General features: G+C 39.4%; 2 protein-coding genes across 5 annotated transcripts in view; both read right to left on the bottom strand.

The window, feature by feature from the left end:
* Positions 1-2857, bottom strand: part of gtf2a1 (general transcription factor IIA, 1) — a 22931-nt gene extending 20074 nt beyond the window's left edge. For 2 of the 3 annotated variants that reach the window (XM_036582444.1, XM_036582445.1), the window contains exons 1-2: positions 2576-2857; positions 977-1078 (exon numbers count right to left, since the gene is read on the bottom strand). In XM_036582444.1, the coding sequence (XP_036438337.1) occupies positions 977-1078; positions 2576-2605 (132 nt within the window). In that variant the 5' untranslated portion in view covers positions 2606-2857. Of the gene's footprint in view, positions 1-976; positions 1079-1701; positions 1721-2575 lie in introns of those variants that run through there. The other variant, XM_036582446.1, reaches the window with a different exon arrangement.
* Positions 2858-11424: 8567 nt separating this feature from the next.
* ches1 (checkpoint suppressor 1) lies at positions 11425-59964 on the bottom strand. Of its 2 annotated transcripts, XM_036582448.1 has the most exons (7): positions 59773-59963; positions 39709-39927; positions 37110-37648; positions 23235-23368; positions 21199-21257; positions 15527-15632; positions 11425-14098 (listed from the first exon to the last, which is right to left on the bottom strand). In XM_036582448.1, the coding sequence occupies exons 2-7, from the start codon at positions 39731-39733 to the stop codon at positions 13663-13665; spliced, it is 1299 nt and encodes a 432-aa protein (XP_036438341.1). In that variant the 5' UTR covers positions 39734-39927; positions 59773-59963; the 3' UTR covers positions 11425-13662. The 2 variants fall into 2 exon arrangements, with proteins under 2 accessions (XP_036438341.1, XP_036438342.1); XM_036582449.1 differs by lacking the exon at positions 39709-39927 and having other exon boundaries at positions 11591-14098; positions 59773-59964.
* Between the last annotated feature and the right edge of the window lie 12125 nt (positions 59965-72089).

Below are 72089 nucleotides of genomic sequence, written 5' to 3' on the forward strand. Positions count from 1 at the left end.
GCTAATTCTGTGACACAAACACATCATAGAAATAATCCCATGTTATAATCCCATGCTACAAAACAAGACAAAGAATAACCCCCAAATTATGTTAATCCTGCAATAGAAAAAAAAAAATGTAGAAATAATCCCAGGTAATATTAACCCTGTGCTATAACTCAAACCTTCAAAATAACCCCAGGTTATATTAATCCCATGCAATAAAACAAGCCATAGAACGATGGCCAGTTTGTGTTAATTCTGCGATAAAAAGAAATCAGAAATAATCCCAGGTTATATTAATCCTGTGCTATCTTTCAAACCTTCGAAATAACCAAAGGTTATATTAGCCTCATGCTACAAAACAAGCCATAGAATGACGGGCGAGGTTCTGCTAACCCTGCGATACAAACAAGTTATAGAAATAATCCCAGGTTGTATTAATCCTGTGCTATAATTCTAACCTTCAAAATAACCAGAGATTATATTGATCTCATGCTAAAAAACAAGCCATAGAATGACAGCCAGGTCATGCTAATCCTGCGATACAAACAAGTCATAGAAATAATCCCAGGTTATATTACTCCCTGGCTATAACACCAATAGAAGAAATGATCCCAAATCACATTAATCCTGTGCTATAAAACGAGCTGTATAAATAACCCCAGGTAATATTAAACCTTAAGTCTTAACTATGTAGATGGTTGGGGTGAACTTACTGACTGAATTTAATGTTCAGATCCTATTTTCTGCTTGTGAGCAGCTGAACACACTGCTTAAGCACACTCTGCTACCCATCTGTAATTCACATCTGGATTTCTCACACTGTGTAAATCAGTCATATACATTACAGATGTCAGTAAGTTACATTTACCTCACTATGGAAAACAGAACATCTAAAACATGTACTAGATAGTAGATATTAAGATGAATGATGTAAGCCTGAGTCATGAACAGGGATTGAGTGGACAATATAAAGTGTCACCAGCTCATTTACCGTTTTGAGCTCCATGAGAACCTGCTCGTCCACGCCTTCATCCAGGAAGAGCTCTCGCACTTCATTGATCACATCTTCCATCACACTTCTATAGAGTTTAGGCTGGAAGAAGAAGCAAGAACAGATGAACGCACCACTGGAGCGGCCTGCTTTCAACAGATCAGATTTAACTGACAAAATATAATAAAAATAAAATACAGCAATACAAAGATGGCTCTTTAGTAAAGGGAATGGTTCTTGACTTCTGTATAGAACTATTTCATGCTTAAATAGTTCTTTGCATGGCAAAATGGTTCTTCAAACTGATGGATAATGTGCTGTATATGGTTCTATACAGAACCTTTTTGTATATGGTTTTACATAGCACCAAAAAAGTTTTTTTTTTCTTGACATCATAACAGAACCCTTTTTGGTACCATATATAACCATTTTCAAAAAGGCATCAACACATTCATCAATCTGAAAAACCATTTCACTATGCAGAGAATCATTTAAGCACTCAGACAGTTCTAAATAGAACCACTCCCTGTACTAAAGAACCCTTGAACCACCTTTAAGAGTGCAAAACCCTTTTTGGTGCTATACAGAACCATTCTCCATCTGAGGAACCATTTTACCATATAAAAAACATTTAAGCATGCAAATGGTTCTAAACAGAACGATTTACTAAAGAACCATCTTGTTAAAGAGTATATTAAGCATTAGAAGAAACGTGAGGGCTTTACAAGTAAAAATAAGGCAAAATAAGAGAAAAATAAGACAGGGAAGTGACAAAGGAGTGCAACGAGGCACTGTTTTCGCCGTGTCCAGTCCCCGGTGTCCAGTCTCCCTCTCCCCCTCCCTCCTCCTGCTATTTAAAGCTCCGGTGGTGACGTGGCGCGGAGCTGCGCCTTCCCATCCCGGCCTGGGTGGATATTAGGGCGGCTGCGGGGCCGTATATAACCGGGCTGCTCGGGGAGGAGGGTCAGAGGAGCGGAGGAGCGAACTCCAGCACGGACGGCTTCTGTCCGTCTGCTTTGCTTTCCCTATTTAGTGCCTTCTTTGGGTTGAGAACTGGGTGGAGGGGGGGTTAATGTATTAATGTAATGTATAAATGTGCAAAAGCAATGCCACAATAAATATATAAAAACATCCGTAAATCCATGTTATTGCGTCCATAACAAACAGCTCTAGAGGAAGCTGGAAGCTGAGAATCCACGCCGACAGACAGCCAATGCATACGACTACAGCGCTAATAACAATAGTAGTAATAATAATAATGGTAACACTAATAGTGATAATAATATAGTAATAATGCTGCTACTGCGTCAAATAGAGGCCTGGACACTTTTATTAGAGGGAAGGCCGAGCTTGGGTTACGTTGGTTTCCTATTCGCCAGCTTCTTGTTCGACTTTTCCCGTTCCACCTTAAATGGTGCGGCAGTTACATTCGAGTGCCTGAGGCGCCCGACTGTAACTGCTACACCATTTAAGGTGGAATGAAGAAATTCGAACAAGAAGCTGGCGAATAAACAAGCTGCTTTTTGACCGTTTTCCGGGCACTTTTCTTGCCCCCCAGGACCCTTCCCGTTCCCTCCCGCTCCCGGTTCTGCTCCTTACCACCGGGTTAGAGTTAGCCGAGCTCGCCATTACCGCGGGCGGAGCGCCAGACACGCCGAGCGCGCGCCCCGCTGCAGCTCTGATTAAACCCTCAAACCCCGAGCGGCCGCGCGCATACAGGTGTGTAGGTGAGGCCGCGCGCTGTCCGGTGGTGTGTGAACACGGTAGTATTAGGATTGTGTGAGGAGCTGATGGTGAGATTGCTGATGTTGTTGCTATGCGGGTCCGGGCCCTGTCCCCCGCCGTCCCGCCGCCGATCGCCCTGCTCCTTTATACACATACACCGACCTGCTGCGCATGCGCCGGCTAGAGAGTGCGGCCGCGTCACGGTATCGCGAGAAAAGAAGACACAAGAACCCGGATGGTGAAATGCGGCTAGGGGGAAAAAAACAGAGATCAAATAGATCATCACACATAACAACAAAGTAAAAAAGAATAAAATATAAAATGATGGAAGATCATATAAGCAATAAGAATGTGGTGAAATAATTACACATTAAGAAAGTCATAATAATAATAACAATAGAAAAAGTGAAACTAACAGTAAAATATTGAAATGTAAAAAAAGCATAAAATGACAAGAGCACAAAATCAAGTTAAAAGTCTTTAAAATATAAAATAACACAAGAACTTATAAACAATATATAAACAAAAATGAGCGATAATAATAAAGAAAAAACGAATAGTAAAGAGAAATAAAGTTGTGCTAACTGTAATAATGGTTGTAAAAATATAATATTAAAAATGGAGGAGGATTGTCTGCTTGCTAAATCATTTTCTGTTTTCTTTCTTTAATTTCCTTGCTTTCTTGTGCTTAAAAAACACACGTTTTTAGACCCCTAAGCAGGCCAGCAGAGACAAACTGTCCATGCTGTGCGATGATGCTAACCCAATTCTTTAAAAAAAACAATACAGCAGTGCATATTAATGAGTAAATACGAGTCCTAACGGCACTTCACCACATGAGGGCAGCACACAGCACATTAACAACGAGGTCAGCAGTGACCCCTACAGGCCCTTTACACACAAACACAGAATCTGACCTAGTAATCAGAGCTGAGACAGAGCCGATCTCTGAGAATAATAGAGCTGATCTCAGTTAACAGAGCTGATCACAGAGTAACAGAGCTGATCTCAGTTAACAGAGCTCGTCTCAGAATAACAGAGCCGATCACAGTTAACAGAGCTGATCACAGAGTAACAGAGCTGATCTCAGAATAACAGAGCTGATCTCAGTATAACAGAGCTGATCTCAGAATAACAGAGCTGATCTCAGTATAACAGATCTGATCTCAGTTAACAGAGCTGGTCTCAGAATAACATAGAGATGGACGTCTGGTTCCTATCACCACCACTGTGAATCTGTTTACTGTTTACATCTCAACCATTTAATTATGTAGAAATTTTGAAAAATTGGTGGATTTCCCCTTATAACTCCAATAAAAATAATAATAATAATAATAATAATTTATCACATCGAAATTTCCATGGATCTGACTGTATTTCCTCTGCTCACTCAGAGTGTCAGGAGTACTTAAAGCCTGAAATTGAACGTTCAGGCCAGACTTACTAACAATGCATTAAATGGAGACACAGCAGGAGCGCATTGAACTGACTTAAACGGTCACTGTTTGGACTGTTTGGCAAAAATAAACTACACAATTAAACTCATATGAAGCCCGCAAACATCTTGCGTGTCCTTTCTATAGTTGCGTAGCAACAGAGTGGCTCCAGTTGTGCAGACGCTGAGAGAGGGGGCTCATCATTAGGGCTGCATGTTTTCAATTATGAATGACCCTCTGCTGCCACACGCCACTGCAGCCACGTCAGTCTAAGGAAACCTGAATTTCTTACGCTGAGGCATATTTCTGTTTTGAAATCAGTCCTCTCATTTCATGATCTGCCTTTATAACGGCTCACTGTCCCGTCTGCAACTTGTCCAAAATGCTGCCACTAGACTAGTGTCACCTGTCATAGCTTCTCTACTTCCACAGAAAACAGTATATTTGGGATGTGACTGGTCCTCATTCCTCTGGTAGGTCCCTCCCATCCACCGATAAATCACTGATCACTCTCCCACGCTCTTGATTAAAACATAAGCGCGTTTTCAGTGGCTGCCCCCAATTTGGGGAATAGTTTACCTCTTAATATGAGATCTGCATCAACCAATGGCGAGTTTAAATCTTGCCTGTCCATATGGAAAAAAACAATATATGGACATATATTTATATATATTTGAAATACATTTTAAATACATTGCAGTCCATGCTCAAATACATTCCTAACACTAAAATGTATTTCAGAATTTTTTGCCAAGTTATTGATTTTAAAATGTATGGGGAAATATTACACATAGAAATGTACTATACAAAAATAAATGTATGAAAATGTGTTTATCAAATCCACCTGAAAATGTATGAAAATGTCCAAAATCCTGTCTAATGCACTTCACTGTTTGAACTGCACCTTTTGACCTGACCTTTTGAAATGAATTTGTATTCCAGTATTTTAATTTAAATATTAGCAAATGAACCTTTAACATGACAAAAGTAGGTGTTGTAGGTATTGATACTCTGTGAAAATGCAGTTATGATTTGATATCATGTTTATTTGAAATACATTGTGTGAGAGTGTCTTACTGCATACATACATGGTTAATGTAAAGTACAATGCAGATCACATAAGTCAGTACTGTTTAGTTACATCCGTAACCTTCATTACAACTACATACAACTGAACATATATAATAACAAATACAAATAAATGCATTTTAAATATATGTTTAACAAATATATTTTTTGGCCACATTTGGAATTAATATTTTTCCAGATGGCTTAGGAGTATCTCCTTGCCTTGACTTACAACTGTGTCTAAATTGCCAGCTGTGCTGGCTGCTAACTTACTCTCTATGGCAACAAAATGACAAAATGCACTGTTCTAGTTTGGTGATGTGCTCTTCTGCACATTAACTGAGATCTTACTCATCTCCTCTTCTGTCTTCAGTGTGAGAAATGAGAAACAGTCATTCTTTACACCAAACTCTTGGGAAACTGGGCGAGTTTCAGATTTACAAATAGGCTGCAGCTCATTGTAAGGTTTTTCAGAGGAATCTGGGCAGATTTACAGTTTCTAGACTATAAAGGACAAACTGTGTGAACCAGTCTGCTACAGCGCCACCCTGAGGCAGAGCAGTGCTGCAGCTCTAGGTAGTTAGAAAACACCAAGGAGAGAAGATGATTGAGGGTGAAGCAGATAAACAATGAGCTTCACTGAATCTGTATTTTCTTTTACTAATGAAGAGCTTTATGTCAAAAGTTTCAGGAAACCCATCAGAATTTATTTTGATTTTGACACATTCAAGGTGTCCAAAAGGTTAATTAGGGGGACCCAGATCCCCTGTTTTGTGTTCTTTTATTCTTTTATTTTTTGTGTATTTTGAATTTTCTTTTGTTCCAACATATTTTTCAGGCAGTAATATTAGTTGTTTCTGTTTTGTTTATAAATTGTTTCACTTTTACCTTTATCAGCTCTACAGAACTCTGGTAGGCTTTGGCTTATTAATGAAGCAACAAAAAAATGGTTGTTTGTAATAAAATATATAAAAACATAAATAAACTACACTTTTAAAATTTTTCTTCAGGAGTTCTTTAGTAAATGGTTCCATATAGAACCTTGGACACTCAAGAACCCTTTGCATGATTGAAAGGTTCTTTGCATCGTAAAAGGGTTCTTCAGATTGATGGAGAAAAGGGCTCTGCTATTGTTACGATGTCACGCCCGTAACAATAGCAGAATCCTTTTTGGTGCCATGTAGGACCATTTTCAAAAAGGTTCTATATAGAACCATATACCACACATTCTCCATCAATCTGAAGAACGTTTCACCATGCAGAGAACCATTTAATCATGCAAAGCATGCTGTGAGTGTTCATGGTTTTATATAGAACCATTTTCTTTACTAAAGAACCTTGTAAAATCCATTATTTTTAAGAGTGTACTCAGAAAAATGAGTCAATAAGCCAACTTACCTTCAAAAACTCATCATTTATTATTGCGACTGGAAGACAAAACATTACATAAACGTTACTGTGACTCTCAGCAGAAACAAACGGGAGTAAAGACGAGACTTTTTCACAGAACAGACCGCGAGGTTATTTACATGTATTCATGGAAGTGTTCTTTGGCAGTAATGATTGCACATGAAGGAAACAGGCAGCTTTGTGGGATTCTTGTCTGAGTATCTGACTTATAAACCATGTGAAAATACAAGGTTCAACATCACAAAACTCACTGCTTTTCCCTTTGAGGTGGAGTTAAAACTGTAAGTGACTCGCAGCGACTTCAAAATGAAAGAGAAGAAGGAAACTAGAGAGCAGTTTTCCAAAATTCCTCCAGTGTTTCCATTCTCTTTTCTGTTTGAGCTGCTAATTGAGTCGTTTTTACTAAGATTATCAGGCGTTTTTGTGTCGTAACAATAAATGTGGGCACAAACACAGCTCGTACATTTGTTTACCAATAGAACAAATCCAAAAAAGGCCAAAACCCGAAACAGAGGGCTTAAAGGATCGTGGCTGGGCTTCTCCAAAGCATCTTAGTAAAAGGATGATTCTTCAGTGGTAGAGCGGGCATCACACTGAACATCCCTCTCTACCAGTTAAGATGGTCTTAAAACTGAGATGCATATTTGTGTTGCAGAACATACAATGTACTGCTACAAACCCAACTCATAAGATTTTTTTTTTTGTGAAACTGTATCGGTTTTTATTTTGGCTCAGTTGGTTTCACGCTGCATCAGTTAAAGTGCACCAAATTATATATGCAGGTGATTGTTTACTGGTTAGAAATTTTGCAGCTCTCTGTTACTTTCATATTGACCACCACTCGAGCCAAAAACTCCAACTGTGCATGAAATTAGAGATGCTTAATGTCTGTGCCTCACCACCAAAGCAATAATAATACATCTTACTTGATATCTGCTTCTTTGTTATTGGTTTGTCAATTTGAATGTGATGCAGTATGCTCATGATCCAAGAGCCAAAATTAGATGTTTTCACTTGCTAGGATATTTTTTGCAGTGTAGAAACGGTTTGAGTATCTGTACAAACAGGCAGACGATGCAGACAGTACAGCTGACGAGCTGCTAGAAGAAGCAGAAAGTCATGATCGGATGTTGAATTCCATCACTTGGTGCAGATCAATGTAAAAAGGTGTTCAAACTGAGCAGCAGACTGAACCAGGGTTCATTTGGAAGCATCCTGAGACCAGCAGGGTTCATTTGTTTGGTGTAGGTGAAGCACCTGTTAAAATGGACAGTGAAGTCTGATAGGTCTTCAACAACCAAGGTAGGTGTGAACGTGCCCATAGACAATGAATTTGGATTAAACTCACCTGTATTAGCATCATGGAGAAATGTAACATTTATTGGTTATCGCTAGTGTTCAAAAGTTTGTAATCACTGTTTCTTAAAAAGTAAAAACAAACCAGTTTCAGATAAATGCATAAAATGAGTGTAATCTGCTTTTCCAGAACAATTTCCCAGGTTTCGTCAGATCATCAGTAGGAAGCTGTAGATAAAAATGTAGAAATATTAGATCTGTCCAAAAATGATGACCAGAGCTGTAAAAGATTCTAAACTGCCTTCTGCGCAGCAGAGCAGGATCAAATCTCCGCACAGGCAAGAACACCAGAACACACTGTACTAACAAGAGTCCTTAGGCTAGACTCCTAACTTTACATTCACCTACATCTGTGACATAATGAAATCTGAAGCTGCTCTGGATAAGAGTGTATGCATAAATGTTTAGTTCATTTTTTATCAATTTATTCACTTCTTGGTCACAGAATTCTTGAAATATTCAGTAAACCATCAAAAAACATTTGGTGTCTAGTTTGTAATATTCAAATCCAGTTATTATTGTATATAAAATAACATTTCTGAATAAGTGCTTGCAAACTTTTGAACAGTAATAATAAAATGAATATAATGTAGATATATGAGCATAATAGCCTTGTCTAAACATTTTACAAAAATGTGTCATCAGATATCAGTTTTAATTATCAGTCAAATCTAAGATTCGGCCCAATGACAAACAGTTTTCACAGATACCAATATGATTCCAATATCATTGTGCATCCCTGTTATGAATTTCTTATATTGAATAGATTATTTATGAGACCTAACTGTCCATTACAAAACATAAAAAACAACAAAATAAACCCATAAACACATCCAAGCACATGTAGTGAAGACAGGCACAAGTTTAAAGGGTGTACAGAGTGAAAACTCACTCAACACTGATTCTCGACAAACATTTGGACACTTACACAGACGATTTTGCAGACCACCGAACTGAGGATTGTACAACAAACAACATCAGTTTCACCTGAAGCCCAAAAAACAATCCTGAGCTTCTGAATTAAAATCCATAGAGTATCTTCCATTAGAAGAGTCGTCTGATACAACCTTAATAAAAGTAACAGAGAAAAAACCTCTACGTTCTACTGTCATATGAAAATAAGTCATGCTTCATGCTAAATACATTGTCTATCATACATTTTCTTTGAATAAGAAGGAGAAAAAAAATACCTTCTTCTTATTTACAAGCACCCATGCAGTATAACTGAGAAAACTCGTAAGGCTAAATTATAAGCTTAAATAAAAAAATAATCATAAAATAGTAATAATAAAGTTCTGATCTTTTTTACAGTGTTATCCTGCAGGATAAAATTGCTTAGATTGTAATGTCATTTTAGAAAACAATACAAATCAAATAAATCAAGTAAAAATGTACTGGTACGGTTTGATAGTGTAACACAAAAGACAAGTTTTGTACCATTGCTTTGTATAATATACATATTATTATTACTAAGTGTGCTTCAGTTATAAATTTGCACTGGACATTTACATTAAGCTTGGCAGAAATGATTTATATATTGCATCTGATTTTGCATTTTGTCATCCATTAGACATTTTTCACAAACATTAAGAAAAATATTACCTGCTTAAAAACTGAACGGCAGAATGAAAGGTTCTGAGTTGGTGCACTGTGTGTTCATTCTGTTTGTTTTTTTTCATTCTCTTGTTTAAAAAATGACAAAATGATTCATTTCAGGGGTGCACAGCATGAGAGTCGGGTGCACTGGTCGAGTAATCTGCAAAGTCAATATGAGCTAACAAACATAAATCTCTGAACAATTCAGAGCAGATGCAATGTGTCAAACTGGCCGACCTTTATCTTTCATTAAAGGAGAGATTTTAAGTCAGAATATTTTTTAATATAGAACCACCAACATCCACCTAATCAGGATAAGGAGGTGGGACCACTAACATGCAAACCAATCATGTCAAAGAGTCAGCACCACCAACATGCAGCCCATCAGGACTACCAAAATCCAACCAACCAGGACAAGGAAGCAGGACCACCAACATCCAACCAAACAAGTCAAAGAGGTGGGTCCAACAACATCCAACCAATAAGGTCAAATAGGCAGGACCAGCAACAACCCACCAATCAGGACTACCATAATCCAACCAATCAGGGCAAGGATGCAGGACCACCAACATCTAACCAATCGGGACTACCAACATCCAACCAATCAAGTCAAAGAGGTAGGACCACCAACCTCCAACCCATCAGGACAAGGAATGCCGGACAACCAACATCCAATCAATCAGGACAAGGATGCAGGACAACTAACACCCAACCAATCAGACAGGGATTTGAAGCACCAACATCCAACCGACCAAGACGAGGAGGTGAGCCCACCAACATCCAACCACTCAGGTCAAATAGGCAGGGCCACCAACATCCAACCCATCAGGACTAAGATGCAGGACCACCAACATTTAACCATTCAGAACAAGGAGACTGACTGACAACATCCAACCAATCATGACAAGGACACAGACCACCAACATCCATCAATCAGTCAAGGATGCAGGACCACCAAAATCCAACCAATCAGGTCGAATAGGCAGAACTGCCAACAACCAACCAATCAGGTAAAAGAGATGGGACCACCACTATCCACCCCATCAAGACAAAGACGCAGGACCATCAACATCCAACCAATCAGGACCACCAATATCCAACCAATCAGAACAAGGAGGCAGGACCACCTTCAACCAGTCAGGACCAGAGAATTTTTATCTAGCTTGCTAACTAACACTTGTGTTAGCAAACTTCTGCTGAAATCAATCAATCCCTCCTTTACACTGACTCTAGTGATTAAACAGCTGTGCACCCCTGGAAATAAAAGTAATCATTTCAACATGAACACAAAGTATACATTTTTGCAGCGTAGGTTGGTTTTTATCACTGTTTGGTCAGGTACTCTTCTAACTAAACATGGTTTAGCTGCACTCGTTTATGTAGGAATCATCTTTGGCACTTCCCAGAGTAAGAGCAGCAGGTAAAACCTTTAAGGCTGTTTTCACACACACTCCAAACAGGAGTTCACGGTCCCGTTCAGTTTCATACGGATGCTAACAGAAGCGTGTTTTGACATTGCCCGAACTGGAGGCCCAGCTCTGATGGTTTATCACTGGCAATCCTAAAAGCTCAATCCCAATTTACTGCTCAAATCTGATGTTTTTGTTTGGTTGTTTACATTATCTTTTTGATTGTATATATTAAACAGTGTGAACAGATCATGCTCTTAAGATTATTCTATCTCTGATCTCTGAATTTCTGAACTCAATAAATAGCTTCATGCTAATCTTTGTGATGATCCAGCACAGAAATACAGTTCAAACATTTCCTGAATCTGTAGAGTCGCCCTTTTCATTCCATCTTATCATGAGATCGTATGTGACTCACATCCGGAGTTATGAGGCTATGAAGAGCTTTTGAGATACACGTCATCTGCCTCTCACCGTGTGGAACTGGTGGATTCATGTGTCCATCTACATTCTGTGTGAAACTGACCAATGGACACCCAGGAAATCACTAAGGACTGACCATCACGCCGGAAACCCTTCATTCTTCATTCAGTCCACATCAGAGATGTGAAATGGCGAGCAGAGAGTTTACAGCTGCTGAAGTTGCTGCAGCGGTTTTGGAAAGTAGTGATGAAAATAACAGAGCATTTTGATATGAAACATTTGAGTATCATGTTATACGAAGAGCCTTTAAAGGAAAATTTAAGGGGATATGAACAAATCAAGATAACAACCTCAGACCACAGAGGGTTAAACATCTAAATCTGTCACAGAAATAAGATTCGGCCCACTTTTACCTGCAGTGCGAACGTGGCCTTAGGAACTTTGTAGCATTTTACATAAGAGCAACTGGAAACAGAGCAGTTTTTAACTGTCTGACACAGTTTGTGTTGGACTCTATTGTAATGTCAAATGTTTAGAGAACGTCCTCAGTTAGAGATCTTTTACATCCGTTCTCTATTGGGCTCTAATTAGGCCACTGATTGAGCTGAAAAATACCCGTGAGTGAATGGATCTCTCCCACAGGGTAGTCTGCTGTCTCTTTAGTCACGAACAGAGCTTGAGGGAACACCTTCATGTTCAAACATCTGCTTTCATACAGGCTGAGGGAATGCTTCCCAATCCTGTGCTTTACATATTTTAGTGTTTTTCCTGCTATTGCACACGAGGGAGTTGGTAATTACCCAAAGAGAGGAATCAGGTGTTAGATTCACAGAATTTTTTAGTTTTCACACCAAGCTATTTTAGAAACAAATGATGCTCTGGTTTTAACCCAGAATTATCAAAACGAAAATAAGCCATTTAGGCTACATGGCAGTAAAGGGTAGGAGGTGCATCTACAGTGTAGAGGGGACCACTTGAGTTGCATAGAATGAGTGGGAACTATGCAGTGATATAGGTCAGAATGGTTTTATAGGTAGGTTTAGGTAGGTAGGTTTATTGTTTTATTGTTGGTGGTTTTATTGTACAGTTTTATTGTAGTGGTGGTAAGTATGGTACAGTCCTGGTCTTGATATATTTCTATATTTATATATCATTATATTATTCTTTTTCCCCCGAATAAAACTGATTTAAATGCTTCAGTAAGACTTACTATTCTGGGGTGTCTCTTTACTTTTAACAACTAAAGTAAATCTGAAATATTTTATTGTGCAAATTACACAGAGAATCCTGTGTCAGTATTGCTTTCTAACACTTAAAACCGGTGCTAAATGTTGTTTTCTATACAGGCTTCGGAATGTAACTGCTTCACCATTTAAGGTGAGCTGGGAAATTCAAATAAGAAGCCAACTTCAGTTTAATTGAATTTCATTTATCTCATGCGTGCATCCTGTACCCTCACCCCTACACTCTTCTTCCTGGTTAGCTGATCTGTGCTAGCTCTACTATGCTACTTATCCAGCTAGCGAGTAGGTAAAGAATGCACAGTTCAATACTGTGAAAGAATGACAAGAACATCACAATGTTCTTGCAATGTGGTTAATTAGCCTTTAACTGCTGTGCTGTCAATTGTTAAAGCAACTCACGTTAGCCAAATGAATTAAGGTAAGAAACTGTGTGTTGGCTAGTTGGCGGTGGTTAGTTTCATGTCTTTTAGCCTTAATGCTTGTTAGCTGGCTTTGCAAATCTGTAAACAGGCCCCCGCTAAATGTAATTCTGGCCATATCACTAATACATAGTAGTATATTTTGGTTAAAACACATTTTGGGCAAGTTTGAAGCCCTTCCATGTTTTTTGCTATGCTTGAAATGGCCTGAACCTGGCAACCCACTGGGCTAAAATAAACCATGTTCTGAAATCAAACTCAGGTTTGTAGACATGTGAAAACAGCCTCAGTCAAGCTTTCCTCTTTACTTTTGGAAGAATTTTGACATCTCCTGCACTAGTTAGCCATATTATGCGTGAAAATGAAAAATCCTTGTACGTTAATGACTTTCGCTATGGCTTGTATCCCTTTACGCGAGTGCACAAAAAACAAACTGAGGCCTGTTAAAAAAATAGTGCTTGAACGTAAGTAAAACGTTGATTTGATCAATATTGCCACATATGAATTCACCTGAAATTCTAAAAAAGAACGAGTGGGGCCTGTCGGGGAGCAAAGACTGGCAGGAATAGCATCGCTAGCATGCTAAAAATCTCTGCGATGCTAGTGTTGCAAATCTTTCTCCGCCTCTCTCTGGACTTTGGAGGTGTTCTGATTGGTTTTGTTCTGAGAGGCTCGTACTCCAGCCAGGTGAAGCAGCGACCCCGCCGCCTCCTTCATCTCTTCGTCCTCATTGTCGCTGGGTGGGAATTTCTCTGCCCTTCTCTTTTTCAGAGGAAGCGTATCGCCGGGTTTTAGCAGACGGACTTTGGTGCAGTTCGTTCTTCTGATAGGCTGCTCTGATGTTACCAAGGTGGTGCTCAGGGGGAAGTCTCTAGGCTCCTTTTTGACCTCTGTGACCACTCTGATGATCTTCGGACCTTGGCTGCAGACAGGTTGGGTGGTGTGGGGAGAACTGGAAGAAGAACTGCACTCCTCCGGTGGATCATTGCTGGATAAACTGGTTTTATCTCGGGTCAGATAATCACCCAGAACCGTTCTGAAAACACAAACAGGTTGTTGGGACCTTTAAAACTCTGAAGATTTAACTTAAGATTAAGTTAAGATTTAACTACTATTTCAACTGTGCTACACTTAGTGGGTAGTAACTACAGTCGTAGTTTGGGCAACCTGGTCTAATGGCATAAATGTTGATATTCTAAGTGTAAATAAGTTACACATTATCTGCAGAGAACATCACAATTACTTTATCTACTGAATTTAACATACTGGGGAAAAAATCTAACATAAATCGTGATCTCTGCATAGGTGATGACACATTTTATGTTTTACGTGAAGTACACTACCAGTCAAGAGTTTGAACACACTTAATTGAATGTACATTTTCAGAATCTTAAAGACACTTAAAAGGGCTTTGGACTTGAAATCTTTAAAATCCCATAATCCTTAGAAGATATAGACTTTGACAGTACTGCTTATGCATGGTTTCAGAAGGCAGCGTGTTACCTTAGGAAATATTCACTCAGAATTTTGATCAGTTACTAAAGGTGTGCCTCGGGGTTCAGTTCTGGGATCAGTATTGTTTTCAATGTATCAACGATATTGCTTCATCTGTAACTGACTGTAATGCTCATCTATATGCAGATGATGCTATTGCATAGCAAATTCTACATCTGATTACAAATATCCTTTAATGCCATACAAGTTGCATTCTATGATCATAACTGTTCACTGAACACAGATAAAATAAACTTTGTAGTATTTTTTAAATATTGACAATGTTTACCTGGGCATTACTACTCTAAATGGTTTATAAGTATTTAGCAATTGGGTGGTCAAGAAACTTAAACTTAAGACATCATGTGACTACAATTACTAGGTACCAGAAAAAAAGCTTGATATAGAAAAATGTTTCCCATTGCACAGCAGAAAGGTGATTGTTATCCAAAGTTTTTTTTTTGACTGTTCATTTATTTCACCTTCTTTTTTTGCACTTATTTTGCTTTGTGTATTATTTTATGTACTGGAGTCTAAACAAAGAAGAAATAAACATTCTGACCTAAAGGGTTCTGCTTAAATGCAAATGAATTAGGTTTCTAAGACAAATACAGACAGTAAAGTTTGAAATAAACTTCCAAAACAAACAAAATAAATTAATTACTATATATATATATATATATATATATATATACACATATATACATATACACACACACACATATATATATACATATACATACATATATATATATTTCCAACAAGTGATTTTTAGCAACAGCAAGGTCTCAGCCTGGGTGTATATTCTTCAATTCTGTAAATATATTTTCTACTATTTTCTTATAATTTATTCTATATATTTGTTTTTGTTGTTACTGTGTAAATGCTATGTGTCAAAACAAAGTCATGGTAGTAAAAGGGTCACCTCTGTGGGCGATGCATCTGAGGTTGAGACTAGAAAGATACTAACCTCACTCCTGTGGTCCTCCCTAAAGGACTTATGGGTAAGGGTCTGATGACTGGGAGAAGCCCCTCAGTTCCGAGCCGGGAGCCGTGCTGGATCACTTTCTGAGGAACTAAACAGAACACAAACATCACCTGCACAGCACTGTGATCTCATCTCATTAACATTATACTGCATCAGCAAAAGCAGGAGCAGAGATTTCTCTGAGAACCTGTTGTGTGTAGAATGATAATTAGGATTAGAGCAGCTCCTTATACGGAAAAGCATACTGAGGATTTCAGACCACTCAGTCTCAGTGGTAATAAACAGATGAGATTAATACTATTTGTCTGATCCACTTGCACCAGTGCAACACACACTAACACACCACCACCACACCAGTGTCACTGCAGTGCTGAGAATGACCCACCCCCTCAATTAATGCTCTGTGGGGGTCCTGACCATTGAAGAACAGGGTGACAAAGTATGCAGAGCTGATAAAGTGGACAATGAGTGTAGAAACAAGGAGATGTTTCTAATAAAGTGCTTAGTTAGTGTGTATGTGTGCAATAGTGTCAATTTTTAGCAGTGACATTTATGTCAAACATATATGGAAACATATCACAAACTTGACACAAGTTTTTAAAAACATATAGAAATATATTTCCTTTGTATGCAGTTCTGAACCAGTGATTAACCAGACCTGCTGGCTTCAGGAAGAACACGTCTGATATTAAACAATGCCTGGATATGCTATATTTCATCTTTGGTTTTGAAAAAGTCTTCTTGCTTGTAGTCCCTGAAGTGAATGACGTCATGCAGCCCACTGCTGTTTACCCTGCAAACACAACATCTGCATGTGCACACATGAGCTCAGAGTGAGCTCAGGAGGACACTTTCTGTGGATTATAAGACCACTTAGGACAACAATACTGATACTGGGACATTGAGGACGTCAATCAGCTAAAAACAGAACAGCTCTACTTAGCCCAAATATATCAGTACTATGTTTATGGATAACAGCGATAGTTAATAATAATAATAATAAAAATAATAATAACACCCTTTATTTATAAAGCACATTTCATGCTGGTGGCAGCTCAATGAGCATTACAGCAATAGAAGAAATTATGAGTACTAATTTAAAATCTTAGAATAATCTGATTAGATCAGATTAAAGACATAAATACCAATAGACATAGAGTTTTAATGAAGCACTGAGTTAAAGAGCTGCATTTTCAGATGTTCATTAAAAGTGAGCTTGACTGTCTGATAAAAGTTGAACTGAGCTCCACAGTTTAAAAGCAGAATAACAGAAAGAGCCTCTCCATGTTTTCTGTATTTTACGGAAGGTGTTTGCAGAAGGTCAGTATCTGCTTTAAAATCTCTCCTAAAAGATCCAGGCAGTCAGTGCAGTATGTAAACGGTGGTGATGTGAGCTCTCTGTGTTGGTGTTGTGAGGATCCGTGCTGCTGCGTTCTGTACGAGTTGTAGGGGATGGATTGTTTTCTCCAGTAAGAAGATCATTACAGTGATCAACTCTGTTGCACACATGATAAAAAGCTGCTCAAGTGACTGTGTTTACATGCAGGATAAAACAGAACTCAGAATCTAAGATCACACCCAGGTTTCATTATTTGAATAAAAAGAAATCCATTTCAGTTTACTAATTACTTCCCCTGAACAGATTGTTGGCTGAGTTTACAGAGGCCCCCCCCAGATTCACAAACAGAGTCACGCAGCCAGCACATGCACACGCTAATTACATACAAGCACACACATGCAGAATCTACAGTACATAATATCATCAAAAGATTCAGAGAATGTGGAGAAATCCCTGTATGCGAGGGACTAGACCAACCTTCGTGATCTTCAGGCCCTCGGGCAGCAGTACATTAAAAACAGGCATGACTCTGTACTGGAAATCACTGCATGGGCTCAGGAAGTTTCTCTCTATTATGATCTGTGTCAATTTTTAAATGTTTATCTGTCATCCTTCAGTGCTAGCCTGAACTGAAAGTTTGACGTAGCAATAGTAAGGCAGCACTTTGAACTTTGAAAATAAGCTGCGTTCCAAAGCCTAGGCTGCAGCCGAGGCCGTGTGGTTCCTCGGTAGGACTGTCCTATGAAGAATCCACCTTAGTAGCCTATTGGTCACACAAATGGAGCAGCCCTAACAAGGCTGAGTGATGATATCACCAGAAAGGTCCCGCCTCTGCAACTGCGGCATGAAACTTGTGAGGGAACTGGTGAGAGAAAATGGAGCCTGTTGCGTTGAGTTTGTTGCTTTCTCATTTCTTCATGGAAATGGAGACGTTCTTATGTAGTACGATAAACTGCACGTACACAAATACTTCTAAATAAAATACGATACATGGACGATACACACATATATGGACAAATGCTTTAATTAATCAGTCATTTTATAAGGTAACGATGTCGAATTAAAGGACGTGAACAATTACATTTTAAAACAAGCTCTGCTCCAACGGCTTTGTTTTCCATCATTTTCGTGGTGCTGTTTTTTTTTTCCTTTGCATCATTTGTGCGCAGAGAACTGTGGGTAACGTTCTGCATTTCTAGACTGTATATGAAGGGTCCTTCACTTTGAAACAGCCTTCTATGATGTAGCAGCCGAGAAATGTAGCTTGCCTCGGCTGCAGCTTAGGCCTCAGAACGCAACTACAATCAGTTTATCACAATAAAGTTAAAAAATTGCCATGTTATCAAACCCTGTTGTGTGATGCCAACTGATGGGGTATAAGGCTCCATTACTTGTTAGCTACATAAGCCTCACAGCTCCAATGTTAAAAAAAGCAAACTTCAGACACCCAACATGTCTTGGCTGAACTACATTCTCAGTTAAGAGGGGAAAATGTGTAAATTAGATTTTTGGCCAAACTATCGCTTTAAGTAGACACCCACTCAGCCTTACTTATCACCCAGAAGCCAAATACATTGAGTGTATTCTCGTTCAGACTCTCTAGTGAAGCAGCTCTGGGGCCATTATTCCATTAACAGGTGCTCAGTAATGGAGGAGGAAGCTGTTCAGACGGATAATGGATCTATTTTCTCCCAACACGCGGATCTCTGTGCTGGGAGAGAGCACTCTGATTGGTATTGAATGGCTATTTTAACGGCTCAGCCACCACCAGGGCCGGCGAAAGAGAGAGAAAGATGAAAGATGAAGAAGCACTTGGAGGTAATTGAAGCAAAGGCAATGTTACGGGTAGAAGACAATGGAAATTCCCAACAGATCTATCCATGCGCCGCCTACTGCTATGAGGTTGGACGAGCTTTACAGAGCGCTGGTAAAAATCCCATTCAGCCCAATCAGAAACTGTAGAAAAGACTGTAGAAAAGTTTATATCACAATACCTACATTTAGAGTCAGTTATTCATTCAGTCTAATGAGAAACTGTAGAACAGACTCAGTTTATATCACAATACCTACATTTAGAGTCAGTTATTCATTCAACCTAATGAGAAACTGTAGAACAGACTCAGTTTATATCACAATACCTACATTTAGAGCCGGTTATTCATTCAACCTAATGAGAAACTGTAGAACAGACTCAGTTTATATCACAATACCTACATTTAGAGTCGGTTATTCATTCAACCTCATGAGAAACTGTAGAACAGACTCAGTTTATATCACAATACCTACATTTAGAGCCGGTTATTCATTCAACCTAATGAGAAACTGCAGAAGTTTCGCGTTATAGACTCATAGTATCTATCACACATTTTTGTATAGGAATGGTCAGATCTTTCCCACCTAGAAATGAATGGCGGAATGCTCAAAAATGAAGCTTGTAAACCCCTCAGATCACCATGATAGAAGTACACTAGCAACACCCTAGCAACCACCTGGAATATCATAACAACCAGCTATCAATACTTTAACAACCACCTGGGATAACATAGCAACTGCCTAGCCACACCCTAGCAACCACCTAATAAAACCCTGGCAACCATCTTGGATACATTAGCAACTAGTTAGTAACCACCTAAGAGTACCCTAGCAACAACACAGCAACCACATGGAATAGCATTTGTTAGCAACATCCTATAGGAACCACTTAGCAACACCCTAGCAACCATCTTGGATACCTTAGCAACCAGTTAGCAGTGCCCAAGCAACAACATAGCAACCACCTAGAATAACATTCAAATTGTTTAGCAACACCTTAGCAACCACCTAAGATACTACAGCAACCCCTAAGCAACATCATAAAAGCTACGTGGGATAACATAGCAGCTGCCTAGCCACACCCTAGCAACCACCAGAAACACTATAGCAACCATCTAGTAATACCCTAGCAACCATCTTGGATACCTTAGCAACCAGTTAGTAACCATCTAACAGTACCCTAGCAACAACACAGCAACCACATGGAATAACATCTGAATTGGTTAGCAACATCCTATAGGAACCACTTAGCAACACCCTAGCAACCATCTTTCTTACCTTAGCAACCAGTTAGCAGTACCCTTGCAACAACATAGCAACCACCTAAGATACTATAGCAACTACTTAGCCACACCTTATCAACCTCCTGAGATAACATAGCAACTGCCTAGCTGCACTCTAGCAACCATCTGAAACTCTATATCAACCACCTTGCAAAACCCTAACAATCATCTTGGATACCTTAGCAACCACTTAGAAGCCACATAGCAATGCCCTAGCAACCACCTAACAAATATCATAGCAACCAATTAGCAACACCCTAGCAAAAGCAGGGAACTGCATAAGCTACACAATTACTCCGCATTTAATTCAGGAAATGAACTTCACTCAATTTCAAAACAGTAGTTTTTTTTTTGATTACTTTTTTATTAGTTTTGAAACAGTTATAGCAAAAGAATACAAAGGAAAAGTGAAAGGAGGCACAGTGTATTTTCATTTCTAGCGATTTAACAGTTACATACAAAAGGAGTACTTAATATTCAGACCCACATGCCGGGCTCCTGTGTCTAGGCGAGACAAAGACTTTCTCCATTTAAAGTGAAACAACTCAGAACTTTTCTGAAGCTTAAATGAAAGATTTTCTAACATTTCTCTGTACCAGTGAGGTGCAGATGGTGCTGTAGAGGCCCTCCACTCTCTAACAATCAATTTACAGCCTAGCATTACAGCAGTCTGAGTCCAGTCGATCTCAGAGGGCTCCAGATCTGACAGAGCAAAAGCTCCCCAATCCAGGTGAGAACTGAACGTGTTTACCCAGAATTGTCTCAATATGGTACTGGATGTCAGACCAGAAAACCTGTATATTAGGACAGTCCCACATCACCTGCATCATAATGCCTGGCTCGCTTCACAGCGCCAACAAGTGGGCCTGTCTAGGATTATAAATAGTCTAGACCAGGGGTGTCAAACAAAAAAATCTCAACAGATCTATGGGTCAGCTGTGTTTTTATTTTATTTTTACTTAACATTTTGCCATGACCCCAACTGGCCATTGTTTATTCAAAATAGGCACTATTCAAAAAAAGGCACTGAATACTTAAATGATTCAAAAATAATAATTGTTTTATATAAAACAATAGATGACATTAGCTGCAGATAACTGTAAAACCTCTTTAAATGTCCCCTAATGTACAGTAGGATTTTTAAAACTGCTCATTTGCTTGAACAGAAAGACACAAATATAGAAGTGCTTATGCATAAATAACACTTGAAAGCGTTTTACCTTGTAGGATTACTCCACCATTTTTTCGGAAGAGTGGACTCCCTGACCATAGGGGACGACTGGAAAAAAAAGAGAAAGAAAAGAAGAGAAGAGATGGGTCAGCTATCAGAGAGTGTGGTCACTCCAGAGTGATTATTAATTGCGGCCTTTATAACCCCAGGCGGATTAAAATGGCTTTGATTAGCTGTTAGAGCTGCTTAACACACCACACAGCTCTCTTCACTCATTAGTCTGACAGTAACACAATAACTAGTTATTACTATTATTTTGCTTTGCAGATGTAATATCATAATATTACATGTTTAATCACATACAGACATAATGAATTACATTTAGATCTGATTTGCTTTCAGTATCGAGAGGTTGAAGTGTGACTTTTTCTGCTTGTTTTGATGTCAGAAACACATAAAGCCACAAAAAAAGGCCACCTGCTGTTGCCATGGAGTTCAATGTTGCTATGGAAATAGGATGTTTATTTGTCTATCTCGTTTTTATCTTTTTTCCCGATTAACAGCTTTCCTTTACTACAGCACCTGGCTCAGCCCAAATGTTGCCATGGAGGTGTTCCAGTCACCATGGTAACGAGGGTATGTAGGGACAGGTTTAGGGTGGGCAAGTGCGCAGATGTAGGTACAAGTGCTTGATGTGACCGCATCGTGCGCTAAAATGCGTCTGAAATTAGTGTTCGATTTCCTTAAGCTGTGTTCACATATTTGCATTGAAAAAACGTAAACATGAAGCCAGGCACAGTGACCGCAGTGCGGGCAAACAGGGGTAATTATCAGAGGACAGCTATAGCAGTGTAGGTTGTCTATTTAAGGTGGAAAGGCAGTAGGATGCTCTGTACTCTTTTACTTTTTTTGTTTTATACTGTTTGTTCTGCATTTGCCGTCCATGACTCAGTGGCAGACTTTTTGGTTATGGCTCCTTTGAAAACAATGGAATGTCCAGTTTGTCATCGACCATCTACTGCTAACAAGTGAATTCAGCATTAGACTATAGTTAGTCACACACACATGGCATGTAGCCCTGTCCACCAACTGCAAGCAGGGTTCAAATGGCACAGTAAGGAAGCTTAAGACAAAAATAGCAAAAGAAGTTACTGGGATGTTTTTTTCACTCCAGTTAAGAAAATAGAGTTAGTGAAACAATAACACAGAAGTCAAGTGCATACTGCAACCACACTGCAGTACAATTTTGAGCTGCATCTTCACACAAATGTGAATCTGGTCTTGAGTGTTTAAACTATGCGATATCCAATAATATTTAGCACAATATTTTCTAGTTAATACATTGTGAATATCGAGTATCATAATCACAGCCCTTTCCCCACCCAATACACATGATCCACTGCAGCTTTGACCTACTTTCTATTCTATTTTTAGTTTATATGTTTTTTACATTAATGATTTCTTTAGTGAAGAAAATGGTTCTACATAAAACCATGAACACTCAAAGAACCCATTGCATGGTGAAACTGTTCTTCAGCTTGATGTGTTGTTCTTGAAAAGAGTTCTATATAGCACCAACAAGGGTTCTTCTATTGTTACAAGCTTGACATTGTAACAACAGAAGAACTCCCTATGGTGCTGTAGAACACATTTTCCATCAAGCTGAAGAACAGTTTCACCATGTAATTGGTGTGGCTTCATTCACATTTTTTTCTTCTTGCCACCAGCACAACAATAGCCTCGCTGTCATCCGCCATGTTTGTTTAGATTTAAAGTCACGTTAGTTTGCGATAAATCCCATGATGTAGCAGAATGTGGGCAACTCCTGCAAGGTATTGAGAATCTGAGTCATTGGACTGGGCCTTTTGTTTGCGTGCATAATCTGAAAGTGTAGGGTGTTTCATTCAGGGCAGATCGTGCATTGTGGGGACCTTGATGACCAACAACAACCAAGGACAAAAGAATTGAAAAATGTCATTATGTGTGGGTCTTTCACATTTTCAACATTGGTAAGGGTTTTTGAAATCCTGTAGTGTGGACCAGGCATTAGTCAGTTCAGCAGTGAAGCAGTGAAGGTGTGATTACCTGTGGTATTGCTGTGGAGAGGAGAGTGTGGGAAGCTGAGGAGAGCAGGGCTGATACGGGGTTTTCTTCAGAGCCTGGATCAGGTTGTGTCTGTATTCAGGATCTATAGACCACAGAGAACCTTTACCTATACTCTACAGACAGACAGAGAGAGAGAGAGAGAGAGAGAGAGAAGAGAGAGAGAGAGAGAAATTAATCAATCAAACACTGCTTTCTTTGCAAGCGTATAACCGTATAATATAGCAACTAACCATTATTTCTGTTTGATTAACAATATAATAAACTTTTTTGTATACCACCTTTACATAAAGCATAAGGAGAAAACAGAAATTCAGTTAAACAGTCTGACACATGGGTAGGTGCCAGTCCATCAGTGTCCTTTAAAAATAAATAAAATAGCTTAAAAAGTATTCTTATTGAACGGGAAGCCAATGAAGTGCTGCTAACACAAGGTAATTTGTTCATTCTTTCCTGTTCGGGTTAGAACTGCTGTTGCTGCCTTCTTTATAACCTACACTTTATCTATACTTTTTTTAGTCAAGCCAGTGAACAGTGCATTCCAGTAATTCAAGCGGGAGAAAACAAAAGCATGAGTCAACTTCTTAGCTTCGTGTAGTTTGAGATATGGCCGGACTTTGGCAATGTTTCTAAGATGAAAGAATGCTGTTTTAGTTTCATTTTCAATGTGAAGTTTAAAACTGAGGTCAGAGTCAAGGACAACAGCCAGGTCTCGCACTTCAGATTTAATGTATGTTGCCAAACCTCCTAGTTCGCTCACAATCTGTGCTTTGTGTGCAGTAGATCCAGTTAAAAGAATTTCAGTTTTATCTTCATTAGTTTTCAAGAAATTATTCATTCAATTCGTTAAACTTGATAAACAATCAACTAGCTAATCGACAGCACTTGTTTCATCAGGTGCAAAAGAGATATAAAGTGTGTATGGTCAGCGCAGCCATGGAAGTTGACTCCATGTTCACTGATGATATGGCCAAGTAGTAGCATATATAATGAAAACATGAGTGGCCCTAAGATAGACCCCTGTGGTCACACTTTCCTGAGAGAAATTCAGCAAGGGTAACAAAATACTGTCTATCAGTCAGGTATGTATAAAACCGTTTTAAGTACATTTCCAGAAAGTCCAATCCGATTTTGATGTCTGCCTAAGGCCCGATCCCATTTCACCCCTCGCCCCTACCACTTATCCCTTAATCGGGGTGTCCTGATTCTTGTTGAGATAGAGGGGTACATGGCCCTCCAAATGGAGGTTTTTTCAGAAGCACACTCCAAACAGAGTGTTATGAGAAAAAAAGAAAAACTGGCAAGATGGCTGCGCAAGCGACCAAAGAAACCCAGAAATGTGAGTATTTTCTCTGTTAAAAAAATACAATAACTATTGCGTTATCTTAGTTTAATGTTGTTTCAATGTATTATGGTCAACAAGCATAAAAAAAAAAAAATCACAAGTAGCAGCTGATGTCTCGGTAGCTAGCTGAATTGCCCGTTCCACCTTAAATGGTGCAGCAGGTACAGACATACAACCTCAGGCATCAGAACTGGAACGGGAAAACTCATACACAAAGCTGGCAAATAGCTGACTTGCTTCACATCACAGAAGAATTAGGGGTGGGCAATAATAAATAATTGTGAGGTTGCTGAACTTTACCCTCCTCTGCTATCACTGCAGACTGGCTAGGTCATCTACAGAACACAGCTAGTAGCCTGTTAAAGAAGTAATGTTTTTTTTTTTTGTTTGAGGGTTGTCCCACTTCGTAGAGAAAATTTCAACCACTACCCCTCTGACCCTCCAAAACAACAGGTAGGGGTTAAAATAAGAAAAAGGATTGGGCCTAAGAGTGTACAGTGATCAACAGTATCAAAAGTACCAATTATTATTCTGTTAAAAAAAGTGAGACATTATGTCGTCTACTGTGGACTCGCACTTCAGCCCATTCACAATCATTCACAGAAGCCTATTCTAAATCTCTGGACTCCAGCCTCTCGGACTTTGGACGCATGTTCTTTGATGTTCAAGTGCTAAAGTGCTCAATGCAAGCATGCAGTAATGAAAGAAGACTTCAGCTTGACTCACTTCCACCAATGAGACTGACACTAAAATATGTATATTTGTACATGAATTGTGTTTTACTTATATAGGAAGGCATTCTTCCTTCGTTAGTCTTTTTTTATGTATTTATGTTTTTTGTAACTCCTTCCATTTAGTTTATCACATGTGCTTTGCTATAAATACCACAAGCTAAGTCTCCTGAAATCTGCATCCCAAACAGACTCAGTAAATTTGCTATAAGTTGGCATTAGTCTCCTTGCAGTCTAGATAAATGGCAAGATTAAATATAAATACATTTTTACTTAAACTTAACTGAATTATGAGATTGATTTCAACACAATCAAATGGCTTTTATAATAAGGCAAATTTTCGGATCCAAAATAGTTATATAAACTGGCTAAGCTTAATCTACCATCACATTTCCAACTCAACTCATTAAAGGTAATTGGACTTTTTTAATAGTGTTGACATCACTATTATCACTTATTATTCAGTAACTACAGGGACTTCAGTGCAAACTGCCTGAGCTATTCTTAGAGTATAGAAGTGTGTGATAAAATTTTGGGCCTGCTGGTGGCCCCTGGCCATTTAAGGGGTTAATTTATTTGTGCTTATGTCTCATGATGCAGGTGAAAATCCCATGAGACCTTGAAAAAACACTATTTATTCTCTTTTATTTGACTTGAGTGACTTTTGTTGATTTAATGCCATTTTCAAAAAATATTTTCATGCATAACCTCTCTTTAAAAACAAAGGCCGCACTGGTGAGCTCAGAAACACTAAAAGGGCTGGGCTAGACAACCATGGCAAACAACTGTGGTAGATGACAGAAGAATTCTTGTCATCCACTACACTACTTCCTGGTGGAGAAACACAACATTTGGCAGATCAAGAACATCCTCCAGGGGGCTGGCGTTTCTGTGTCAAAGTCAACAATCAAGCGAAGACTTCACCAGAGTAAATACAGAGGGTTTAGCACATGATGTAAACCATTAGTAGGCCTCAAGAACAGGATGACTATATTAGAGTTTGAAAAAAAAACATCTAAAAAAGTCTTTATAGTTTTGGAACAACATGTTATAGACAGATCAGATAAAGATTAACATTTACAGCATTTGGCAGATGCTCTTACCCAGAGCAACTTACAATTTGATCATTTTACACAGGCAGGTGAAGGGAGTGTTAGAAGTCTTGCCCATGGACTCTTATTGGTATAGCTTAGGTTGATTGCCCAGGCAGGGAATTGAACCCCAACCTGCAATGTGGAGAACAGAAATGGTGCCCACTATATTAGTCACATGTACCAACACGTATCAGAAAAGATTGAAGGAGAAGAGTATAAAGAAGACAAGGAACACCTTATCCGTCCAGCATGGTGGAGGTAGTGTTATAGTGTGGGCATGTGTGGCCACCAATGGAATTGGTTTTAATGACCCAAAGCACACTGCCAATGTAACTCAAGACATTTTTAAGGCAAAGAAGTGGAATGTTCTGCAATAATCACCTGATCTTAATCCAATTGAGCGTGCATTTCACTTATTGAAAGGCAAAACTGAAAGGTAAACGTCCCATAAACGAGCAGAAACTGAAGACAGCTGCAGTAAAGACCTGGTAGAGCATCACCAGGGAGGAACCCCAGCATCAGGTGATGTCTATGGGCTCCAGACTTCAGGAAGTCATTGACTGCACAGGATTTGCAACTAGGTATGAAAAATAATTTAAGATTGTTAGTTTGTCCAGTTACTTTTGAGCCTCTAAAAATGAGGGTATCTGTATGAAAATGATTGTAATCCCTACACTGTAGGAATAGGTTGCAACCTATCCATGTTGCAGCCCTAATAAGAAGTTGGATTTCTGTTAGATGACAGTAACACTGTCAACACTGTAGGAGCTGCATTTCCCAGCAGTGGGATCTAGAGCTTCTAAGCTGTTCTATTCTCCCAATCAGAAAGATTAAGAAGCATCAGCCTGACCCACAGGGAACGCTGCTTAACCCAGCCAACAGAACGCTCCACAAACGTTCCCCAAACGTTCCTCTAGCCCAGACAGACGAGCAACAAAGCTGACGGGAAATTGAAAGGTACGGAAGAGGATTAGGACTGTCTTATCTCTCCAATACTGAACTATTTGCCGCTGAAATCAGTGCCGTCTGATGAAAGACAGAGGAATCTTTTTAACTTTCTTCCTCTGCGGGCAAACCAGGCTGTATTTTTAGATCAAAGAAGCACCTCCCCTCCTAATTAAGCTGTCGGCGCTCCGTCAGAAAGCTTGAAAAGCCCCCCACCCTATAAAGAAACAATCCAAACGAGCCGTGAAATTCAGCACCCCACTCTTTTGATCTCAGCTGTCATGTATGCTACAAAATATGGGCCACGATGACAGAAACGAGGACGGTAACAGAGGAAAGCAGGATTTAATCTATCTGATAGGTATCTTTAGGACTGGCTTTGATAACACTGATAATTATTTTATTAGAAAATCTTGCAAACTTTCAGCTGAGCTCTAGAGCGGGAAACACCTCACTGACACAGGAACTGTAGTTACAGTATTCAGAAACGTAAGCGTTAATAAAACAGCGCATTAAGTGTTTAAAAAAATGGTCATTCAAAGGTTCTTTAGAGAAGAAAAATGGTTCTTTATAAAATCATGAAGTCAAAAACACTCAAACACTCAAAAAAACCCTTTGCATGATTAAAGGGCTCTTTGCATAGTGAAATGGTTCTTCAGACTGATGGAGAATGTGCATGAATGTGTTATAGATCTATCTATTATTACAAACTTAACCCTGTTACTTTCAAAAAGATTTTATATAAAACCATATAATACACAACTCTTCAATCTGAAGAACGCTTTCATGATGCAGTGAACAATTTTATCATGCAAATGGTTTCTTGAGTGTTCATGGTTCTATATAGAACCGTTTTTTTTTACTAAAGAAAACTTGAAGGACCATCTTTTTTTAAGAGCGTACACTCAGTCAAACAGATATGTATCATAAACTGGCATGACATAATAATACATATAATTTGATAATAATTTTATGTAATACGTATTCTTTCAGAGGTCTGCATAAATAGAAAGAAGAAAAATGTAAGAAAAAAATAAATAAATAGTATATCATCACTGTCCAAAACAATCTCTAAAATGGCAGCAGAGTTGTTGCTGCCATCAAGTTCTAAATGAGTTCATGTTTTTCATGAAATGGTAAAATGTCTCACTTTCAACATTTGATATGTGTTCTATGTTCTATTGTGAATAAAATATGTGTCTATGAGATTTGCAAATCATTGCATTCTGTTTTTATTTACATTTATTCATATTTTACAAAGTGTCCCAACTTTTTTGGAATTGGGTTGTAAAATGTGGCTTATGCTGAATTTTTATTTATGATCATAACATTTAGCTGAAATAATTAGAGAAATTACTTACATAATCATTTTTTTACTTTCCTAGTAAAAGATGATCTCTAAGATGTGAATGAGTAATTATACACGTTGTGAATGACATAATGACATCATGAACTTTATTATTAAGCCAAACGTTATAATAAATTAATCTGTTCTGTGTTGATCACACACATCGTCGTGCCATCATCGTTGTCGCTCACTTGTGGCCCTTGCTGTCATTATAGCTCTTTTTGGCAGGCTTACTGTGGCTGTTACTTTTCATTACAACTGCTGATTGTTGCTATGTTACAGGTGAAGAAAGTAGAGTGATATTTTGGCCCAATCCCATTTCACCCCTCGCCCCTACCACTTAGATGCCTATGCACTAGAAGACGCAATGACGGAGCGGTAGACACACGCAGATCTTGTCCGTCTAGAAGGCGTGTACACGGCTGGAGCAGGGCAGAGTTTGTACAGTTCAAAATCCAGCAGGAAACAAAACATTTAGTCCAGAAACAAAGAAATATGGGCCATCTAAAAAAAATTTTGGCGATGGTCAAATGAAGAGCCAAGCAGACAACAGCCACACAAGCCAAGAAGTCATATTGCACAGGAAAAAGAGTACACAGCGTTGCTAATCTACTTCATCTTGAATTTTCTTGCGTCTGTATGTTTCTATTGGTTGACACGCCCCCACGTCAGAATCCGTTGCAGCAAAAGTTCAAACGGTTTGAACTTTTCTGACACTCTGCGATGCGTCTTTTCACTGCATACAGGTGCATTTCTAGTCAAGCTGATGCAGCGTCCTGACTGAAATACACTGGGGGGCAGCGTTTCTGACTCTGCATCAGCTTCCAGTGTATAGGCACCCTTATCCCTCCATTTTGCGCATTCATGTCTAGGGGTAGGGTGTCCCGATTGTTGTTGAGATAAAGAGGTAAGGCGAAATGTTAGGGCTACATGGCCCTCCAAATGGAGGTTTTTCAGAGGCACACACCAAACAGAGTGTTATGAGAAAAAAAGAAAAAGCGACAAGGTGGCTGCACAAGCGACCAAAGAAACCCACGAATAGAAGTATTCTTCTCAGCTAAAAATTACAATAACCATTGAATTATCCTAGTTTAACGTTGTTTCAATGTAATATGGTTCTTTTTTTTTAACAATCATTAAATGTTGCTAGTAGTACGCAGATGTCTCAGTAGCTAGTTAGCTAATTTTCCCATTCCACCTTAAACGGTGCAGAAGTTACATTTTGGGCCCTAGGTGTCAAAACTGCTGCACCGTGTTAGGTGGAACGGGAAAATTCAAACAAGAAGCTGGTGAATAGCCGACTTCAGCTTCATACCACTGAAGAATTAGGGGTGGGTGATAATAAATAATTGCCCCCTCTTTGACAGCATACGATGCCCTAAATGTAACTAAAGCCCAGCAGTGAGGAGCTGAACTTTACCCTCCTCTGCTGTCACTGCAGACTGGCAGGGTCGCCTACAGAGCAGCGCTGGTAGCTGTTAATGAAGTCATGTTCTTTTTTATTTGAGGGTCCCACTTCATTCCCATTTCAACCACTACACCTTTTAGTTCCAAAGGGGCAATGAAACACTCGAAAACAAGGGGTAGGGGCAAAAACAAGAAATGAGGTTTGGCTGGAGTGCCATTATCAGAAGATTTTGCCACGTATAGAATGCCTCTCAGCCAATCACATTGTGAGATTAGAACTAACTGTGGTATAATAAAAATTAACAGAGAAAATGAAACATAACAGAACATTTTGAATAGAAGGCAAAATGTCTGCAGACGTTTTTTGGTGTGAGGCTGGGCTTTTCTCCAGGACGCTAATCCTCCAGTGCTCTGACTGAGGAGCAGCTCCAGACTGCACGCTTTAAGAGCTATGAAACTGCACTTACTGACTATTTCACCAACACCAGCTTTGTGAGCTGACACTAAAGCACTTCCTGCCACTGTGGCCAAAGTATGTGGCTAACTTTGCAGAATTTGTTTATTTATTTATTTACTTATTTGTTTGATGAAAAATCTTAGAGAAAATAATGTTTTCTCAAATCTTCTGCATTTTTAAATGGTTAAGATGTAAATAGAGTCATTCAGAGTCATTTGATGTGAAATGCAATCAGAACTGTTCGCAGTGGTGGTGATAGGAACCTTGCGTCCACCTCTAAAAGCTCCCTCACAGAAAGTTACTACATGAAATGGTTATGAATTCACTGCCTGATGTCTGAGACATTGTTTAATGATAATTTTGAGAAGATTTTGGCCTTAAACTCCATTCATGGTGGAGGGATACATTATATTCAGGGTGTTGTGAGGCAAAATAATCCCCAAAGCAAACTTATTATTCAAGATTTTTCACTATTTTATCATTATCAACATTCCATAGAAAACTCAGAAGACTCGTGTAGGTTCACTGGTGGTTTTGGATAGTAAACAAATTGTTTATATTTGTGTTGTAGTCATGGCGACCCCTGGTTCCCATCACCACCACTGTAAAGAAATCTGAACCTTTTCACACTCAAAACACTCCTGAGAAAGACCCTTTGTGAATAAGTGCACAGATATAGTGTGACATGCAGATTGAAAACACATGCATTTCTCTCCATGATATCTGGTATACTGAGCAGGTAACTGCTGCTCACCTGGTGAAGATTTAGATGGGTTGCTGTATCCAGCTGCAGCATGTATATATAGTAACATGTATACACAATAACAACACCGCCAGATCAGTTTTGCTGTTGCTAGAGTGACTGGATAGTTTTCATGTCAACTGCAGTCAGGTTGCCATGGAGATAGATACACAGAGAAAGTCTCAGCACTCGGAGTTATGGGGCGATGACAGAGTGGCATTACAGCAGGAAGACAGAGGTAATACACATACACATCCACTCACACCAACACCACTAGACTCTACAGTGGAATGTATATAAACACACTCACTGAGCGCTTTATTAGGAACACCATCTTGTATCAGCTCCACTGACCACATAGGAGCACTTTGTAGTTCTGTCGTTACAGACTGTAGTCCATCTACTTCTCTGCATACTTTGTTATCCTGTTCTTCAATGGTCAGGACCCCCACAGGACCCCACAGAGCAGGTATTATTTGGTGGTGGGTCATTTTCAGCGCTGCAGTAACACTGACGTGGTGGTGGTGGTGTCAGTGTGTGCTGCGCTGGTGCGAGTGGATCAGACACAGCAGTGCCGCTGGAGTTTTTAAAACACTGTCCACTCACTGTCCACTCTATTAGACATTCCTATCTTGTCAGTCCACCTTGTAGATGTAAAGTCAGAGACGATAGCTCATCTGCTGCTGCACAGTTTGTGTTGGTCATCCTCTAGTCCTTCATCAGTGGTCACAGGACGCTGTCGACAGGACGCTGTTGGCTTGATGTTTTTGGTTCTCAGTCCAGCAGCAACACGGAGGTGTTTAAAACTCCAGCAGCACCTCTGTGTCTGATCCACTCGCACCAGCACAACACACAATAACATGCCACCACTACGTCAGTGTCTTTGCAGTGCTGAGAATGACCCACCACCCAAATAATACCTGCCCCCTTGGTGGTCCTGTGGGGGTCCTGGCCATTAAAGAACAGGCTAACAAAGTATGCAGAGAAACAGATGGACTACAGTCTGTAACTGTAGAACTACAAAGTGCTCCTATATGGTCAGTGGAGCTGAGAGAATGGATGATGAGAGTAGAAACAAGGAGGTGTAAATGTATATCGCTACACTGACTTACACTAAAAGTCTTATTTAAACTTATTTATTTTTCAGCATCAGGAAAAAAATTCTAAAAACATATTTAATGGAAAAATAAGAACAACTAAATCTAATCTTAGTGTTTGAGTGTTGAGTATGTAACTCTTTCCCTTTATTAAAGCTTCAATGCTTTTCAGGAGACTCACTTTCAGTTCATCAAAGAATCTGCAGACACTCCTCCAAAGTTCAGTCTTAGAAGCTGGTTGGTCATTTTCTGAAGTAATCAAACACATTCAGTGATGTTGAGGTCTGAACTCTGGGGTGGTCAGTCCATTGTTCAGCTTCTTTGTTTGATGTGTCTCCTTTTCTCAGTGAGGTTCTTCTTGACAGCTACACATCCTTTCAGACCCACAGTGCTGAGTCGTCTTCTCACAGTGGAAGGATGGACAGAAACACCTGTGGATGTTTTCAGATCTAAAGCAGTTTGATTTTCTCCTCTCTCTCAGAGATGAAAGCTTTAAGTGCTGTTTATCTGCTGGGGGCAGTTTTGGTGTCTACCAGGTCTTCCAGGTAGTTGTTAGGAGCCACATTTTCTTTTGGAATATGCTGCTTTTTCCTTTGACTTTGTCCTTTCTTCTGGAAGTAGATTATCTTACATCTAATCTTGACACAAATATCTCCTGAAAAAAGAACAACTTATACTAAATGTCTTTTTTGACTGGAAATTGAATAAATGAAGGGTGGTCTCAGACTTTTGCACAGCACTGTACATGCACATGCTCTGTTCCTGCAGACAGTGTGCAGTTAGTTAATGACTCCGCTGTGATTTCATGCGAGGCGTCTCCGCTCTACATCATGCTCAACTTCCGCCGAAAGCACAATTACATAACACTAACAAGCCCATTTCCATAACCACAAACAATTACGTTCAGACATTCAGATCTACATTAAACCATCAGGACTAATGTTTCTCTGAACTGTTTACAGACATAAACTACACTTCACATTCCGTTCACAGCAGTCTAACAGATATAACAGATGGCAGGCACTTCTTCTCTGCTCTTTCGTTCTTAGCCTGCAGGTTTACTAACTACACTGAGCTCTCTGCCAGCACTCTGCTCTTCTTCTGACCTCTGCAGGGACGTTTCCACTGCCGTAACATAATCAGCGGTATCATTACGTCACAGCAAAGCCCACATGACGAGAGTTTTTAAAGGGACAGATTGGCAAAATTCAAATTTACCCATTGCCTACCCTTTATGATCAGACATGTTTAATTTCTGAAGTTTGCTTCTTCATTTTTAGCACTGAAGCTACGAGGCTAATGTGTTTGTGTTTTACTTCGACGTTTGTGTGGTTTTATATTCCAAAAAGAATTTCCAGCCTCTTTATATCCCATAGAACAAAACAGGCTGTTTTTGTTACTGTGATTTTAAGACTGACATATGTAAATCAGCTCTGTTCTGATTGGCTGCCTCATTCAAAAAGCACTCCTTATAACTTCAGCATGAATGGGCCGGGCTAAATGACAGTATAGGATATACTGAATAGGCTGATATATGTAAATGTGTTGGCTTTTTACAGCAGGGTGAGTAGCCATACTTGCACAATGACACCTCCATCGCTTCATTGGTACCATTTGAACAATGGTAGTCCGTTTAAAATGTTTAAAAAAAAGTATGTAGTTTAACAAGTGAGCAGTGAACATTACTGCCTCCCTCAAGTATCACTAGACTGGTACAAATCTTGAATAAACACCGAAAACCATAAAACTGGAACCTTCACTACTGGACCAATGACCAATGAAAAAAGCACAGTTCCAATTTTCTGGTGCCCAGGACTCCAAGACTTCATGAAGCGCCTTCATAGAATACTTTCAGGCCCTGTGCCTCAAAAGCCTAAAACTGGGCTGTACAGTTTCATATAAGAGCAGCTCATACTTTCATACGTTTTTAGACCCTAAAAATTCCAACCAAGAGCTGTTCTCCTGAGAACACACATACACTGAAAGGTATCTAAAAAGCAGTGGGCTTCTTAAATATTGATACAACGCCTTTCAGAAAAATGAAAGTGCTCATTCAGCCAAAAACCCTTATTCACTGCACTCTTAAAAAGAGCACGGAAATGGTACTGGCTTGGATGTACAGCTCTAGGAAAAAAACCTTCAACTGGTATAGAACACTTACATTATGTTCAAGATTCAAGATTCAACTTTCAAATTCAAGATTCAGTCAAACTTTAAAAAAGGTTACTTCACATCATGCATTTCATTTGCAAAGAACCATCCACTGAATGTAGGGTTGAGCAGTAACCACTTTTTTGATACCTTCTCCAAATATTACAGTTGTATTACTGGGGTGGTAAAAAGTGTGTAAATATCTGTAAAAGTAGCGTAAGTAACATAAACACTTTTATGTTTATGTCCTATATAAAAAAAATGTTTAGTTCACTGACACCAAATAAGTGAATTCAGTGCACAATTTTCAATTCAGTAAATGTCAAAACATTAATCCAACATAAATATTAAACAGTGCTGCTAACTAGGAGAGAGAGACTAGTTAGCATTAGCTAAGCTAGCATAACAGCTCTGCTTACCACAGAACAGGTTTGATTCTGGCTAATTGAAGCAACATTGACCAAAGTTTAGAAGATTATTCAAATCTGAGGGAGTGAAGGTCAAGCGGCTGGTGCTGGAGGGACAGAAGATTAAATGAAACCTGCTTTATGGTGTTTGGAACTGTAGCCTACTAGCTAAGCTAACTGTGGTGTGTGGCACTATTTGGATCTGTAGCTAAAACTTATTTTAAAAGGTTTTAACATAATATTTAACACACTTCACTGCTGAAAAAAGGCCATGAGAAACCTAATGAATTTTTTTTCTGATTGGAATTAGCTTAGTGATTTCCAAGGTTTTCCAATGCTTTCCAACGGTTTCCCGTAGAACACTGTTAGATCCTATTAGAAAACCATCAAATGTGTTTAGAATCAGTCACTGGTCACCAGTTAAACCATTAGGATACATTGTGATATCAACCCATCAACACTAACACAATACAAAATCATCCCCAGTTAGCAAAATTTGTCCGGCCCACTGGTGGGCCACATCCTTGGTTTGTTCTGACCCAATATACGTCTGGGTTCTCGGCCCAGATCTGGCCCACACACTGTAAAGTGAGTAGAGCTAAAGGATATGGCCCAAATCTGGCCCTAGTCTGGCCCAACTACATTGTTGGTTCACAACATTTATGCCAGAATTGTCACACGAATGTAGACACAAGGCAAAACCATATGAAGCTGTCCAGGATCTGGCCCTATTCTGGCCCACATGCCTAGCATTTACCCAGTAGTCAACCAACACTCACATAGGAAAGCCAGAATTGGCCCAAAACCGTCTGTTATCTGGGAAAATCTGGGCCCAGTCTGGCTCAGCTACATTGTTGGTCCGCAATATTCACACCAGAACTGTCCCACAAATGTAGGCATGAGGCAAAATAGTATGAAGCTGTCCATGATCTGGCCCTATTCTGGCCCGCATGCCTGAGTCCAGTGGTGGCGTGCTTTACACCACTGCATTCAACGCTTTGCATTGCGCTTGGTGATGTAAGGCTTGGATATAGCTGCTCGGCCATGGAAACCCATTCCATGAAGCTCTCTACGCACTGTTCTTCTTCTGTTTGGAGGTCTGTAGCGATTGACTCTGCAGAAAGTTGGTGACCCCTGCGCACTATGCGCCTCAGCATCCGCTGACCCTGCTCTGTCATTTTACATGACCTACCACTTCGTGGCTGAGTTGCTGTCGTTCCCAATCGCTTTCACTTTGTTATAATACCACTGACAGTTGACTGTGGAATATTTAGTAGTGAGGAAATTTCACGACTGGACTTGTTGCACTGGTGACGTCCTATCACGGTACCACGCTGGAGTTCACTGAGCTCCTGAGAGCGACCCATTCTTTCACAAATGTCTGTAGAAGCAGTCTGCATGCCTAGGTGCTTGGTTTTATACACCTGTGGCCATGGAAGTGATTGGAACACCTGAATTCAATGATTTGGATGGGTGAGTGAATACTTTTGGCAATATAGTGTACATCTCACATTACTAGGCTTTTTTCCATTGTAGCCTCATTCATTGTACATATTTATTACATTAATAGATTTTTTAAAAAAAGTGTGATCAGTGAATGGATATGTTTTAAGCAATTAGATTAGAAGTGGGTGTATGAAATACTGAAGGCACAAACTGATGACACAGCTAAAAAATTAAACCTGTCCTGTGGCATTTATAGCTGTAGCTTGGTAGATAAGCTAACAATAGCTTGGTTATCAGGCACGGTTCCAGCTAACTGATGCATAAATTACCTGCGTTACAAAAATAAAAACCCATATCCGACAGCACTGAGTGACTTGTGTTGGAATGACGGCTGAAATTGAACATGTTCTGTGGTGTTTGTGGCTGTTAGCCTTAGCTGAGCCTCTTTTTTTCTGATTTCCTGGTCCTGATTTAGCAGCATATCAAACGGGTGATTATAATTCAAATGAGTCAAATGAGTCATAATTTTAAAATATTGTCATTATTTTTAAACATTTTCACCATATTTAAATACTACAGCATAACTAATTACCCTTACATCACTAAGGACCCAAAATAAGCCACTAAGCCTTTATTTTTAAGATCGTACCTCTGCAAACTCCAGCCTCTGAAAAAAAGCACACGCACCTGGCTGCGATCCTTATCCACCTTCTTAAAGCACTTATTGAGCGACAGATTGTGCCGCACCGAGTTCTTCCAGCCAGTAGGGGCGCTGGCAAAGTAAGGGAAGTGATCCAGGATCCAGCCGTAAATGTCCTTGACGGGGAGCCGCTTGGCTGGTGCGTCCTCGATGGCCATGAAGATGAGGCAGCTGAAGGAGTACGGCGGTTTGCGGCCGTGTCCCGGCAAAATCCCGCTGGATTTGGGTGAGTTTGATGGAGACGGTGATGAAGACTCGCAGTAACCCTGAGCGTCCTGCAGGGGGCTCACGCTGCGCAGGCCTGAGTGGCCCAGACTGGTCAGCAGGTCCGTGCTCTCATGGAGCCAGCTCAGGCTGGTCAGCTCCTCGTCCTGGGGGCGACTCAGAGAGGCAGACAGGGCCAGAGAAAGGTCGCCCGGAATCGGGTCCTGGTACAGTTGGTCTTGATACAGGGGGCTCAGGCCCTGCGCCACACTGCCGCTGCTCGGACCGTCCGCTCGCTTTCCAGGTGGCATGACCAGCTCTCCTACCATGGGAAAGAGAGAGACAGAAAAAGAGGAATGATGAAGTCTGGAATGAATCACTGACTGTCAGCAGTGTAACATCTTTAGTAAAGACAATGGTTCTGTACAGAACCATGAACACTTAAAGAACAGTTTGCATGTTAAAATGGTTCTTTGTATGGTGTAATGGTTCCTGAGATTGATGGAGAATGTGTTATATATGGTTCTATTTTGAAAATTGTTTTATATATAGCACCAAAAAGGGTTCTTCTACTGTTCCAAGCTTTATGTTATTTTCATTTAGTTCACTGCTATATCATAATAATCTTTGTGTCTCAGTTTAAGGGAACGACGTGGCCCAAAAACTCTCCTTAAGGGCCCAGGGGTCACTTGTTACACCACTGTGTATAGCTCCACAGGCGAGCGTCAACTTTTTACGCAAAATTAGTCATATGTACAAACATCAGCGCATGCAGGTTTAACTGAGCATGTCAACAACTATTTTATTTACAGCAGGACTGATATACTGCTTTAAAGGGTGCGTGTGTTTCTATGAGAGAGAGAGAGAGAGAGAGTGGTGGTCTGTGGGGTCAGATCGCCTGAGGGTGGGATTGTAGCGGGGTGAACTTGGCCTCCTACAGATACTGATCTAAATCAGAATTTATCACACAGGGCCGAGTCAGAGTCAGCTACAACTCTCACTCACGCCACACGTCCACTCTACTGTATATAATTATTTTACATTTTGGGTGGACTGCCACTTTAATTGCTACAATACTGTGCAAAAATCATTTAATTTCTTGTCACTATAACGACAGTTATAGTCATAAAACTAAAAAATGATACAGTCCATCCAAAATGTAATTACTGTACATTTTGGATGGACTGCCACTTTAATTGCTAGTGTATGTGCAAAAGTCATTCATTTTGAAGGAGATATTTCAGGGGAGATTAGATATACATTCTTAAAAAGGTGGTTCTTCAAAGGTTCTTTAATAAAGAAAATGGTATGCAACATATTCTCCATCAAACTGAAGAACCCTTTTATAATGCAAAGAACCCGCTAATCATGTTCATATGTTCAAGTTTCTGTATAGAAAAATTATCTTTACTAAAGAACCCTTGAAGAGCCATCTTTTTTTAAGAGTGTAAGATAATCCGCTTGCATAAGAAGGAAGAAAGTCTGTTTGTTTTTTCCTGAAATAAAATATTTGAACAAAATTTCAAAACATACCGTTCACTCTCTCCAGTCCTTACAGTTGATATAAGTAAACTAAGCTACAAAAACAAGCCACTGTTTCTATGATGTCACCAAAAAACACTTTTTACATACATCTGTCTATTTAACCTACAACAGCTTAGCAGCCGCGCACTGAAGCTGTAAAGACTGCCTCAACCTGGACTGCTTTTTGCATGGGGCACAATACAGGGCAGCCAATCAGAACAGAGCTTATTTACATATATCAGTATTAAAGGTACAGAAACAAAAACAGTCATGTTTAATTATAAGATATAAAACAAGGCTGGAAAATGTAAAAACATGAATTATGACTGTTTCTGGTACCCATAAAATGGGTGAGAAGGATATGGACTCTAAAAGCTACAGAGAAAATGTGACTCCTAACAACCACCTGGTAGACACCAAAACCCCTTCAGATAAACAGCACTTAAAGCTTTCAGCTCTGAGAGAGAGGAGAAAATCAAGCTGCTTCAGATCTGAAAACATCCACAGGTGTTTCTGTCCATCCTTCCACTGTGAGAAGACGACTCAGCGCTATGGGTCTGAAAGGATGTGTAGCTGACGAGAAGAACCTCACTGAGAAAAGGAGACAAACACATCAAACAAAGAAGCTGAACAATGGACTGCGCCCCACGAGTCCAGACCTCATCATCACTGAATGTGTTTGATTACTTCAGAAAATGATCAACCAACTTCTAAGACTGAACTTTGGAATAAAGGTAAAGAGTGACACACTGAACACTCAAACATCTGGGATTAGACTTAGCTGTTGAGGCTTCAGTGTAATTTTCTTTTTAGTTTGTGCTTGATTGCAGTTTGAATAAATAAAAGAGGGACTCTTACTTTTGCACATTGCTGTTTGTATCATCACAACACAACCACAATCTGAGCAGTCCACGTTCCAGCACGCCTCAGGATTTCTCCACACGCTCTCTCAGACAGCGACCATCCTCACTGTGATTGACTGACAGCTACCAGTGTCAGAGCTGCATGGCTGAGGGAGGCTTCACAGCATCTGTATCCACGGCAACAAAGGCTAAACTTCATCCTGTCCAAACTTGGCTGTGTTTAAACGCAAGACAACAGATCAGCAGAACAGCCATGTGGCATAACCTCACAGCAGGAGGGAGAACAAAATCACACAAATGATGCCTTTGATGCCACCTGATGTATAATAATAATAATAATGATAATAATAATAATAATTTATATTTTAAATTATGTTAAAATAGTGCTTTTTAATAGGAAAAGTAAATTTTCACACCCTTTCCACATTAATATATAACATGAAATTTCCCAGAATAAACATGTAGTGAATAAAAATCTCCTGAAAATAAAGAGCTTGTACTTAAAGGGGAAGTCCATCAATCTTTCAAAATTTCTGCATTCTGACCAGTGGTCACCATGACTACAACACAACTATAGCCATTTTATTTACTATCTAAAACCACCAGTGAACCTACATGTGTCTTTTGAGTTTTATATGGAATGTTGATGATGGGAAAATAGAGATAAATCTGAAATAATAAGTTTTCTTTGGGGACTATTTTGCCTCAAAACACTCACCATGAATGGAGTTTAAGGTCAAAATCTTCTCAAAACTATCGTAAAACGATGTCGATCATAAAACTCTCTGTGAGGGAGCTTTTAGAGGTGGAAGTCTGGTTCCTATCACCTGAGTTTCTCTAGAACAGAGCATTTCACACCAAACCACTCTGAATGACTCTGTTTACATGTCAATCACTTAATTATGCAGAACTCTTAGTGGAATTCCAAGTTTTGACTGAAAATTAAATAAAGGGTGTTCTCTGACTTGTACGCAAATGGTTCTTTGAGTGTTCATGGTTCTGTGTAGAACCATTTTCTTTACAAAAGAGGAAACCCTCAAAGAACCACTGAAATATGTGCGCATATAGGCATATATGTATGTATATGTATGTGTAAGTAGTATATAAGTAACATATTGTTTCTTGTTATGGCCAAAAGAGGTTAAGCTCATTTCGCAGTGCAGATGGGTCGCAGACTTTGATGTACAGACGCGGCGCCTGATTGGTCAGCAGAATGTGTGTGCCCTAGAGTGCCCTAACACTGTTGTCATAGGAACACAGGAAATGGAAAGTAAACAAGGCTGTGTTTCAGGGTGCAGATTGGGGGTGGATATGTCGGCCTCCACAACACTGCTGACATTAAGAACCTGCTGATTCTGCTCTCTCATTCATTTCAATACTCTTCAGTATTTAAGCTATTAAGTAGTATGGAGTTCTGTTCAGTAGTTTGAGTGGATTAGAGGAAGAACTCAGGGCCGACACTTTGTCATAGTGTTCCCTGTATAATGAATTCTGCTAGTCTGCCTGAGTTAACCAAGTCCTGTTTTCACTACGTAAGTACTATTGGAATGGGATCAGTTTCACATGGGAAGTTGTGGTAATGTCATTATTACCAATGTGTGTACAAATCAGCCATGTGAGTATTTTTACAGACTATGCAGAAAAGATTCAGACAAATTTTACATATCACTCTTAAAAAAAGATGGTTCGTCAATGGTTCTTTAGTATAGTTTCTGTATAGAACCATGAACACGCCCTTTTGCATGATTAAACTGTTCTTCACATCATGCTTCAGATTGATGAAAAGTGTGCTGTACATGGTTTTATATAGAACCTTTTTTGAAAAGGGTTCTGTGCAGCACCAAAAAGCATTCTTCAATTGTAACAGGCTTGATATCATAACAATAGAAGAACACTTTTTGGTGCTATATAGAACCGTTTTCAAAAAGGTCATGTTTAGAAACATCTACAGCACGTTCCCCATCAATCTGAAGAACACTTTCATGATGCGAAGAACCCTTTAATCATGCAAATAGTTCTTTGAGTGTTTATGATTCTATATAGAACCATTTTCTTTACTAAAGAATCCTTGAAGAACCATCTTTAAGCATCTTTTAACTATTAATCTATTGCTATTTATCTATTAGAATAGAATTACCTACTTAATTGATATAAACAAATCGTAAAAATAGCCCTAGATTATCTTAATCATGTGCTATAAAATGAACCATAAAATAACCTAGTTTAATCCAGTGGTATAACACCAACTATAGAAATAATCCCAGGCTATATTAACCCTGTGCTCTGAAATAAATTGTAGAAATTAGATGTACAACACAAACTGCAGAAATAAAAAATATTTTCATCTCATGCTCTTAAATAAGCCATAGAAAAAAGCCCAAATTATACTAAATCCTGTGCCATAAAATTAATCACAGAAATAATCCTGTGTATATTAATCCCATGCCACAAAACTGTAGAAACAATCCCGGGTTATATTAAACCTGTGCAGCTTTTTGACAGTTTAAGAAAATTTTTAGTTCACAGATAATCAGTACATAATAAAAACTAAGAACCTACAGTGACGTGAGTTTGTTGTAGAAATAATCACAGGTTATTTTAATCCCATGCTATACAACAAACTGTAGAAATAATCCCAGGTTATACTAATCTTGTGCTATAAAATAAACTGTAGAAATAATCCCAGGTTAGACTAATCTTGTGTTGTAAAACGAACTGTAGAAATAATCCCAGGTTATTTTAATCCTATGCTTTAAAACTGTAGAAGTAATCCCAAGTAATTTTAATCCAGTGCAACCTGCCATGTTGGTAACTTTTTGGCAGTTCACAAATAATCTGTAAACAAATTAATAGAAATTAAGAACGTACAGTGATGTAAGTTTGTGACTGCGTTTACATTTACATAACAAGGGTCAAAAAAAAGTGGTTAAAATGTTAGTAACAGCCAGTAATAGTCATTTTACTGGATGCTGACCCTGTATTTGCTCTTTGGCCTGTTAAACAGTATGGAAGTCTGTTCACAGTAGTACAGCCCACATTTGATTCACCTTTCTCCAGTCCATTCATACCCCAATATAATAACATTCTACACAGAAATATTAAAGAACAGTAGATGAAACTGAGCTATATAATATCTCATTCATAAACACCTACTGGGATAATTCTCGCACACACAAAGCAAATCAATTATGCTGTGCAATTACCTGCACATAACTCCACAATATGCAATGAACATACAAGTCTACGTTTTATTCAGACAAATTCTCTAAAACTATGTTTAACCCTCTGGGGTACAGGAACATGCACATGCTTCAAAATCTGTCTCTATATCTGTTTCTGTATCTGTGTGATAATCCTGCACAGAAATCCAGTTCAAACATGTCCTGAATCTGTAGAGTCGCCCTTTCCATTCTATCTTATCACAAGATCCTACGTGACTCACATCTGGAGTTATGAGGCTATGAAGAGGGGCTGAGATACACGTCATCTGCCTCTCACCGTGTGGAACTGGTGGATTTGTGTGTCCGTCTACATTCTGTGTGAAACTGACCAATAGACACTCAGGAAATCACTAATGACTGACCCATCACACCAGAAACCCTTCAATCTTCATTCAGTCCACATCAGAGATGTGAAATGGCATACAGAGAGTTTATAGCTGCTGAAGTTGCTGTAGCAGTTTTGGAAAGTAGTGATGAAGATAACGGAGCATTTAGATATGAAACATATGAGTATCATGTTATATTAAGAGCCATTAAAGGAGAGTTTAAGAAGATATGAACAAATCGAGAAAATGAGATCACTGATAAGTAAAATATGTTCCTATTTATGTTTTCATTTGTTCAAAATGGTAGCTTTAAATATCTCATAATTAAAAGGGAAAAGGCAATTAAAATGCATTTTGTATCGAGTTATTATTGTTATGCTTGTAATACTGTACACATATAATTACATAGTATTATAGTTATAGTTATGCATTTCACATGTGATAACTTGAAGTGTCTAAAAACATGTTCAGAAATAAAAATATGTATAAAATGTAAAATGTAATCACGTAAAATCATGTGAATAATATATGATCACGTGACATTTTACACCATGAAATTAAATATGGCAACAGTTTAAAATGAGGAATCAAGATCTGAGAAAATAACAAATGAATCACAACATAAATGTGCATTACGCATATGTAAAGTGTCTAAACACTTTGTGAACATGTGATTATCCACATGTGAACTTCATTTGAATGTCATGTTATTTTTTTTGTAATTTTTATGCCTCTGTCCAAAATTCCTCACAGCACTGGCCGGAGAAGCCCACATTTTGTCATTATTTCCCTCACGACTTCATTAAAAATAGATAATCATTAACAATTAAAAAAGAAAACTACGTGGGAAATCAGCAATCTGGCAACCCAACGTACAGACGGCTGGAGCAAGTACGGGCTCAGGCTGTGAAGTGCAGCCTGCTGCTGAGGGCCTGAGTGTGTCTGCAGGTGAGGTGAGTGAGACAGTGCGGTGGGAGAATTTTTATTTCAGAGCCTTCGGGGAAGTTCGCTGCCAACTTGGACGGGATCTTGCTGGAGTAGTTAGTTGTCATAGCAACAGTAAAATTAGACGGCCTCAGATGCAATGTTTGTGGCAGCGGCGCCATGGAAACGCAAGCAGCTAAGCTCAACGCACACAGCGTATGCATGGTAGACTATGGCCCTGTTTTCACCTTGCATTAAGGTGCGTTTTCGTAAAGTCTCGCACTGCGACTACGGTGCCTCACACAGAAGGCCGAAAATGTCCTTAGACACGAAGGGGTAGCGTCTTCCTGCAGCCGAACACTACCGGTCCAGGCAGCCCCACAGCTGCAGTGCAGCGTCAACCAAGCAGGAAGCCCAGGCTGCGATGTCAGGTCGATCAGGTCCCCAGTCCAGCGAATCTCGTAGCCGCGATACAGCATCACTCAAGCGGCTGTTCCAGGCTGCATCATAGCTGAGATGTACCCAAACAGCCCAAGAAGCCTCTGAGACACAGCTGGAAAATCACTCTCGGCCGCTGTCTCAGTGGGTATGATGGCAAAATCCTCGGCCACAGGGAAACATCAAAACACACACACAAAACATACAAAGCTAACAAAAACAACAATGTAAAGCGGCAGGCATATTGCACCAGCGTACTTTAAGCAGAGCACACATGCACACACAAGTTAAATGGAATTGATCTGTGAGTTTTTTGTTTGTTTGTTTGTTTGTTCTTTGTTTTTACACAGGAAAAGTAAAATCGTATCTCAAATGGAGTCATTTTGGTTAAAAGTGTAAACAAGAATCTATCCAGACATGAACCACACATGATATACGAACAAAACATACACACAATGTTAATGCAAGGTGTAATGATGCTGAACGTTTGTAGAAACCAGCGTCTTTTCTAATATTAAAAAAGGATTGCTCACATGCACACATCGGTTATTTACTCTGCACATATCGTTAAATTTTATTACATCCTTTCATTTTTATATTTGATATTCTTCTCCTCTTTTAATATTCTTATCATTTATTTTTATTGTATATTCTGTTTTTCATGGCAACTGACAAAAAAGCATTTCACTGCACGTTATATGGTGTATGGCTGGGTGTGACCAACAAAGCTTGATTTGATTTGAGTTTGTCCTTCTTTGCTGCAATAACAGCCTCTTCTGGATAGGCTTTACCCTAGATGTTGAACATTGCTGTGAGGATTTGATTGAGCATTAGTGAGGTCAGGTACTGATGTTGGATAGTCAGTTCTGGATCACTCCAGCTCATCCCAAAGGTTGTGGGGACAGTAGTCTGCTCTCCATGCTTCTTCCCCCCACAAAAAGACTGCAGCTTTTATAAGAAACTTTTATTAGAAACTATTATCTTAGTTACTGGCGTTAAAAGGGGAATTCCACCAACTTCCTCCAAATCCCTACAATAATTAAATGGTTAAGATGTAAACAGAGCCATTCAGAGTGGTTTGGTGTGAAATGCTTCATTCTAGAGAAACTTACCGAGTTAGAATTGTTTGCAGTGGTGGTGATAGGAACCAGACGTCCACCTCTAAAAGCTCCCTCACAGAAAGTTACTATATGAAATGGTTATGAATTCACTGCCTGATGTCTGAGACATTGTTTAATGATATTTTTAAGAAGATTTTGGCCTTAAACTCCATTCATGGTGGAGGGATACATGCAGGACATTGTGAGGCAAAATAGTCCCCAAAGAAAGACTTTTTACCACCATCAACATTCCATATAAAACTCAGAAGACTCGTGTAGGTTCACTGGTGGTTTTGGATAGTAAATAAAATGTGTACATTTATGTTGTAGTCATGGCAACCCCTGGTTCCTATCACCACCACTGTAAAGACATCTGAGTCTCAGGTGGTCACCCTCATTCTCGTTACAGTTGCTACGGCAACACAAAGGCCATGTATCTGATCTACAAGCACATATGACAGTGGATCAGATGTGACTGAGAAGGATTAGATGAAATCACATCATTGTTACATTTACAGCAAAAAATCAGAGTTGGGCCACACCAGCCCTGCAGTGTGAGTGCAGCCTTTGTCTCCGGGTCATCAGCAGCGCTAAATCTGACGTGTGCTGCAGAAAACACTGTTTGACAGCAGCTGTCAGAGGAGCTGCAGTGAAGGATGATGGAGCCGTGATCAGACACGGGCAAAGAGGACAAACCCACAGATACCGAGCAGAGGGCAGGAGAGGAGAGCTCAGTACAGCACACATACATCGGCCTTCAGCAATCTGCCTTCTTTAGAAAATGTCCACATAACCCTTGATTTTCTATGTTTCATTTAACACAATTATGGCATGTATATGTGAATGTAAACATCTTCGAGGTCTGTCATGCTGTAAAAGTCTTGGGGAGCACCATTCAGGATGACCTGTGCTGGGACAGTCAGGTGAACCACATGGTGTCTTAAGCAAACAGAAAGCTAGAAAGCTGAATTAAGGAATTTGGGATCCTTTGGTGTCCTTTTTCAGCCTTTTGCAGCCTGTTTTGGAATATGCAACTCCTTTGTAGATGATTAATAAACTCTTAACAGATTATCAGTAACACATCTACAACATATTAGTGAAGTAGCAGTAGTGAAGCATCTGAATACATACATACATACATACATACATACATCATCTAAACCGCTTATCCTTCTGGGTCGCGGTGGGGTACTGGAGCCTATCCCAGCTGTCATTGGGCGGAAGGCAGGATACACCCTGGCATCTGAATACACTGAAGTAAATATCTTGAAGATGTATTGTTGATACATTACTTACATTAAGTAAATGTACTGTTGATATGTTATAATAATAATGTTAATGATAATGTTTATTAAGCAAAACCCAACCTTACCCAAATCCTAACCCTCACCCTGGCCCTAATATTAACCCTAACCTTAACCTCAACCCAAAACCTAACCCTAACACTAACCCTGTACCGTTTTCATACAGAGTTTGTTCAAACATTTTTTTCCCATAGAAATGAATGGCAGAATGTTCATAAATTTAATGATGGAATTTAGAGCTCATCACAAAGGCACTATTCATTTTAAAGGGGAACGCCACCAATTTTTTAAAAATTATGCAAAATTGAAAGCTTACCAAGTTAACAGAATCACTCCGTTTGGTTTGATATAACATGCTTCGTTCTAGAGAAACTTACAGAGTCAGAGTTGTTCATAGTGGTGATAGGAACCAGACTTCCACCTCTAAAAGCTCCCTCACAGAAAGCTATTACATGAAATAGTTACGAATATTCTGTGTGATGTGTGAGACAATGTTTTACAACAGATTTGTGATAAAGTTTTGGACTAAAATGTATTTTAATCAATTTATTTTAATCCATTCATGGTGGAGAGATACATGAAACGGGTTCCAAGGGTTCCAAAGAAAAAAGAAAAACTCAGAGGACACGTGTAGGTTCACTGGCGGTTTTGGATAGTAAATAAAATAGCTTTATTTGTGTTGTAGTCATGGTTCCCATCACCACCACTGTAAAGAAATCTGAACCATTTCACACCAAACCACTCTAAATCACTTTGTTTACATCCCAACAGCAGAATTACACAGAAATTTTGAAAAATTGGTGGTTCTCCTTTCAAGACAGGGCTCGAGGCTCATGTGCTGCTGCTCCAGAGCATCCCATTGTATTGGTCAGTGCTCTTTCTATGGAGATTATACAAGCTCTGAGTGGAACACCTGGAGCTACTTTGAATCTGTAATATGAACTAAAAGAGCTCAGACACTCAGTAAAGCTGGAATTGTACCTCTGCGACTGTCATGACTGCATCTGGTTTTCCCCCTAAATTAATCACTGCCATGCACTGAGCCGAATGAGAATTTGTTCCATCACTCCTCACATGTGCTGCTGACCTCTCTCCAAAACTCTCCCCTGTGGAAGTTATATTTTACTCTGCAGCTTTACTCTGCAACTGCTCACTTGCACACCAGCGTTTGTTCTGCACGACTGCAGTGACCAGTCAGACTCAAAAAGCCGTCGTTTAGCTCGGGGTTCAGGGCTGAGAACCACAAGTGGGCCACAAAGCACTTTGGTGGTCCTCAAGCTAGTACTGAGGAGGAGTCAGTGGTCCATAGTGGGCCAGTGATGGTACTTTTTCATAAAAATCAGTGAAAAACTTCACTTAATGATAAGAAAAATACAAAATGTTCTCAAATGGTAAACAATATTAATACAAGTCATGCAACAATGGTGCACATAGCAGCTTCATCTATTTTTTGCCCCTTGTCTCTAGAAAGAAAATACACTGCCCCGAGGTGTCATTTGTCCACTTGAGATTGAAAAATTGTGCGCAATTTGCCACTGTTCTGCCTGATTTCAGGAATAAAACAAGCTTATGTTTGTCTAATCTGTTATTATTTAATGGTCAGTGAGAAAGTGTTGAAAATTTCCTGAAAATGATTTTTTCTTCTTAATGCTTTCTAGCAATACATAAAGGTGGACCTTGAGGTGGAAAAGGTTGAGAACCCCTGGTTTAGCTGAAGGCAAGGAGATGTCCTCCCACAAGCCTTTGCTTCTCAATTTGAGTGTGCAGATGAACGTTCAAACACAGTACTGCACAGCAAAGCCTTCAGAATGTCTATATTAGAAAAGCCAAGCCAAAACAAAACTTAAAGGGTCCATATCAGCCATTCTTCTCTTATTTGCATGGTTTTGTGTATGATAAAACAGTCAGCATTCATTTCTTCAGTCTCTCTTTATCCCTTAGAATTAGACAGCCTATGCTGAAACACTCCCAACTTCAGCATGAATGGGCGGGGCTAAACTGCTGGAGTCTGAATAGGCGGATATATGTAAATCAGTTTTGTAGCATCACAGAAACAGTGAGCTCAACCTGGGCCGTTTTTATTGCTTAGTTTTGCGTAAGTGTGTTTTGAAACTTTAACAGTGTTTAGTTACAAAACCAAACTATTTCAAGAAAGTTAAGAATCAGTTTTCCATGTATGGGCATTTTAAACAAACGACAGACCTGTCAGCTAACAGCTCGAGACTTCCATATACAAAATGGGAAGCTGTCTTATTTTCAATGAACAGCCATTTTTTTGAAGAGAAGCAAATTTTAGATACAGAGTTCACATTTGTGTAACATATTTAAATGCAGTATCAGTGACTTATAGCAGATAGAGAAACTAGAATGGAGTGTGCGGAGTTTGGCGAAGACGGGCCAGGAGGTGTTTCTAAAGGGCATTTAGGGGGCACTTCTGTAAAAGTTCATATCAGAATTTCTTGAATATTAAAAATACTATTACAGACGAAGTTATTCGAATATTGTGGTTTTCTGTATGCAGACCTTTTTTTAGTTATACAAAGTCCGTTTTTTCTTGTTGCAAGAACAGTCATTGCAGTGAGGGATGCAAAATTGTTTAAACACTTTATTCAGCCAATGATAATTATATTCAGCTCATCAGTAAGATGTGTTATTGTAATAATAATCATTATTATTATTCATAGTAGTAGTAGTGTTGTCATTCAAACTATGGAGAAGGTGAAGGTAGAGTACATAGAAAACTATGTACTCTACCTTCACCTTCCACCCCTGTTTTAATTGCCAGCTTATTGTTCAAGAGGCAACTCAAATAAAATATCAAAACAATCGTAATAATCCGAAAGATGTGTGACTTGATCATTATCCAAAGTCATGTTTGAAAAATATATTCATAAGTGGATAAAAGCCGTAAAATCCCAACTTCTCTGCTTGGTCAGGACTGTGTGTGTATGTCTGAATGCACAGTGACTGTAACTATGACAATGTAATCAATTCTGCACTGAAATAAAGGTTCTGTGCAATTACATTTTTCATTGATCAAGGCACAAACAATGTAAGTGTTCCCTGAAAGGTACAACAGTGGTTTTAAGGTCCAATTGTGAACCTTAAATAGGTTTTTCCAGGTGAAAAGTACATATTTGTACCTTTTCATAACCGAATGTTTTAAAACAGAACAATAAAATAAAAAGCCTGGAGACCAGACATCCACCTCTAAAAGCTCCCTCACAGCAAGTCATTACATGAAATCTGTTTTTCCACAATTTTACCATCATCAACATTCTATAAAAACCAGAAGACATGAGTAGGTTCACTGTCTAGAATTGTGTTGTAGCCATGACCCCTGGTTCCTATCACCACCACTATAAAGAAATCTCTAAAATCAACCATTTCACATCAACCCACTCTGAATGACTCTCAAACACTGAATTATGGAGTGATAATGCCACATATTTACCCAAAGTAGCAAATTTGGGCTTATATACAGGGAAATTCACTCGAAAGAGGCCTCGAATATTCTGTAATAACTCTCGCTAGGACAAAGCAATCTGAACGAAACAACGTGCAGTGTGCTCCTCGGTGTATGGACAGTATATATCACTTCCAGCATCACATGTAATGCAACCGATTACACATACATCAAGGTATGTAGTGTATTTCTTGGTTCAGATTGCTTCATCCTAACAGGCTTTACAACAGAATATTCAGGGCCTCTTTCGAGTGAATCTCCCTGTAGTACTTCCAGGTTGTTGCTAAGGTGTTGCTAGGCTGTTGTTATGCTATCCCAGGTTCTTGCTAAGGTACTGCTAGGCCATTGCTATACTATCCCACACTACTCTGACATTTCTATCATAGCTATATTGTATGTTAGCCTACAGCAAAGGTGCCTAATCCTGGTTCTGGAGATCTACCACCCTGCAGAGTTTAGCTCCAATTGCAATTATATTTACCTGATCCAGGTAATGAAGGTCTTTAGGGGTGTCTGAATAATGGAGCCAGACATGTTGGATTCAAACTCTCCAGGGCTGTAGATCAGCAGGATTGGGTGCCCATAGCCTACAGTGTGTGTGCTGCATACCTAAAGCATCTCATACACAGAGATAAACAGAGTGGCCAAACTACAGCTGTTCTGAGGTCAGGTCAGAATCAGTCACTGGTGATTGTGTAGTCTCCTTGCCGTTTCCACTTTGAATCTCATAAAACCTCTCAGAAACTTCAGACGACTTTGGTGTTCTAACGCTGGTTACGAACGTGACGGGCAATGATAAGAAACCGAAGGTTTGAAGCAACAGCAGATATCAACAATTGTTAAGCATTGATTGGAGGGCTGTGGAAAAAGGCAGAGCTTGATACAGTGCCATAATAAAGTGAAAACAAATCAAATTTCATTATCTGAAAAATGCAGCTTGATACATTTTCCATAGCATTTGATTGGGTAACTAGGCCTCACCCTGAGTAGCCTACGGCATTATTATGAGAGTATGGAGATTAAATCTCTTGAATGAAGTCAAGTGTCCTCATAGCCAAGTTACAACCATGGGTAGCATTGGGCTGTGGAGCAGTGGAACTGTGTTCTCTGGAGTGATGGAGGTCCATCCAGTACCTTTGGGATGAGCTGGAGTGATCCAGAACTGACCATCTAACATCAGTACCTGACCTCACTAATGCTCAATCAAATCCTCACGGCTATGTTTCAACATCTAGTGTAAAGTCCTCCCAGAAGAGTGGAGGCTGTTACTACAGGAAAGGGGGACAAACTTAATACACTTCATTTCAGAAGAAACTCTGGATTCTATAAACAAGGCCGTAACTAGGATCAAAATTTTAATAACCTTTTTTAGTACAGCATAGATATCATTTTTATTTGTAAAAATTTGGTACATGATTTTTAGTTGGCCACAACTTCCCTAATGCTTGGTTAAGTATCCAATTACCTTAATAACAGCAGCAAATCTGTCAGGTAAGGGTCGGTTGAGAGAGTTCCAGTCCATTTTAGTCCACTGTTCCTCTAAGTTTGAGCTTCATATCTGAGCAGAATACAAGGCTGACACTCCCACACTCCAGGTTGATGAGTGCAGGGTGACTGTATTTGACTAGTTCAGCGGACATGAAGGAAATTACTGGGACACTGAAACACATAAATGATGTTATGTATTAATGTGCCGAGGTTTCTCCATTCTGTGAAAGCAGTGAGCCGCTCAAGTCTGTGATAGAGATTTTACCTGTGCTACGTAGTAACCACGGTAACACAGGGAGCCTTGTGGCTTATTGCTCTAATCTCACAAAACATAAATAAAACCTGGGAGCTCAGAGAGAACAGAGAACAGTATGATTCAGAAAGTTCAGTGGACAGTATCACAGTTATTGTATGTTATAAAATCAGTCATAACCTTTTACTCGTATGACTTTTGTTAACACCTTTTGGTTCAATGTTAAATGTGTCAGTGTGAACGCTAAACAACCTAGAACTAAGATGCAACATGTCCTTTTCTGCTTTGGTCCAGATGAAGAGAACCCAACTACAAGTATAAATGTGACACGTATCACACATATCAAAGCGGAAAGATCAGATCTGAGCAAAACAATAATGTACTGATGTAAATGTAAACATACTCATCCAGTCCATTCTCTCTGAGCCCCACTGACCAAACTCAGCATCGCGCTCACAGCACTGACATCATACACTAAGGTATTTTTTCCCCTTGTGGTGCCAAAGAACAGACCCACGCATGGGCTGAGACGGAGCAGAAAGCGTCCAGACAGAGCACGAGCCTCGCAGACGCCCAGAAACAGGCACTGCACTGAGCAAATACAGGCGAGTCTGCAAGAGAGAGCTTTATATGTGAAACGGGTACATATTTGGTAAATGACCGCCACTGAATCTGCTGACGTAAGTGCCTCTGTGTTTGGGACGTCGCTGGAAGAAAGCAAATGCAGTCTACTGGGCAAACTGTATTGAGTTCAGTTGTATTTGTATAGCACTAACTATACAGAAATCCAGGTCCAAGGCCCAAGTGAGCAAGCCAGGAGTGACACAGAGAGGAAAATCGCAAAGAGCAAGAGGAAGGAGTTACACTGATTTTTGGGCAGGAGCGAACACTGCAGGCCTACACCATGCTTACTATACTAGTCATTCTGACAGAATGTAATACACTACAGGAAGTGTAGGGGGCGATTTGGGTTTTTTGTTTCATTTTAAAAATGCTCTATAATGTTTATATGATCCACACAGTCATTCTGACAGACTCCTACTTGAAGTTTGAATGATGGCTGCAGTAAAGAGAGAGGAACCAAAGAGGTTGGATAGCTTGATTTTTCAATTAATTTAATATGTCAAGATATGAATCTGTTGTAGAGCTGTTTGTTAGTTGCAGCCCTATTATTTCAGCAATAAAACACCTGTAAGCTGAAAGCAGTGGGGAACTCCACACTCAGAGGGATAAACATGAAGGAAGGATTTTGAAAGCAGTGCTGTGGAGTAAGGTTTCACACTCAGACACATTAACAGCTGATCTCTGCATCTCTGGATGAGGCAGTTTGTCAGGAGACGTGAGAAGTATCAGTGGAGTCTGATCTGCTCAGATAGGTGCTGCTCAGCCACCACAGACCTTTTCAACGTTTGTTTTACCTATTTTGAGTTCTCATGTTGGATTGTGTGGAGCAGCATATTTGAGAAATATGAGTCAGATTTTTTAAAAAAGGCGAAAAATACATTTACAGCCCTCCCCCCTTTTTAAAAGGTTCTTTGCATCATGAAAAGGTTATTCAGATTGATGGAGAATGTGCTGTAGATGGTTCTTTTTTGAAAAGGGTTCTATACAGCACCAAAAAAACGTTCTTCTATTGTTACGATATTAAGCGTATCACAGTAGAAAAACACTTTTTGGTGCTACAGCACATTCTCCATCAGTCTGAAGAACCATTTCACTATGAAAAGAACCATTTTATCATGCAATGGATACTTTGAGTGTTCATTGTTCCATATAGAACCCTTTTATTTACTAAAGAACCCTTGAAGAACGATCTTTTTTGTGTGTAGTGATTCATAAAGATCTTATAAGAATAAACTCACTAAACTCTGTTATTACAGTGTCGCTTGTTGACTTTATGTTTTTGACATACCAAAAATACTCTAAGCTACAAACTCATCTGTCATAACGTGCTGTCATTTAATTCCAGACAGTGTTATGACACCTAATGTCAAGCAAAAACCTGTAACTTGATATGTGTTACATCAACTTGACACTGAAGTTGACGAAAGCAGCCTTTATGAATGTTTATGTAGGTTTATGTCAGCTGTAATGAAAGGCCTTTGTAATTATCATGTAGTCTGAAAACACAATCTACGGTAAAGTGTTACTGTGGATTTTAGGGGAAGTCCGTCAGGCTGCTGTTTAGTTAATCACTGCAGGCATGTTTTTATCCTCCTTCACCAGCTCCAAATATGACCTCACTGTAAGAGCGAGAGAAAAACACACTGCGCTTACATCATCTCCCTCAATGGCAATTACATAATGGCTCTGAACCAATGATGACATCACAGCGCTCTGCACATCTGAGCATCACATCATCACTCACGTACAGACATGGACATGGACACCACAGGCTTTAATTGCAGCTACAGACCCTGCAGAAATACAATATTATTAATAATAATAATAATAATAATAATAATAATAATAATCATGCATGTACGTACAAACAAAAGCACTTTATAAAGTTCATATGATCCACACAGTCATTTTGACAGACTGTAATACACTGTAGGAGGTGTAGGGGGCGATGTGGCTTCTACTGTTTCATTTAAAAAGCTCTATAATGTTCATATGATCCACGCACTCATTCTGACAGACTGTAATACGCTACAGGAAGTGTAGAGGGTAAGGGTTCTTTAATTGTTACGATATCAGGCTTGCTACAATAGAAAAACCCTTTGGGTACTATATAGAACCCTTTTCAAAAAGATTCTATAATAGAACCATATATTCTCCATCGATCTGAAGAAAGCAAAGAACCATTTTTATCATGCATCTTTGAGTGTTCATGGTTATATATAGAACATTTTTTTTACTAAAGAACCCCTGAAGAACCATCTTTTTAAAGAGTGTACAAGCTAGACACCAAGTGTTTCAAGTTTATTTGGGAACATCAAGGAAAAAATTATAAAAAAAAAAGAAAAATTATTATCTATTTAGAGTAATTTTGTGACACATCTGTCTGAGATCTGATAATTTAATAATAATAATAATAATAATAATAATAAACATTAAAGGGTTGATTTCCAAAGTTTTGACTCTTCCTAACATATAAGAAGTTCTTTGTAAACCTCAAAATAAAGCTACAGACCCACAGACAAGTGCTGAAACTTCCGAAGCATAAACAAACAAACAAAAACAGTCACTTTTAAACTAGTTGCAGTGATAAGAGTGTATAGATGCTCAATCTTTAAAGTGCTCATGTCATGAAAAACTGAATTTCTCTTTTTCTAAGGTTTAGTTCTAAAACATTACATTCACTCTCCAGTCCATTCACTCCACATAAGGAAACTAAGTTGCAACATACAGCTTGTTTTGAATTCATAGTTTTTGTGATGTCACAAAAATCAATGCATTTACATATATCCACCTACTTAGTCTACGGCAGTTTAGCCGCATCCACTTGGGCTGAAGTTATAAGGAGTGTTTCAGCCCGGACTGCTTTTGAATGAGACACAATACAGAGCAGCCAATCAGAGAGTTCATTTACATATATCAGTCTTAAAGGTACAGTATTACCTTTTTAATTCTAAGGGATGAAGAGAGGCTGGAAAATGGTAATGTAAAATGTTTTACAGCTGCTCAAAACCACAAAAAACATTGTAAGCAGACCTCAGGGAAAAAAAATAAAATACAAAAACATGTTGGATATGGGCCTTATAAAACAATCAGGGCACAAAACAGGAATTAAAAAGGAATTCCACAAATTTTTATCCATAGTTAAGTTGTTAAGATGTAAACAGAGTCATTCAGAGTGGTTTGGTGTGAAATGATCCATTCTAGAGAAACTTACAGAGTCAGAATTGTTCACAGTGGTGGTGACAGAAACCGCATGTCCACCTCTAAAAGCTTCCTGACATAAAGTTATTACATGAAATGGTTATGAATTCACTGCCTGATGTCTGAGACACTGTTTTTTGGTAGTTCTGAGAAGATTTTGGCCTGGAAACAGATTTGAGACCATGTTAAGGCCTTTTTTAGTCTTAACTCTTCTACTGAAGCTCATATTTAGATACAGACGACTCTCAAGTGGATTTGATCTGCTCATCACAGGATATCACCACCACTATAAAGAAATCTGAGCCATTTCACACCAAACCACTCTGAATCACTCTGTTTGCACACTACTGTTTGGCGAGAGCCAGAGGAACTGACACACGCACCAGTGAACATGCCCTAGATTGGCTTGTATGTGTGCTGTCTCATATATGTTTACAGGAAGCCTAATGATTTCTGAAATTAAAAATGTGTTCAGTTCATTTTCATTTAATCATCGTGCTTGTTGTATTTAAATTTTGTAAGGATCATACTAATACTCATTTCATTACTATGTTTTGGTTGGAAAAAAAAATGTTTAATTCTTGAAACATCCAACAGAAAACTATCCAGTCAGGCTTGATTTCTCAGGGGTATCTAAGCAGATAAAGCTGAGCTGCTCTCCCATTGGTTAGGACTTCAGGAGCTGGACTAAAGGCCTTACACATTAACTACTAAGATAATTAGGAATCAACAATCACGCTTTAATTTACACTGAATGAAAAAAACATAGTCTGTCTGGAGGTTTCTAGACACATAACTAACTGTGCATATGAGTCATAGTCTAAGCAGTCTCTGGTTAGTTGTTAGGAATGGAAAACAGAGGCTGCAGCTCTATGCAGAACTCTTTACTGAAAGAGTCACTGTAACACTGATACATACAAGCTCAGATATATGATAACGTCTGTTACAAGCTTCAGATAAAACTGTTTCAGAACAGCAAAAAATGTTGAATCACCACTAGCGTCGTGCTAACATACTACTAGAATCCCAAAGGGGCACTAACAGAAACTAGCATTATAGTAGAGTTGTTTTTTTTCCTCCTTACGTTTTGATGGAAGGCCCGGCCAACAGTCATGGTTCACACATATTGAGCTTGCACGCACACACACACACACACACACACAACCCCACCCACGCACACAGACACAGACACACACGTGCCAGCCAGCCAGACGCTGGCGGGAAAAACAGACTCCACTCTGCTGCTGTTGAGGTTCGGCTCACAACTGGCCCACACACATACACAAACATGTTTTCATACCTTGTCAGGTCATAGGGTTAGAGGTGGGCAATATATTTTATTGTCATTGTGATATTTTGTTGATCACAGTAATAAAACACACTTTTCTGAGCATGTCAGTGATATCGTCAGTACTTGACCGCATGTGTCTTTATAAAGAGAGCCTGTTAGTGGAGTGTGTGAAACATTTGTTGCACACAGAGTTTTGTTTTACATATAACATACGTCATGTGTCATTATATAGTATTAAGCTAACAAGATATCTGAATTAAAGCAGTTCTGCAAAGCAGAGTGGGCACAAAGCCCCCCAACACCGTCACGAAAGGCTGACATCAAATTATTGAAAATGCTGGTTGCCGTTATTGCTGCTTAATGTCATTAAGCAAGATAATCATTTTAAGGGTGCAATTACTTTTTCACACAGGTAATTCCATGTTGGCTGCTACTTTTAATTGAAAACAAAAAAAGTATTCTGTATATGATAGTGTTGATATGGATAACATATATGTGCCCAAATATCTATTTTTAAGTTTTCAGTGCAACCCATTTATATACATATATACACCGATCAGGCATAACAACTTGTTTCCAGGCTCATTGTCCATTTTATCAGCTCCACTTACTATATAGGTGCACTTTGTAGCTCTACAGTTACAGACTGTAGTCCATCTGTTTCTCTTTGTTAGCCCCCTTTTACCCTGTTCTTGTCCTGACCACTGAAGAACAGGGTAAAAGGGGGCTAACAAAGTATCAGAGAAACAGATGGACTACAGTCTGTAACTGTAGAACTACAAAGTGCACCTATATAGTAAGTGGAGCTGATAAAATGGACAATGAGCGTAAAAACAAGGAGGTGGTCATAATGTTATGCCTGATCGGTGTATATATACATTCTTGCTGTCACAAGTATCTCCATTTTTTTTTATATTTATCTACATCATTAAAGCACAGCTGCCTATTTCATGAAGAATGGACCAATAGAAATGCTCCAAAATTCCTTGGAATAAAATTTCTTTATATTAACTTACATTAAAAGTAATGAACGCTTTGCCTTCTCCTGTTACCATTTTGAAGATACTTGTTTTTCTCTGGACAATGATGACATATAAGTGCCTGTATATGACAATATTTCCCATGTGTGTTATATACAGTGGGGTCTAAAAGTCTGAAACTTGGAAATCTGTATTTTTTTCCTTTACGTTTGTAAATAAGTGCTAAAAAGTTTTAGAATTTGGAATGAAATTAAAACAAAGAGAAGTTATACGAAATAAAATGAATAAATATTACGGATTCTGCACTGTTTCTAGGTTTTGTTCAAATGTAAGCAGATTTGAGACCATGTTAAGGCCTTTTTTATTCTTATCTCTTCTACTGAAGCTCATGTTTAGATTCACACAACTCTCAGGTGGATTTGCTCTGCTCATCAGAGGCTTTTACACAAACTTGTGGAGTCCATGCAGCTCGAGTGCACTGTCATTATTGCAAAAGGAGGCCACACCACCAAATATAAAGAAATTCTGAAACTTATGTACATATTCCAATGATACTACTCTTTTTCGCTCAAATTGTTATGCCAGTAATGTTGTTTGCAATGACACATTCTGTATTAAGCTTATTTGTGTAGTATTTAAAAGGAAACTTTTCTGATTAGGTATAATAAACTAAGAGTAAAACTGTGAAAGGAGCCTATTTCTATCTATTTGCGTCCCATGTGACATATACATATGATCTAGTACATATATGTAGCTATGTATATGTAAAGTGATATGTCCCATATGTTTAACATATACATATGTGCCTATATGTAATAATAGTGTCCTAATTCGAATCTCAATCTTAATTTCAGGAACCAAAAACAAATGGTTTTGCTCTTTCAGATTAAAACAAAATTAAACTTTTATGAACAACAGTTTATTAACAGGATATTTTCATAGTCCTGTAGGTTGGTCCTGTTTTTCTGTAGTAAAAAGTCATTTTTGGACTGAACAAAAAATGTACAAAAACAAACACAACACACGCACGCGCACACACACACGCACACACGCATGCATGCTTATCTGTCTCCGTCTGGCAGGATGTCACCCAGACTGCTGGCTCTCTGTAATAATTCTGCTCCCAAAAAAATCCTCCACAACTTCCTCCCAGATCCACAACACTTCTGAAAGTGCAGTGTTGTGTATCTCATTCCAGGAAAGCTCCCTCAGGATTAAACAGCCACCATGCTTTTACTTTTCTCCAGATAAACATCACCAAGTTGGCTTCTTTTGCTAATTTTCCGTTCTACCTTAAAAGGTGCAGCAGTAACATTCTGACGCCTGAGGCTGCTGCACCATTTAAGGTGGAACGGAAAATTAAGACAACTTCAGCTTCATACCAGCACCTTCCACCCAGCTCCAGACCAGAGCAGAAGACCTTGAGATCAACACGAAACTCACCTTATAATCCTGCTCCTTTCTACCAATAAAGTCCTTCCGTCCACATGCAGTTTTCCTGCTGATCCTCAGCTCAGTTCCCACACATATACCGCTCCATTTCCTCCACCACAACAGCTGGGTTCCTCTACACTCTCTCTTTCTCGCTCACTGTGTCTCTCTCCCTCTCCCCTCTCTCTCTCTCTTTCTCTCCTGCTTGCCTTCTCTCAGCTGTCCAAGCCCTCGATGCTCCCCAGGTCCTAGTGCTCCTCATTTTCATTGAAAGAACGTCATTGTCTCCATCCACATCTTCTGAGTTCAGTGATTCCTAATCCTAATCCTGGAGTAGCCCTGACCAGAGGTGGATCTTACACTAGGTAGAGCCAGCCAAGCAGCTAGACCACCCATATGACAAAATATGAATTAGATATATACGTATATATATATGGTAAACAACCTACACCAAAACATAAAGCATACCAAAATGGATGCTGTCTGCTGGTCTGAGTTTGAGGAATTCTAATCTTTACTGAAAGATTACTGAAAGAGTCTGAGGAACCATTGATCCTACTGAGTCTGTTGGAGTTTTCACACTTGTCCTAAATACTAGAGTCCACATCCAGGACTGATTCTGTGTTTATTTGGGGGAGGGGCTCATTATTGGTGGTTTGCTTCCACACAGCATGCATGAACACCTGCAAAAAAGTTGTTCTTGTATGAGCCATGCGGGCCAGCACCAAATGACACGATAAGTCTAAGCACCTCCAATTTTAGGAGGACCAGAGGACGGTTCTCTGGACCGCTCCCAGGCTTGAAAAAAGCCCTGAGGAATCGCTGGCCCACCTGAGACTGAGGAACTCATTTTAATGAGTCTGAGAAGCCATTTTCTCCTCTGATTCTGAGGAACCACTGACTCTATTGAATCTGAGGAGCTGTTGACCCTACTGATTCTGAGGAACCATTGACCATACTGATTCGGATGAACTATTTACTCCACTGAGTCTGAGGACCATTGACCCTACTGAGCATAAGGAACCATTGACTATACTGAGTTGAAGAACCTCTACTGAGTGTGAGGACCGATTGACCCTGATGAATCTGAAGATCCGCAAACCTTACTGAGCATGAGAAACTGTTTACTCCACTAAGAACCCATTGGCCCTACCAAGTTTGAGGGACTATTGACCCTACTGAGTCTGAGAAGCCATTTACTCTACTGATTCTGAGGAACAATTGACCGTACTGAGGAGTCACTATTTACTCTACTGAGGCTGAAGACCGATTGACCCTAATAAATCTGAAGATCCATTAACATTGAACATTTACTCCACTGATTCTGAGGAACTATTGTCTACACTGAGTCAGAGCAACTATTTACTGTATTGAGTCTGAGGACCAATTGACTCTAATGAATATGAAGATCGGCTAACCTTGTTGAGCAAAAGAAACTATGTACTCCACTGAGTCTGGGGACCCATTGGCCATACTGAGTTTGAGGAAGCCTACATTTTACTCCACTAAGGAACCTCCTGGGTCTGAGGAACCATTGGCCCTACAGAGTCTGAGAAGCTGTTGACCCTACTGAGTCTGAGGAGCTGAATCTCAAGATCCATTAACTTTACTGAGCATGTTAAAATATTTACTCCACTGAGTCTGAGGACCCACTGACCCTGCAGAGTCTGAGGGACTACTGACCATACTGGGTCTAAGAAATCATTGGCCCTCCTGAGTCCGAGTCTGAGTCTCAAGAGCCATTTACTGAGTCTAAGAAGCCGCTGACTCTACTGAGTCTGAGGAGCAGTTGACCCTACTGATTCTGAAGAACACTGACCATACTGAGTCAGAGGAACTATTTACTCTACTGAGTCTGAGAATTGATTGACTCTGAAGTCAGTCTGAAGATCTGCTAACCTTACCAAGCATGAGAACCTGTCCACTCCACTGAATTTGAGGACTCATTGGTCCTACAGAGTCTGAAGGACTTTTGACCCTACTGAGTCTGAGGAGGACTAGTTGATCTTACTAGCCTGATGTGGACCCACTGACCCTCCTGAGTCTGAAGAGCCTTTGACATCAGGCAGTGAATTCATAACCATTTCATGTAATAACTTTCTGTGAGGGAGCTTTTGGAGGTGGACATCTGGTTCCTATCAACACAACTGTGCACAATTTTAACTCGGTAAGTATATCTAGAACGGAGCGTTTCACACCAAACCACTCTGAATGACTTTGTTTACATCACAACCACTTGACTATGCAGAGATTGGGGCATAATCGAGACATATTTGTCTGGTGCAGCTGAAAAAGCAGCAGAAAGCAAATACAAATATAACTGCAAAATGACAGAGTGCAGGTAAAGTGTGATGGCCAAGAGTGAAAGAAAGAGAGGACAGAGTGCGGGAAGGGAGAGTGAGGTAGCAGAATAGAAAAGAAATGAAAGAAAAGAGAAAAAATGAAAGAAAGGAAGGGGGCCCTGTTTGACAGAAAAGCCCACTCTTTTTTCAGTGGTGGATGAAAACAGGGTGTGGATCGATACTAATCCTGAATGTGGGAGCTGTTTATTTTGGTGAGTCTGAGACCCGGCAGGCGACTGGCTTTCCACGCAGCCATAAATCAGAGCAAGGAGAGGAGTTGGTCTACACACACACAGCTCCGGCCTGCTCACACACACACACACACACACACACACACACACACACACACACACACACACAGCCTGAGCTCACACACCCTCCAGGGTGGCAGTAGAGAAAAACACCTCAGCATTCCTCACAGAGCTCCTCAGAAATGCACCTCAGCACTGACTGAAAGCAGAGGAGCAGGTTACAGGGTGTACACGCCTTCAAATGCCTCTTCTTACATTTTGTTTCACTGTTTTTGACTTGTGACTCATTTAAACAAGGGGAGACATTGTGTGGAAAGTGTAAATGATAAACTTTCAATCCATATCACATTTGTTTCTGTATGTAAAATAGAAGATATGTTATTAAAGGCTATTTTATACAAAGTGTGTGAGATGTAAACAGAGTGATTCAGAGTGGTTTGGTGTGAAATGGTTCAGATTTCTTTACAGTGGTGGTGATAGGAACCAGGGGTCGCCATGACTACAACACAAATATAGACATTTTATTTACTGTCCAGAACCACCAGTGAACCTACACGAGTCTTCTGAGTTTTATATGGAATGTTGATGATGAGGAAAATAGTGGGAAATCTGAAATAATACGTTTTCTTTGGGGAGCCCATGCATCCCTCCACCATGACTGGAGCTTAAGGCCAAAATCTTCTCAAAACTATCAAAAAACAAGTGTCTTCTGAGTTTTAAATGGAATATTGATGATTGTAAAATAGTGGAAAACCTAAAATTATGACTTTTCTTTGGGGACTATTTTGCCTCACAGCACCCTGCATATTATATATCCCTCCACCATGAATGGATTTTATGCCCAAAATCTTATCAAAACTATCGTAAAACAATGTGTCAGTGAATCCATAACCATTATATATAAAACCTTTCAGTGAGGGAGCTTTTAGAGGCAGACGTCTGGTTCCTATCACTACCACTGTGAACATTTCTGACTCAGTAAGTTTCTCTAGAACGGAGCATTTCACACCAAACCACCCTGAATTACACTGAGTGCACTCAATACTCTGATCACAATCAGATTTCTGTAGTTATCTGATTATTCAAATGGTCATGTAAATAGCACACTCTGGTTTCTTAGATCAGAGTAAGGTCTAGAAATCCAGAGTCTCAGTGCAGATTTCTCAGTGCATGTAAACTCTTACTCTGATTTCTTTTGGATTTCTCTGTCTGCACATGTGCGAAAACAGATGGCGGTACCAGAAATAAGCAAGCCGCGTTGCCACGAGATGGCAGAAGAACACTTGTGGAGCGACACTGAAACCAAATACATTCTTGATTTTAATTTGTGAATTTAAAAATTCTTCATCTTCTAGATGATGTTTGTTCATGTTTTCAGGTAAAGTGGCGCGATGTTTTTTTTTAAAAAAAAAGCCGCAGCATGAAGTTTAAGTTTTGCGTTACATGTCTTCTTCTGTGAGCTAATTGGGTTGCTAAGCAGAAATCTGATTACTGCCTGACTCATGCAGACCTGGAGTTTCCCCAATATCTGATTACTCGAATGCATGTAAACGCGTTGATGGATTACTGACAAAATCTGAAGTTCTGTAGTTTTCGGATTATTAAGTGCATGTATTTGCAGGTATTTGGTTCCACTTCAATTACATATTAGATTCACTGGTGTGAGAGATTTATGTGGAGCATAAATGCCAACATTTGGTCACAAATGAAAAAAACACACTTCTACGATAACACTAATTCCTGCTAAGTGGTTCTAGTTGCTTGTTATCACTAAGCTAGTAGTGTTTAACCCTTTAAATGGCCAGGGATTGTCAGCAGGCCCAAAGTGTTATTACCTAAGCATAGCTCAACCAGTTTGCATTGAAGTCTATGTAGTTACTGAATAATAAGCCTTAATATGTAATAAGCCTGGGACTTAAGGGCTCAACTTTAACAGTTTTAGCCACTATAGATTAAACACAGACATTTGAAGTTTGTAAAATACTTTCCATATGTTTTATCTGAAACTTGTAACAGACATTATCATATATGTGATCTTGTATGTATCAGTGTTACAGTGACTCTTTCAGTAAAGAGTCCTGCATAGAGCTGCCACTGCTCTTTTCCATTCCTAACAACTAACCCGAACCTGCTTAGACTATGACACACATTCACAGTCAGTAATGTATCTGGAACCTCCAGAAGGACTAGAGTGATGTTTTTTCTCATCCACTGTAAATCATTGATTGGTCGTGATTGGTTGATTCCTAAATATGTTGGTATTTAATTTAATAAACGTGTAAGGCCTTTTGTTCAGCTCCTAAAAAATGAGAGAGCTCGCTCAGCTGCATCTACCTAGATACCACAGGGAGAACAATCCTGATTGGACAATTTTCTGTTGGGTGTTTCAAGATTTTAACCCTTTGTTTTCAACCAAAGCTTTCCAACAAAACAAGAGTATTACTACAATGCTTACAGAGGATGAACATAATAAGCACGATGATTCTATTAAATGAAAATAAACTAAAATATTACATTCTTCTCTGAACATTGCCTTGACTGCACATTATTGTCTTGATTGCCCTCAAAACTCTAAAAAGCCCTTAGTCCAGCTACAGATTAGTTCAGGGACCAAGTACTGAGTCACTGGCTGAGAATGAAGCTTCAGGATAGACAGTCCAAATGGCCGTTACCTTTATTCATTCCGACAGAGTCATGCGATGAAAGCCCCAGGTAAATTTCTGCTCTGATCTACGTAGCACCTCTTCAGAGATTTAGTATCTATCCAGTGACATCACTTTTTAAAATAAAGGTTATGACAAAAAGTCTATGAAACTGTAAACATCTGCTGATCCAGTATTGATAGGGAGTTTGAGGAGGTGAAGAAGTTTTCAAACTAGATGTTGGAACATTGCTGATAGGATTTGATTGAGCATTAGTGAGATCAGGTACTGGTGTTGGATGGTCAGTTCAGTCACTCCAACTCATCCCAAAAGTATTGGAAGGAGCTCCATCACATCAGAGAACGCAGTTCAACTGCTCCACAGCCCAACGCTGGGGGGCTTCATACCCCTCTAGCCCACACTTGGCGCTGGGCATGATGACATTAGGCTCATGAGCAGCTGCTCCAGAGCATCCCATTCTATTGGCCATTGCTTTACTATGGAGATTGTACAAGCCATATGTGTGCAAATTAATGTGTCAGAAATGGGTGCAGCTGAACAGAGAAAAAATCTTGCATATTTAAAGGAATAAAAGGAGTTTGAAGTAGTATGAAAAACTGATCATGTTTCAAAACATACCATCTGCTCGCCAGTCCATACAGTCCATATATAAAAACTATGCTGTAAAAACAGCCCATTTTAAACTCAATATTTGTGTGATGTCACAGGAGCCAACACTTTTACACATATCTGCCTATTCAGCCTGCAGCAGTTTAGCCCCACCCATACCTCCTGAAGCTATAAGGAGTGTTTCAGGACTGCTTTTTAAATGAGGCACAATACAGAACAACTAATCAGAACAGAGCTCATTTACATGTATCAGTCTTAAAGGCACCATAACAAAAAAGAGCCTGTTTAGTTCTAATGCTGCATTCACAATGCTGGTGGTAGACGGACGATGGCAAACCAGATATTTCATAGTGTTCCATGGAGCTGGCACAGAAAATTCTGCAATGAACAACATTCTGTAAACCACAGCCATAAGCAGAACATTCTGGCAAGAGTTTAATTTTCCCAACTTTTGCTGTTACAGTGGTGAAATAACCCAGATTTTTTTTTTTTGGAGTTATGACTGCCACACATCAGTGTTGAACTCCAGATAAATCCAGTATTATGTATCAAAACATCTCACTGGCTACCTGTATCGTTCAGGATAGACTTTGAAGTTCTGCTACTTGTTTTTAGATCTCCTGTCTGTAAAGCTCTCTGAGCTGCCATCGGCATGAAAGTGCTATATAAATAAAGATTATCATTATTATTATTATTATTATTATTATTATTATTATCATTAAAATTACAAGGGTACAGAGCATCCTCCACCGCTTAAGCTCCCCTCTGATAATCATCCATTTTCACCAGTAACACTGTCACCATGCCAACGTTTGCCTGGCTTCATTCAGGCGCTGGCCTCATACCGCTATGAGGCATGGAATGTTATTTTTTTTTCAAGGCAAACATGTAAATGCAGCATAAGAGATAAACAGAGATTGGGAAATAGTTGTGTAAAATGAATTATGATCATTTTTGTACATAAGTACTCATAAATGTGATAAGAGGACTTCAAAGAAATATAGGATATGAGCCCTTTACAGCTGAATTCATTCTTCGGGGGGGTGCGGGTATGGATGCTTTTGGACGTGTAGCGTAGTTGAGAAGAAATAAAAGTATTATCATTTGAAAATATGAGAACATGTACAAATCACAACTTTACTTAAGTGCATTTAAACTGAAATGGTTCTGCCCCTTACTCATATATATTTAAATCATATTAAAAATCTATAGCTACATTGCTCATGTATAGAGTGCTATGAATACATTCCTTAATCTCTAGTCTAAAGACAAAGGCAGCATATAATAATATATGAAGTCTATATTTATTCTGAAATGGGCCGAATATGTACGTCACCTCCACAGGGAACTTCACTCTTAAAAATAAAGGTGTTTTTGGAGTGATGCCATAGAACAGCGGTGTAAAATCAACCACAAAGGGGCCGTATAAAAAAATCTCAATAAATCTGTGGGCCAGAGAAAAAAATGTTTTATTTCATTTTTAATTATCATTGTGCTATAACCCAAACTGGCCATTGTTTATTCAAAATAAGCAAAAACTTCAGCAATAAAATATAGGCACTTGTAGTAGACCTTGAAATATTACATGAATATTTGAAATATTGCAAATTGAAATGTCCCCAGGAGCTCAGTCTTTAAAACACACCTATGTGCTTGAACTTGACACCTGGCATCTTTTCTTTGCTGCAAGTTTCGTTAATACTTGGGCTCAGTTTCTAAGCTACTGAGCCAACTTTAGGCGTTTATGTTGGTTGAACTGCAGCTGAAATGCAGCTAATGTGTTTGGTGACATGACTGGTGTGGAACTGTGTCCCATAGATTGTTGTTGGGGTAGAAGAGTCAGCGCACACAAAATGTTGCGGAGCATGCTGGAGACTGTAGTGCAGCGCATTGTGAAACAGGCTAATATTAATAGATAACTAAAATACTTTTGCAGTCTTTGTGATTGACACATGGGCCATAGAAGGACCACATTCACTTAACTAAAGAACTTTTCAATGGAAGGTCTTTTTATGAGAACCATTTATGTGAATGAGTTGTGTGAGTGTAAGGAACCTTTTTTTACTCTGTTTACATCTCATCAATTAAATTGTGCAGAATTACTGATGTTAAAAAGCTCACAAACAGATATAAGAGAAAACCAGCCTGGACCAGAGATGCACAAAGATTCTTTTGTCTTTCAGGAGACCACAGAAAACGATGACCCATTTAATAGAATAATATGGAATGGTACATTGACGTGCGTAAATAAAAAAAGGCGCCTCCAGCGCCTGAAGTCATACAATAAACAAAATCAATGAAGTAGGAACGAGCTGACAGTTCTCACAGAGGAGAGCAGAGAGGGATCGAGAGGAAGGCAGTCCAAAACTAGAAGCCTGGGTAATGATGACTTCCATCTGGCAGGATGGGCTTGACAGCAGCAGCAATGAACACCAATCTGGGCCCAAATGAGTAATCGCCACGCTCAGTATCATCTGCTGTTTGTTTATTTATTTGTTTTTCCTCTATTTGTTATTTTATACACACTCAAACAGCATGACTGCCTCTCAGTTTTAACTGAAATGGAACAAAGCAATTTGAGATCCAATGCGTTTCTCAAAATCATAGAGAGAAGATGAAATTTCTACATGTATATATTTTTGTGCCCAAAAACGATCATAATTTATTTAAAAAAATGTTCAAGCTTCCTTCACTCCTTAGAATAAAACAGGCTGTTTTTGTTACTGCAGTTTTAGGGCTGATATATGTAGTGTGATATAGGTGTTGTGTGAAGAAGCTCTTGCACATCTGGATTCTTCTCGTCAGCATGGGAGGTGGACTGAAGTCCTGAGTCATATGACTGGACACAGTTAGGCTTTAGACTTTCCTCTGTTTTATAGTTTTATGAACTGGATGAATACAAGGCTTGAGCCTGCTCCATAAATAAATCAGAGTGTAAAGGAACGGTGTGGTGTGAAATGTGTGCTTGGTGAATGTGTGTGTAGGGTGTCATATTGAGCCAAAATGGCTAAAGGTTCTTAACATCAAACTGCCGACCTGTACAGGGTGTTTCCTGCCTTCCGCCCAATGACCGCCCACTGCTCCTCCCCTCCGTGACCCGGAAACTCTTTCGTGACGCCATCGTACCGGCTGTCTAAATACCAGTGGAGACAAGAAAAGCCACTAAAAACCCACCAAAGCAGCTTTAAATGAAATAAAAATAAAATAAAACAAAAAATTATGAGTAAAATATCACTCAAATGTGGATTGGCTGGCTCTGCGTAGCTGTATCAGGGGTGTGCTTTCGAGCAAAGCACATTAGTAGAGGACATCGACTTTGGTGATGCTGAAAGGAATCAGCTGACACTCTTTACACTAAACTCTTGCGAAACTGGGCAAGTTTTCAGATTTGCAGATTTGCTGCAGCACATTGTAAAGTTTTTCAGAGGAATCCAGGCAGAATTACAGTTTCTAGACTATGAAGGACAAACTGGTGAACCAGTCTGCTACAGCGCCACACTGAGGCAGAGCTGTGTTGCAGCTTTAGATAAGAACACCAAAGACAGAACCTGATTGTGGGCGAAGCAAATAAACAATGAGCTTCACTCAATCTGAGTGTCTGAGTGTCGTCCCCTAAAGGACAGCATAAATTCATAATAAATTTATTTTCAGGGACCCCCAAGAATTTTGATTTTGAAACATTCAGGGGATCCAAGAAGTTAATTAGCAGGTATAGTTTTAAATTTACATTATCTATTCACATATCCCAACGTTCCTGTATAATTCAGCGATGAGATGTAAACAGAGTGATTCAGAGTGGTTTGGTGTGAAAAGGTTCAGATTTCTTTACACTGGTGGTGATAGGAACCAGGGGTCGCCATGACTACAACACAAATATAGACATTTTATTTACTGTCCAAAACCACCAGTGAACCTACACGAGTCTTCTGAGTTTATATGGAATGATGAGAAAATAGTGGACAATTTTAAATAATATGTTTTCTTTGGGTACTATTTTGTCTCTCAACGCCCTGCATATCCTGTATCCCTCCACCATGAATGGATTTTATGCACAAAATCTTATAAAAACTACCATAAAGCAATGTCTCAGACATCAGGCAGTGAATTCATAACCATTTAATTTAATAACTTTCTGTGAGGGAGCTTTTAGAGGTGGACGTCTGGTTCCTATCACCACCACTGTGAAAATTCTGACTCTGTAAGTTTCTCTAGAACGGAGCGTTTCAGACCAAACCACTCTGAATGACTCTGTTTACATCTTAACTGTTTAATTATGCAGAAAATGTTAAAGATTGATAGAATTCCCATTTAGTGTTTCTCCTCGTGTACAGGGATGTGCTGGCTCTGTACAGTTAGGCTGAAAATGCTGAAATATTATTTTATTATGTTTTCTGTGGTTATGTTACACAGCCTGAATGACTGAACTTTCTAAACATAATTTCTGCTGTAGGATATTGGGTGATGCCGGCCTGTCATATGACGAAACATCCTGATCTGATGCGTCCTAATGGAGGAACACGCCAAGGGGTGCTTTTGCATGGTGAATATCATCTTTATATTAATGTGAACAAATGACATTTCATGCTGGAACATCTCTGTTTCATCAGTGGCTACACGTTAACCAACTGTAACATACAGAGAAAGGGCAGGAATAGATAGATAGACAGACAAATTGTCACAAAGGCAACAAAAATGATAAGGTAAGCTAAAATACAGCAAACATAAACAGAAGCAAAACTGAATTAAATTGGTTTGTTAAATAAATAATAAATATATTATTAAAAAATAAATAAATAAATAGCCAGTGTGAGCACCCGTGCCCTGGTCCAGCCTTGGTGGGATATAACTAGATTGGAAATTACAGAAAGTTACAGGGAGCTAAATCCCCCCAAGGATTTCATTGCTATAAATGTCTCACGAAATGCCAGTGGATGTATCACCATAGCAACAACCCTCTTCTGCACTCTATTTCCAGGCAAGGCAGAGGGAAGAGCGGTGGAGTGACAAAAAAAAAGAAAAAAAAGCAAACATAGCCATTTTAGTGTTGAAAGAGATACATTATTCAGAAAAGGCCCTTGCAGAGGAGGAGGAGGAGGAGGCTCAGTTTCAGAGACGCTGCTGTGTGAGGACAAGGGCATTCAGAGGGCAGAAACGTCCGGCCCACTGCAGCCTGAACTAAGCAGCGCTTCTCTCCCTGCAGTCAGATCACTCATTATATTAGTCTTGCTCTATATATCTTTATATTAGCCTCACTTTGCTGTCAGAGGTTATATTAGCCTCACTCTGCTGTCAGAGGTTATGTTAGCCTCACTCTGCTGTCAGAGGTTATGTTAGCCTCACTCTGCTGTCAGAGGTTATGTTAGCCTCACTTTTTAAATGAGCCTCACTCCGCTGTCAGAGGTTCTATTAGCCTTACTCTTTTTATTAGCCTCACTTCGCTATTTGAGGCTATATTAGCCTCATTTTTTATATTAGCCTCACCCTTTATATTAGCCTCACTCTTCTGTCAGACGTTATATTAGGCTCAGTCTTTATATTAGCCTCAATCTGCTGACAGAGGTTATATTAACCTCACTCTGCTATCAGAGGTTATATTAGGCTCAGTCTTTATATTAGCCTCACTCAGCTAACAGAGGTTATATTAGCCTCACTCTGCTATCAGAGGTTATATTAGCCTCATATAAGCTTGTTGGATATTCCATTCTAAAACCATAAGCGTTAATATGGAGTTGCCCCACTTTGTGACTCTAACAGCCTCCACTCTTCTGGAAAGCTTTCTGCAAGATTTAGGAGTGTATCCGTGGGAATTTGTTCTCATTCAGTTAAAAGAGCATTTGTGAGGTCAGGCATACTCTGAAATCCTTTGAGACCCTACCTACTGGATAGTACCAACAGTATAGTTTGGTGGAGGAGGGATAATGGGCTGGGGCTGATTTTGAGGGTTTGGGCCCCTTAGGTCCAGTGAGGGGTGATGTCAATATTACAGCACACAAAGACATTTTACACTATTATATGCTTCCAGCTTTGTGGCAGCAGTTTACCCTTTCCTGTTCCAGCATGACTGAGCCCCTGTGCACAAAGCGAGCTCCATAAAAACGTAGGCTGCTTTTCTACCAGGCTGTTCGGCGCTGGTCCGGACTTGTGAGACCAGTTAAGGTTTCTTTTTCCATCTATTGTACCGCTAAACTAAATCGAAACCAGGAAATACCCACGAAAAACACACAAACAAGTGAGTAACTGCTAGCAGGCACATAATAGTCATGCACACACCAGCCACTGTTGTTTATTAAATAGCAATGATGTGAAGATGATGAAGAAGTCTCCGCTGACACCGCCTTGCTTGTACACTTGTTCACTTAAACATTCCAATCCTGCAACGTCAGATTACACCTGGAGTTTGGATACTACACCACTAAAAACGTGTTTGATTCGATCTGTCAGTTCAACTCCAGTCTCTCTGTGTG

Source organism: Colossoma macropomum, unplaced genomic scaffold, assembly GCF_904425465.1.
Source record: "Colossoma macropomum unplaced genomic scaffold, Colossoma_macropomum, whole genome shotgun sequence".
NCBI classification, from domain to species: Eukaryota; Metazoa; Chordata; class Actinopteri; order Characiformes; family Serrasalmidae; genus Colossoma; species Colossoma macropomum.

Bases quoted from the DNA above. Each gene is read 5' to 3' on its own strand.
- ches1 (XM_036582448.1), bottom strand. From the start codon at position 39,733: ATGATACAAACAGCAATGTGCAAAA. The intron at 23,369-37,109 runs GTGCGTGTGCTT...GTCTGTCTGTAG, and splicing joins TGGATAAGGATCGCAGCCAG to AGTATAGGTAAAGGTTCTCT. The intron at 21,258-23,234 runs GTAATCACACCT...TTTTTTTTCCAG, and splicing joins TCTCCACAGCAATACCACAG to TCGTCCCCTATGGTCAGGGA.